This window comes from Nicotiana tabacum, chromosome 10 (assembly GCF_000715075.1).
Source record: "Nicotiana tabacum cultivar K326 chromosome 10, ASM71507v2, whole genome shotgun sequence".
Taxonomy (NCBI): domain Eukaryota; kingdom Viridiplantae; phylum Streptophyta; class Magnoliopsida; order Solanales; family Solanaceae; genus Nicotiana; species Nicotiana tabacum.
The window spans coordinates 66,830,614-66,902,702 of NC_134089.1; the positions used below are offsets into that span (position 1 = coordinate 66,830,614).

Genomic DNA, 72,089 nt, shown 5'->3' on the forward strand with positions numbered 1-72,089 from the left:
TCTTTCCCTACTCCAACCAACTTATCACAGTACGTTCTCAAATGGACCCTTGGATCCCCTGTACCATCAAACATCTCGAACTTAGGAGGTTTGTACCCCTCGGGCAGCTCGACATCGGGATGTATGCAAAGATCTTCGTAGTTCAGCCCCTCAATTCCCTTGCTTCCTTCAACGCCCTGAATCTGGCTAGTTAATTTCTTAAGTTCTTTAGCCAGGTTCTTGATGAGCAAATCCTTATTATCAAACTCGGGTGTGCTTGAGATGGGTTGGGTGGAGTGTGGCACAGTCTCCACGTAGATGGGGGTATTATGGTGGGTGTGAAAGTGGTCATTTGTGGAGTTTGGGAGTTTCGGGATGAGCAACGGGGTGTTGTTTGAGGTATGACAGGTGTTGCAGTGATGGTGAGGAGCGGGATGGTTCTGTTTGTTTTGGGATATATCTGTGGAGGTGTGGGGTTCTGAGCATTTGGAAAATTAATATCTGGAGTGGTGAGGGAAAATGACAGATTTGCCAAGTTCCTAACCTGATTAAGCTCTTCTTGGAATTTCATCAGCTTTTGTTCAAGTTGGGATGCATTTTCCTTAGGAACCTAAGTACCGTGACCATGAGTGACCTCTACCCATTTAGTTGAGTTCTCTTTTCTGACATTATTCAAATCTTCCATCTTCCCTTTGTTCTTGTTTTTGACAGGACTAAGAGGAGGAGCGGGTGGAGGGCCCCTGGATCTCGTGGAATAGGATGATGTTGCCAGAGTGCAGAACTAACCTTTGGGGAAGGGGAATAATAAAACAAAAAGTAAAAACAAAAAGGTAACAAGTTAGTGAGGTTTATAAAAAGCATTACAATATTTAAACACATAGTGCGAGAATGTAAATCGTGTCCTAATTTGGGGACCTCTTTGTGCCCGAGGTATGCCTAGCGACAAATTAATTTGGAGAACTCAGAATGCTAAATGCCTCATTTTATTGATAGAAAATAAGACGAATCCCAAATCGACACTTAACAAATAGGAAATAAAAATCACTAATGGCCATTGGCCTTATTACATTTTATAAGGCGAAAAGATAAACTCCTATCTACTTGGTCCCTGAAGGACCTTCCCCAGATTCGGCATCCTTGGCTTCGTCGAACAACTTTCCCAACTCGCGAAGTCCCAGCAATAGGTAGGCTCTGGCTAGATGTCCGCCTTCATTTCCTTCAGCATTTTGGCAGTCTTCGACCCTCTTGAGAAACTTTCTTTCCAATTTCATTATGCCTCGTTCCAAGTATCCCAGTCGTTTGTTGGCACTGACAGCCATGTTCTTTTATTCCTCAATCAGTTTCTGGTTGGCTTCTTGTATCTCACGGTGCTTACTTTTGCATTCCTGGATCCTCTTGCGTAGTTGGTTATATTTGACCTGTGCCTCATCTATGATCCCGTGGCCCCTAGCAAACCCTGGCTGGACCAGACCATCGTGATTATCTTCCAACCAGCCCGAATAGTAGGGAGCGCAACCAGCGTGGTATCTGTCTGGCTCAATGCTATTTCTCCCCATGACGAGCTTGCAGTGCCACATATGCTAAGCTTGGCACTTATAAGGACTATCATCAGCTTGGAAGTCAGCCCGAAAATGGCTCACCTTGTCGACCCTGGGTATAACCTATTTCCTAACAGCTTGCCTCATAACCCGGAGAGGGACGTAAGGGTATGTTCCTCGCAGAACGATCAATATCAGGAAAGGTGCATCTCTGGATCGAGCGATGAATTCCTCGGTCGGAAACCACTCGAACATCCACTATACCTGGTCCTTAGTTAGATTATCGAATAATTCTACCCATCCTTTGGCATCTTCTGGCTGGGCGAACATGTTGGGCATGTAATTCATTCTATTGGGATGATGGAAAGCGATATGATCATCCCAGTCTCTTCGCTGAATCTCTTGTTGGTATTCACCCATTTAGAGATGCTCTACGAGCCAGAGCTGAAGTAGCAAATTGCAGCCTTGTGTTTGGCTCCTCGTTGACACTTCTCCAAGGCTCAGTATATTTCCGCAATGATCGTGGGCACAATGCTGAAGGGTTGCCCTCCAATTCCTTCCATTAAGGTCTTAGTTACCATAGCTAGCCTGGTGTGGATTCTTGCTTTCTTTATTGGGAACACGATCAACCGCAGGAAACAAAACATGAATACAAAGACAATTCGGTGGCTATGCCCTAATTATGTGATGTCAAACTCGTTAGGATAGGTACGGTAGGATTTGATGTGATCGTACCTTTCATACAAATAGTCAAAAGGAATGCATGATTCGTTCAAACATGTCAGTTCTGGATTCTTCTTCAAACCCATCATTTTGATGAAGCCCCTGCCCTTGCGGTTCTCATGCATTAACAAACACGGAGTTTCCCATGCTATACCGGCCAATCTTCCTATTTCTTCTAGCAAGGGTGTCATTTCAATGTCCCCGAAACGGAATACGGCCCTCTCACAGTCCCAGAATAAAGTAGCAGCTTTTATGATCTTGTTGTTGGGTTGAATCTCCAGAAGAGAAGGTAGATTGCCCAAATATTTCCGGACAAGAGTTTGATCACTAGAGTGAAGATCCTCCCACCAGCTTAGCAATTTTTGGTGAATGTTGGTGACCATGCCGAATCTGGGGACTTCGTGCCTCATATTTCTGTAAGACAAATAAGGTTAGGCCCTTACCTCCACCAGACTCGACTATTTAATATCAACAATTGGCATAAAGCATTTAGTTCTCCAACAAATGCACAGAACGTGGTGATGTCCGTTTGGGTTTAGGGAAACCCAGTGGACTTTGGACAAGGTTCATCTTAATGAGTCATTATGCGGACAACATAACTGACTCAGCTAGGTTTGACCATGATGCATGCACAGTTTAAACAGAGTAAGGTTTCTATAGGGTTTTAGACTGGTACCCTTGAGCGGACAACTCAAGGGGGAAAGGCACGGAACCGCCGACTACACCGTTGATCGACTGGTTTTACCGCAAATATGCCTTTTCCGAATTTAGGGGGTAATAATATAGGAAGAGCGCAACTACTCATAATAAGCGTTGCTATGGTATTTGTTTGGCACGAGTGGAGTATGATGTTGAGCATGATTATGCAATAATTAAAAGCATGTTGGCACGTATTTGCACATTAAGAAAGCAGTAAATACAGTAGTTTCGTAATTTAAAGCAGTAATAAAGGAAAGAAACAAAAAGACAAGTCAGTTTTGCAATTGAAAAGGGAATTGAATGCTTAAAGGAATTAAACAAGTAATTGCACATAAAGAGGTATGAATTCACAATAATGGTCTGAAATGGTAAAAGCCTAAATATCCCCAGCAGAGTCGTCATGCTCTCGCGCCCCTTTTTTCTCGCGAAATCAGGTTTATGACATTTGGTATAGGACAACTCGTTCCTTTTGGGAACTAGGTTTTGCATTTGAAGAGTCGCCACCTAATAATTTAAGGTGCATTAGGACACCAATAGGGTTCAATTCTAAGTTTCGTTGGAATAATCAGAGATAGGGTAAGGGCTTGAAATTATCCCAAGGGGAAGGTATTAGGCACCCCTCAAGATCCACTAGTGTGGTTCCCGACCAGACAGTTTATTGTGAGTTTAGCAAATAGACAAGTATGAGCTCAAATATTAGGGGATTTAAATTTAAACATATAAAAGAAAGAACAAATAAAAGAAGAGTTTTTAAAAAAAGGAGTTTGCAAATAAAAGAAAAGGGGTCCTAGGTTTATATTTAATATGGATCACATCAATGCGATACCCGGTATGACACTCCTCAAAAGAGGGGATACACGTGGTATTAGCGCACTGGTCATCATATCCATATCTACCCTTCCCACCCCGTTATATTAGGCTGATTTTTTGTTTCAAAGGGTAAAAATCTAAAGCGACATACAAAACACATATATTGCATGTTGGGGAAGCATATAAATAAGTGAAGGCCCATGTACACCTCCTCAAACAAAACACATAAATAACATGACTTGCACATACTTTTTAGGTATGATTAAAATATTAAAAACGAGAGGAGTTTGATTATTGAGGCAGATCTGTTTATTACATAACTCAGATAAGAAATCTGAATCAGGCCAACCTGCTAGTTGTAGCAATTAACAAAGCGGATTCAATTTTATGGTTATTACTCTAAGGCTTTCCTAAGTGTTTTAGGTGAGGTCCTATAGACATGATATCTAATTGATTCAAAATGTGGTGAAACAGTAACAACTTAAAGCGAATTGTTTGAGATCCTATAGGCATGCTTGCTAAACCTCGTTAAATAGAGATGGAAAGTTGTTTAAAACTGGTTCATAGTCGAACTGATTTTAAATTGAACTAGTTTCAGACTCTGTAGGCGATGGTATCTAGTATTGCTAATTTTAATCCCTATAGGCATGATATCTAAAATGTGAATAGAAAACGAACCAGAATTTTACTTGGGAATCCCTATAGGCATGATTTCTATATGTTATACTGATTTTAACCTTATGAGCATGATACTTGCTTATATCCGTTTAGAACTTAAAGCATGATATCTAAATGGCATGCAGAATTTAAATAAGTCCTATAGGCAGGCTATCTAAGTGTGAAGTTGATCATGAAGAAATTAAGATAAACCCTATAGACATGGTGTCTAAAAATGCAGAATTGGACATGCAGAAATTTAAGAAAAACATTCCTACAGGCATGCTTTCTACCATTGAGCATACATGATCACCCAACCCTTTTCACTAGCCAACCCCAAGTGTTTATTACAAATTATTACAGACCAGAAGTAATGAATTACACCAGAAAAGTACAAAAAAAGTTACAACCAGAGGAAGCCTGATTCTTGACTTTCTCTCTAAGTTATGGAATATACCACCTCAAATGCCATTGATCCAAAGCCTTTCTTAGACTTGAGTGTGTCAAAGTTTCTTAAGGGTCTCAAGAGGACCCCGGGCAGTGCTCACACCCAAGTTACATAACCAAAATATAGATGAGTGCAGTGTGGAAATGACAGCCCTTATGTGTCCAAGTTCAGAGAGAGCTCATGGGTCCCAAGGCAAGGCTCACACAGGGGGGGCAGAACTTAAGTTCTAATAAGATAGTGAAAGTGCAGGAACAGAGTTTCAAAACTGAAGTGATAGGGAGACAGTAATCAATAACACATAGAGTTAATAACTTCATACAAAGGAGGATCGGTCAAGGGTTGGGAATCCATTGCAAGGAGCCTATATACTTAGGCATGGGTTAGCTTTGGGCATGCACAGCAATGGGAAGTGCTGACATGCCTGTAAACTAATCAGAACATACAACATATAAGAGAAGCATGGAGGTTATGATCCCATGGGAATCAGGTTTGGGTCATGCATAGCAATGTCCAATGTTGTCATGCCCCAAACCAACCACAACACATTGGGGTAGGGGTTTAAGATTCACAAGTCATGATACATTAATTCTGAACATGAAAAGGGGAAATTACAACATGCTTAATAATGGTACTGAGTTAAATACAAACAGTAGACAAACAAGGATGCAAGAAACAGTAAATAAGCATGTTGTTGTTGTTGGTGCAGAAGCATAATTAGAACATACCAGTAAGAAATGCAAATGCAGAGAAAAATAAGCAAGTTTCCCACAGCCTAGTCTTCGCTTTCAGCCGGCTAGGTAAGGCAGCAATACAAGTAGTAACAGAGAAAAGAGAGAGATTTGGTGGGGTGTGTGTCTGAACTCAAGTGTTTTATGTCTTGTGTTCGTGTCTTTGAAAGAAAAGAAGTGGAGGGTATTTATAGCTTTCTGAAAACGAGTAAGAGAGAAGTAATAAGCTGCAAACATGGAAACAATCACAAATCATAATCAATTATAAAAGTGATTGCCTTTAATTAAGGGATCACTTGCTTAAAATTGGGTCACTGGTAATTGGGTCGGGGTAATTGGGCTTCAAATTGGGTTCAAAATCAGGCTATAATTGAAATAAAATGGGGCTAACATTTAAATTGCCAAATTTCCTATTTGATTTATAAAAAATAATAAAATATTTTTTGTAAATAAATTAAAGGTACTAAAATGATTTATGGTACATAATTATCAAACTAAAATACTGGACTTAATTTTTATAGATATAAACAAAATTTAATCTAAAAGAGGCTAAAATTGCAATTATATGCAATTTAGCCTTTAAAATACTAAATCAATTATAAAAAATATGCAAAAAATATCTTAGCTACATTTTAGTATAAATATGATAATCCAATAAATGAATCACCAAAAATAATAATTTTGGAAATATTATTGGGTTTTTATGAGCAAAATAGAGGAATAAATTGGTTTTAAAATGTTTAAAAATTACAAAAAAATAATAACACAATTGGACATACTTATATATGCCTACACATGCTGTTTTAAAAGTATTTTGCATATAAAATATATACATGAAAAATTGGGTATCAACACCGACCCCCGAGCCAACATCTCGGGATCCGATAAAAATCAAATCAATAGAATCCTCATCCTCCCACAAGTCTATACATACCAAGAACATCAAAATCGAACCTCAAATGGCCCCTCAAATCCCCAATTCAACTCTCCAATTTTCATCCCAAATTCCCAAATTAAATGATAAAAATTAAGACAAAATCATGGTATTTAACCAAATTTGGGTGAAGAACACTTACCCCAATAAATCCTCTGACTATTCCCTCCAAAATTGCCTTCTCCCGAGCTCCATAGCTCCAAAAATGCAAAATGGCCAGAATCGTCGAAATAGAGTACTTTATAAAGTTGCCCAAGCTTCCTCTTTCGTGAACGTAGGACAACCATTGCATCCGCGATGAAGAAAATGTCAGCTCCCAAAAATGCTCTATGCGTTCGCGGCACAAGCCTTGCAAACGCGATACCTCTGGAGACATAACTATGCGAACGCGACCACCACAGCGCGAATGCGAAGAACACAACATCAACACATCGCGAACCCGACACCCAAAGCGCAAACGCGAAGAATAGAATTCACCGCCTCAGAGAACACCATTCGCCAACGCGAGTCCCTGGCCACGAACGCAAAGAAAAAACCGTCTGCTACAAAATACCAGCAAAATCTGCCAGCCTTTCAAGTCCAAAGTTGACCCATTGAGCATTCGAAACATGTCCGAGGCCCTCGGGACCTCAACCAAACATGCCAACACATCCTATAACATCATTGAAACTTGTTCCAACCTTCGGAACGCTCAAAACAACATCAAAACATCAAATCACCCTCGGATTCAAGCCTAAGAATTCCAAAACTTCCAAATTCCACTTTCGATCAAAAAGTCTATCAAACCTCATTCGAATGAACTGAAATTTTGTACACACGCCCCAAATGACACAACGAACCTACTCCAATTTCCGGAATTCCATTCCGACCTCTATATCAAAATCTCCACTACCAACCGGAAAACGTCAAAATTCCAATTTCGCCAATACAAGCCTAAATCTTCCACGAACCTCCAAAATACATTCTGGAAGCACTCCCAAGTCCAAAATCACTTAACGGAGCTAACCAAATCATAAAAATCCAAATCTGGGATCGAATACTAAAAAGTCAAAACTTTCAAATTTAAAGCTTCAAGTTGAGAATTGTTCTTCCAAATCTATTTCGATTATCCTAAAAACTAAAACCGATGATTTACATAAGTCATAATACATCATACGGGTCTAGTCATGCCCGAGAACTGGCAAGCAAAGTGCAAATGCTCAAAACGACCGGTCGGGTCATTACATCCTCCCCCACTTAAACATATGTTCGTCCTCAAACATGCCCAGAATTGTTCCGAAAGCCATCAAATTGCTGTGTAGCCTTACCATGAGCATACCCCGGGGTGATCCCACGTCACTCTATCCCATATAGGTCCGATAACACAACATAACTGAAATTTCACACTCCAACCAAGCCCATGAACCTTGGAACCAAATTTCCACTTCTGAAATCATCTATAATGTTAGAACCTCATATCTATACTCTGAATAAGTCCTAGCAAGTTATATCAATCATATTCGTACCCAAGATGCAATTACATGATATACCGCATAACTCAGACACTCGTAGCGATAACTTCTAATCACGACAATTGCCCAAAACAACCTAATACCGATAATAAACTTCTTATCAAATAAAGCCCCATTCCCACACTTTCGTATGTTGCCAATGGTGAATAAAACACGCAGAAAGTCATAACCATTCCTCAGATAAACCACTCATGAAGCACCCTCTCCTTTGGCACGAACCGTAGTAAATTCCTAAGCCGAACATCGATATTATCCTCCCAACATGCAGAAATTGAATCCGATAGTATTCATTCTAGATCCCAACGACCTCATCTCATTCAATACGGCTACTCTAGTGACATGACACATCGATACAATCTCAAGCCACAACTCGTTCAACCTGTGCGCCAATAAGCAACAGTTTAAATATACTCAAATCATGGAAAGTGACTCAAATGAGAGAGCTGTACCACAAGCTGACCAGTACTACCGCAATACGATACTAGGAATTCACCACACACCGTAGAACCAGAATGCACGATTCAACCCGAAGGATCATACCTCCACATAACTTCGCTACAATGCGCGACCCTATCCAAACACTGGTCCATGTGAAGCACCTCAAGTCACTATGCTCAAAATTAACAATCTCGTGCCATTTGATGTCTAGTACCAAAAGCAAATCATCATAAGCACGGAGAAGCAACTGACATGATACCACACAAACCCAAAAGGACATAGCCAATACACCGTCCACCGAGCAATACCCAATACTCTTTCCACTCAAATTCCACTATGAGACCCCCAATAAAACCGCACCACATGTGCCTATAATCTACAAATCATAATGCCTCGTAACACGGAAAGGTAACTCATAGATCACTCCAGAACACTAATAAGCTTAATAACAATCGAATCAACATATCCCTTAACAATAGCAATTCGGAGTCAACAAAACCGACTCGATGCAGAACACACATCCATATAGACCTACCAATGAACCCCTTATCAAGGAGTTCCTGAAGTTTCTCCTTCAACTCTTTTAACTCCGTCGGTGCCATACGATACGATTCCCGGTACCAAATCAATACCAAAATCAACAATCCTGTCCGGTGACATGCCCCGCAGCAGGAAACACATCCAGAAAGTCCCTGACCACCGGAACTGAATCAATGGTAGGAGCCTCTACACAGACATCCCTCACGAAGGCCAAATAAGAAAGACAACCCTTCCTAACCATCCGTTGAGTCTTCAAAAATGACATCACGCTACTAGGAACATAATCTGTCGAACCTCGCCACTCAAATCCGTGGCATCCCTGGCATAGCCAACGTTGCCGTCTTAGTGCGACAGTCCAGAATAACACGACATGAAGACAACCAGTCCATACCCAACATCACGTCAAAATCTAACATACTAAGCGACAAAGGATCCACTCGGGTCTCCAAACCCCGATAGTCACCACACAAGGCCGATACACGCGACCCATAACCACAACATAACCTGTTTATGAGAACTTCCAGTCTCCAAGTCCATATTGCACAGGAATCACCATATCTGATCCCAACTCCACCATCTGAATATAAAACACACCTCTAATACCCAATCATCCCACGAGGGGTACTCCTATAATTCTTCTATGCCTCCAAGCAAACCCGAACATCAGCAGTGGATCAAACAAGAGAGTTCCACTATACTAATGAAATATTCATAACTCAAACACATCTCCCCCTTTCGAAATATATGCCCTCATCAAGTCACACCAATCAGTGATCTCATTTATCTAGTCATCTCAAACTATCCATGTTGCCTAAGAATTTGTGACCTTCCTTTCAAAACTGAATCGTGACCTTACACATGCAAATCTCAATCCTACACAACATACCACATATACCATACCATCATAAGATAAACATAAGAACTTCATATCCACTCTGAGCTACAAGCAACTACGTACTCAACTAGCCAAGAACTTTCCATTTGACCCCATCTAGAAGAAAATCACTATACATCTCATGCTCCTCATGCCAGTAGAAAATATACACCTCTAACCGTGGTAGAAACCATCAAGGGCTCTCCAAATTTAGTTTGCACCCGACCAAACCGTCAGGTCTGAATCTTTTTAACTCGACCAAGCTATGTAGATCATCAAAAACCCAAGAGCATTGCCACGAAATACCTATAGAAACTCATTACCTCGTAAGCACCCAAAGAACTAATCATATCCCTTACCACGCCGGTCTGACCTACTACCAAGCTGTCCTATTTATCCCAAGCTCCTTCTAAATTACCTTCAAATTGATACTTCTCCTTGCCAAAATACTACAATCCTCAACCCAGACTCACTACGTGAGACCCAAGCATAAAACCACACCGCCCTAAGGCTCATAAACCAGTGTATTCTTCTGAAGCACCCCCAAAAATACCACAACCGAGATACCCGCTCTAAAGAGACCTTCTGTGAATATAAGGTCGTTACCTTTGCCTTCCTGATACTGGTATGTAGAATCCATAATGATACAGAAATGCCACAAGTTTTGTCATCCTTTAATGTAAACCTCAATTTCTAGCCAAATACACACCTGAAATCCCAATTATTACATGTAAATTCTTGAACCATTAGAACCATTCTCGAGAGTCATCTACTCTGCTCAAACCTCAATTAGACTGACCAAACGGACCGAACGACCTGTGCTCTATTAGCACTCTAACACCCCCCAGAAATTTAACCCCCACTTTAAGGCAACCAAATAAATTCCCACTCCATGCAAATTACATCCTTCACCACTAACAGCTCAAGTCATTCCATAATTCTTGTACACCCATAAAGCATAACACAACCCCTATCCAAAATTTCCTTTATTCGAGCCATACTCGATCTCAACCCCTACAAGCCACAACTGATCTACTAGTATACTTCAAACTGTAACCAATACAACACATAACCATGCAATCAACTAATTAATAGCAGACTCCCCCACTTGGCTCAAAGCCATAGATCAGAACATACAATAACTCATAATGCTTATACCCTATTACTACCATAATTCTATAGTGAGATTAAACTCAATCCCTCATAAGCTCGTTCAACACAGACCATCTAGTACTTCAAATCTTTTGCAATTCTCGCATTCACCCTCGTAACAGTCGAGCCCACTCTCTTAAACGACCCAAATTTAATTTGCCACACGTATATTTCACTAGTTAAAGAGGTCTTCAAACAACACAAGGATCACACAAACTTCAGAACACTCTACAGGAGATAACCCACATGTTTCGCCTCAACTAACATCTTTTTATGCCCTTCCACTATCATAAACATCACGCAATCACTTAATTTTCCTGGGTCTGAACTCATATCACAACATGAAATCCAATTCGCTTCCCAACTAGACAACATGAAAAGATCCTTCAACATGCCCACAACTTGGGGCTACACATCAAATCACGATGGAAATCTAGCACCAGATAGTTCTTGTTACCCCAAGCAGGCCCTTCTCGTCTCATTCAAATCATATGAACACATCTCGCAGCCACTTCATACTCATCACGTAGCTATCCAGTCCTCACTTCCCCTAATAGGGACACTATCAAACATATAAATCTGAAAGCACGTGCCCACACAATCAACACCTCAGTGCTCAAGATACAAGTAGAGCTTGGCCTTAAGTCCTCCAGACTGGCCCAACATCAACACACAAAAATCACATCTCGCCCCTCGATTAGGGATTCACAAGCCGTCGATGCACAACTGATACCGAGCACTCATGCGCACATACGAACGCGTGGAAGGAATTTCAAGAGTTACATTTCAAGCTGAATCAAGATCTCACAATAAGAATTCAAGAATGTGGGATTTCCTAAAGGTTCTGCAGCCTCCCGAGGATAAGTACAGATGTCTTTGTACCGATCCACGAGACTCTACTAAACTTGTTCATAACTCGTAATACCTATGTAACCTAGGCTATGATACCAACTTGTCACGACCCTAAAACCGACTCGGTCGTGATGGCGCCTATCGCCGACACAATTCCCAAATCATCCAGTTTTCTATAAAAGTCATTTTAAGCCATTAATTTAACAAGAAATACCATAATAAAGGTCTAAATAACCAGTGCAGAAACATAACACAAGCCCGACATTAGGGTGTCACAAGTCACGAGCATCTACTAAGGTTTGAATACAACGAAGAGTCGAACAATATACTATAACAGGCTAAGGAAGATAAGAGGGAGAGAGAGAGAGAGAGAGCAGGGCTGCGAACGTCGAGTAACTACCTTGCTATCTCTGATGAATCTACCACTGAGTGATCAACACCCGCTACCGGGTTCAGAAATACCTGAATCTGCACACAAGGTACAGGGAGTAATGTGAGTATGCCAACTAAGTAAGTAATAAAAGTAAATGAAAGCTGAGCAGTAAGAAAAACACGTAAACCACGTTATAACGTTGTAGAAAATACAATACATTTCTAAAATAGTACAAAAATCATTTAGTTCATAAATCAAACTCAGTTTCAGTAAAAACTCTTTCCTCTTTAAAACATCTTCCAATAGTTCCAAATGAGTGATAAAATAGTGGGTAAAATGATAGAAACGTAAACATTACCTCGGGAAAAACATGTATCATAAACCGCCCCTCGGGCATAATATCAATAGAACCAGCCTCTCGGGTAAAACATGGATCAAAAACAGCCTCTTGGGCAACAACATGAAACAACAACAGCCCCTCGGGCTACATCACATCATTTACATTGGGTACCCGCATTCACTAGGGGTGTTCAGACTCCGGAGGGGCTCCTACAGCCCAAGCGCTATAACAAGCCATCTCGTGGAATAATTAAACAGGCCCTCGGTCTCATAACAAGCCACCTCGTGGCATAACAAATTAGGCCCTCGGCCTCATAATCATGAATCAATAGCAACATGCTACGGCGCGCAGCCCGATCCTATAATATCCTCACAACATAGGCCCCGGCCTCACTCAGTTAGAAATCTCTCGAGCCACTCGGGCAACAGTAAAATATGATGCTCAGCCCAAACTATCATTTAAAATTATCAAAAATGGAGTAAATACGGCTGAGTTATGAAAATAGTGGAATACAATATGACTGAGTATAATTATGAAGTCAAAATAGTGAGGAATAGCAGTAAAAAGCCCCTAAGGGTCCAACACAGTTGGCACGAGGCCCAAATATGGCATTCAGCCCAAAATATGGTAATAATTTCCAAAACACAATGATATCAAACAAGTTTTAATCAAATACGCGACTTAACAGTCGTATGGGACGGACCAAGTCACAATCCCCAACGGTGCACGACCCCACGCTCGTCATCTAGCGTGTACGTCACTTCAAAGTTGCACAACGATGTGAAGTCCGGGGTTTCATACCCTCAGGACAACATTTACAATCATTACTTACCTCAATCCGGTCCAAACTCTAGCCCGCGATGCCTTTGCCTCTCGAATCGATCTCTAAATGCTCCGAATCTAACCAAAATCAGTTCCACGTCATTAATACATACTAAAGGAACAGAGACCAAGCAAAAATAATCGAATTAACTCACAAATCCTGAAATTAGCCAAACCCGACCCCCGGGACGACATCTCAGAATCGGATAAAACTTACATCAATAGAATCTTCATCCTCCCACGAGTCTATACATACCAAGAATATCAAAATCGGACCTCAAATGGCCCCTCAAATCCCCAATTCAACTCTCCAATTTTCATCCCAAATTCCCAAATTAAATGATAAAAATTAAGACAAAATCATGGTATTTAACCAAATTTGGGTGAAGAACACTTACCCCAATCAATCCTCTGAAAATCCCCTCCGAACTTGCATTCTCCCGAGCTCCATAGCTCCAAAAATGCAAAAATGGCCAAAATCCTCGAAATATAGTACTTTATAAAGCTGCCCAGGCTTCCACTTTTGCGAATGCGAGACAACCATCGAATCTGTGATGAAGAAAATGTCGGCTCCCAAAAATTCCCTATGCGTTTGCGGCACAAGCCTCGCGAACGCGATACCTCTGGAGACATAACTACGCGAACGCGACCACCACAACGCGAATGTGAAGAACACAACATCAACACATCACAAACATGACACCCAAAGCGCGAACGCAAAGAACAGAATTCACCCCCTCAGAGAACACCCTTCTCACGAGTCCCTGGCCGCGAACGTGAAGAACAAACCGTCTGCTACAAAATACCAACAAAATCTGCCAGCCTTTCAAGTCCAAAGATGACCCGTTGAGCATCCGAAACACGCCCGAGGTCCTCGGGACCTCAACCAAACATGCCAACACATTCGAACTTGTTCCAACCTTCAGAACGCTCAAAACAACCTCAAAACATCAAATCACCCTCGGATTCAAGCCTAAGAATTCCAAAACTTCCCAATTCCGCTTTCGATCAAAAAGTCTATCAAACCTCGTCCGAATGACCTGAAATTTTGCACACACGCCCCAAATGACACAACAGACCTACTCAAATTTTCGGAATTCCATTCCGACCCCTATATCAAAATCACCACTACCAACCGGAAAATGCCGAAATTTCAATTTCGCCAATACAAGTCTAAATCTTCCATGGACCTCCAAAATACATTCCGGACGCGCTCCCAAGTTCAAAATCACCTAACGGAGCTAACCAAATCATAAAAATCCAAATCCGAGATCGAATACTAAAAAAATTAAAATGTGGTCAAACCTTTCAAATTTAAAGCTTCAAGTTGAGAATTGTTCTTCCAAATCTATTCCGATTATCCTGAAAACCAAAACCGATAATTTACATAAGTCATAATACATCATATGGGGCTGGTCATGCTCGAGAACTAGCGAGCAAAGTGCAAATGCTCAAAACGACCGGTCGGGTCGTTACGCAAAACCAGAGATAGAACGAGATAGCAAAGAGAACACAAAGCCAAATCTTTAGTTTCTTAGTGAGATTATAGTGATTCTCAGTCTGTCCTAAAAGGGAAAGGGGAGGGGTTTATATAGTGACAGAGATCAAGCAAATAAATAAGGAAAAGTATAAATCAAACACAAATAAGGAAGTATCATCATGCAGAATCAAATATAATCGGATTTAGGGAAAAGGAAATAAGCAAACCCTAATTTTAGGAAAACTAAATATTGACAGAATATTCACCCACAAAGATGAATAGAGATGCAAATAGCACCATAATCAGTGAGTCGAAATGATTAAGAAAACAAGATCTGAAAATTCTAACTCTTAAGGCAAGTGAAAAGAAATTAGCAGAATCTAAACAAGGAAAATCAAACTCACACATAATAGGACGAATATAGACAAGAAAACACCCAAAATCAAGAACTCGAACCAATTTTGGTTCGTTTTGAAGAAAATCTGTGAACCCTAGTTTTATGGTAAGTCAGAATCATCAAAATATAGACAGAATCAGACTCACACGGTGTAGAATAAACGTGTGTAGACAGAATATCGTCCAGATTTAAGGAATGGACAGAATCGGAGTAGTAATACTCGCCATGTTTAGGCAAGTACTAAGTAATACCACAGAGAATCAACCAGCAACGAAAATATACAAATATGGTAAGCAAATAGAAAGAAATCCCCATTAGAAGAGGGATTAGGAGAGGGGATTTGGGGTGTGACGGCTAGGGTTAGGATTCTTCAGAAGGGAGGGAGTTGAGAGAGTTTGGTGACGGCGGGCGAAAGGGAATGGGGGGAATTAGGGTTTGGGGGTTAATATTAAAAGGGGTAGGTTAATAGGGGTCGTTGATCTTAGGAGATCACGGCCGGGATTTAATAAGTGAATGGGGCGGGTTGGTTAAATAGGTCGCGACCGAGTTGGAGTAATTGGGTCATTGGTTTTGGGCTTGGGTTATTGGGTTAGGCATTTTGGGTGTTGGGTTGGGTAATTTGGGCTGGTATGGGTAGCCTAGATCTGAAAATATGAGGGCTTTAGGGCTATTAATTAAATACCCATTTTTAATTAATAAAATAATTTGTAAAAATAAAAAATAAAATAGTAAAAATATTATTTGTGCATGAAAATAGTTGAAAAAAATTATTTAACACTATAAAAAATATAAAAGTTATTTTTTGCATGAATAAACAATTATAAGTATATATGGGATATTATTGCAAAATGTGCAATTTTAGCCTTAAAATGCAAATGTAATTATAATAAATGCAACAAAAATATTTAAAACTTAATATGGATATAAATGATGAAGTTAGATGATAAAATCATCTTTTTTTGTGATGCAATTAATGATTATTTATTTAATAAAATATGAGAATAAATTGATTTAAAATATTTAAAATTATGGAAAAATTTAGAAAAATACTTGTATGTGTTTATGAATCAAATGATGATGCATATGCACTATTTGAAATTATATATGTACATTTGAAATATATGAGGGAAAAATTGGGAATCAACACTAACTCCCTTTTAGATTTGGATTTTTCAAACGTTATAAGATCTTGAGTATGTATTTTAAGGATTCACATAGTGGGGACAAGCGTTGTGAATTGCTATATGGTTTACAATTAAAAATAACATTTTGATTGGTGACTATATCTTGATGGTTGGCGTCCGCACTCGGTCGATGTGGTATAGCTTGTCCATTCGCATTTGTTAGTGCTAGTAGCACTCCTATAAAAATAAAATGGTATTATGATCATTAGTGGCCTAAGGTGCCAAATACTTGATTTCGTAAAATAGGGTTTCACATGATTTTAAGTGATTATAAGCCTTTGAATATTGTTTTCACTTGATTTACACTATGGTGTTTATTCACATATTTTATAAATTCATGTCATTTGGTGTAGGTACTTTATGACGCATATTGAGTATCCATTGAATTCTACTTAAGCTCTATGTCACGACCCAAATATCATCATAGGGGTCTCTGTCAGAACAGAGTGTATAACAAAAAACAATATCAACAAACTCTTTGGAACATATGATAACAAATCAATGCCAGTAAAGGTTTAGCTTGATAACAAGTCATCAAGTAGAAACACAACCATATGATACCTCGTATTACAATAACAATATTCAATTGAATCGCTTCACCCTGATACAATAACAATATCTATCTGTATCGCTCTGCCCTGATAGAATAACAATATCCATCTACATCTCTCCGCCTTGACACAATAATAATATCCATCTGTATTGCTCCTCCTTGACACAATAACAATATTCATACGTATCACCGCTGTGACACAATAATAATATCCATCTGTATCACTCCGCACCTGACAATAATAATAGTATCAATCACAATCGCATAGCAGAAACCTCGTGCTAACATCCAAACAATCCGTCCAACATGTCCACATGTTCCATAATTATCATAATATAAAAATGTCAAATTTCATAAAAAAATATAAGCTCACAATTTATCAAAAAGGTGAAAAAGGACATGGCAACAATAAAAATACAGATGGGTATTCGACATACAAGACATGACTATGCAAAATCAATTGAAAAGATCATGTTCATGTAGTCACAAAGTGATTAAGCATGTTTCATATAAAAGCACATTTTCAAATTAACGCATATTAATAGCCTAAGGTCTAATCCGATCATAAGCCACACATAGCATTGTGCACATGCTCGTTACCTCATGTACATGTCACTTTTCACGTAACACAAATAGGCAATTAAGGCCAAATCCTAAGGGGTATTCCCTCATATAAGATTAGGCAAGATACTTACCTCAAACAAGCCAAATCAAATACTCTAAAAAAACCTTGCCTCACGATTCAGCCTCTAAACCAGTCAAATCTAGACAAAACAACTCTATAACATCAAACACGACTATAAAAATTGATTCCAGATAATAAAGCTCGAATCTTTATCAAATATTTAAAAGTCAACCAAAAAAGCAACCCGAGACCGCCTCCCGAAACTGACAAAAGCCATAAATCTCGACTACTTATTCGTTTGCGAGTCCAAATACACAAGTTTCATCCAAACCCGACTCTGAATCAGAGTTCAAATCTCTATTTTTCATATTAGAATAGTTTTCCCAAAATTCAAAATTCCCACGTCGATTCACCAATCAAATTCCAAATTCAAGGATGGAGACACGAATAATAATAAAATTTGAGTCAAGAACACTTACCAAATTCAAGTGGGTGAAAACGCCTCAAAAATCGTCCAAATCCGAGCTCCCAATCTCAAAATATGATTAAAAAACCAAACCCTTGATTAATAATACATTGCCCAGTGATTCTCGCTTCTGCGCTCTCCAGCTCGCACCTGCGAACCTTTTTCTATGACCAAGGGCTCGCTTCACCTAAATGCCAATGATCTGCTTATGCGGACTACCTTCCGCTTCTACGGAGCCACTTCTGCGAATAATTCCCCCCCACTTGCGCCAGCGCTTCTAGGCATATGTCTCTGCATCTATAGAATCCCCAGTCTATCCCAAACTTTGCTTTTGTGCCATCTTGTCTGCTTCCGCGGACTCGCACCTGCGATTCAAACCACGTAGGTGCAAAAGCACCAGAACCTAACCGCCTTCATACTTTAAAATAATATGAGACTCATTAGAAACTCACCCAAGCCCCTCGCAACCCCATCCAAACATACCAACTAGTTCCAAAACATAATACAGACCTACTCGAGGCCTCAAATCACATACAATAACATCAAAACTAAAAATTCCACCTCAAATTCAAACCTAATGAATCAACTTTCAAACTTCTAAAACTCATGTCGAACCACGTCTAGCCAACTCGAAATAACTCCAAATTTTGCACACAAGTTCAAAATGGCACGATGAACCTATTCCAACTTTTGGAACAACAATCCGAACCCGATAACCTTAAAGTCAACTCCTGATTAAACCTATGAAACTTTTAAACCTTCAAATTTCCAACTAATACCAAAAAGAACTAAATCAATCTAGGAACCTCCAGATCCAAATACGAACATACACCTAAGTCCAAAATCAACATAAAAATCTATTAGAACCATCAAAATACCATTTTGGGTCGTTTACACAAAAATCAAACCTCGGTCAACTTTTATAACATAAGCTTCTAACCTTAGAACTAAGTGTTCCAATTTAATCCAAAACATCCCTGAGACCAAGCAAACCATCCCTGTAGGTCACAAAACAATAAATAAGCATATGGAAATCAACAAATAAGGGACAGGGCTCAAATACACAAAACGACCGATCAGGTCATTACATTCTCCCCTTCTTATACAAACGTTCGTCGTCGAACGAGTTTAGAATCATACATGGGATATCAAAAAGGTAAGGATATCTGCTCTGTATATCATGTTCGGTCTTCAAAGTCTCCTCCTTGGCTGATTGAACTCTCCACTGAATGCTCACAGATGCAATATCCTTCGACCTTAGCTTTTGAGCATGCCCATCTAAAATGGACACTGGCTCCTCATCATGAGTCAAATCTTTGTCCAATTGCACCAAGTTGAAATCCAACACATGTAACGGATCCTCATAGTACTTCCAAATCACGAAAACATGAAACACTGGATGGACTCCTGATAAGTTGGGTGGCAAAGCAAGTCTATAGGCCACCTCACCAACCCTGTCTAACACCTCGAAAGGACCAATTACCGAGGTCTCAACTTTCCCTCTTCCCCAACCTCATCACATCCTTCATGGGCGAAACTCTGAGCAGGACCTTCTCACCCACCATGAATTCCACATCACGAGCCTTCCTATCAGCTAACCTTTTTGCCTAGATTACGCTATACAAAGCCGCTCTTGAATCAATTCCACTTTCTCCAAATCATCACCAACTTTGGTGCCTAATATCTAGCCTCTGTAGGCTCAAACCAACCAACCAGAGAATGACATCGCTTCTATAAGATCTTATATGGAGCCATCTGGATACTCGACTGGCAGTTACTATTTTAGGCAAACTCTGCTAGAGATAAGAATTGATCCCACTAGCCCCCGAAATCAATGGCACAGTCTCTCAACATGTCTTCCAAGATCTGAATAGTATGCTCGGACTGCCCGTCTGTCTAGGATGAAATGTCGTACTCAACTCAACCTATGTGCCCAACTCATGCTACACTTCTCTCCAAAAATGTGATGTAAACGGAGTTTCTTGATTCGAGATAATAGATACAGGCACACCATGTACGCGAACAATCTCTCTAAGATAAATCCAACACAACTGCTCTGAAGTGTAGGAAGTTATGATTGGAATGAAGTGTGCAGACTTGGTCAGTCTTTCCATAATGACCTACATAGCATCAAATCTCCTCAATATTCGTGTCAATCGAACCATAAAATCCATAGTGATACGCTCACACTTCCACTCTAGTATACTAGCCTCTGAAGTAAACCACTAGGTCTTTGATACTCATACTTAACATGCTGACAATTTAAACACCATGCAACATGCTCAATAATATCCTTCTTCGTCCTCCGCCACAAATAATGTTGGCTAAAATCACGTATATCTTTGTTGCACCCAGGTGAATAGAATACTACAAACTATGAGCCTCTTCAAGGATCAACTCTCTCAACCCATCAAATTAGGAGCATGAATCCGGCCCTAGATCAGCAACACACCATAATCACTAAGTCATCTCCCTAGCACCACCTCTTTGCACCCTATACCTAGGAAAAGTAAGTGGCAGTCATCATACTGATGAGCCTTGATGCACTCAAACAAGGAAAATTGTGATACAACACGAGCAAGGACTTTGCTAGGCTCCGAAATATCCAATCTCACGAACATGTTGGCCAAAGCCTGAAAATCCATAGCCAAAGCCTCTCCCCAGCTAGAATAAAAGCAAGACTCCCTATACTCTCCACCTTCCTACTCAAGGCGTCGGCCACTACATTGGTCTTCCTCGGACATTAAAGAATGGTAATATCATAGTCCTTCAATAGCTCCAACCACCTCTGTTGCCTCAAGTTCAAATACTTTTGCTTGAATAGATGTTGAAAACTTCAGTGATCCATATATATACACCTCACAAGACACGCCATATAAGTAGTGCCTCCAAATCTTGAGTGCATATACAATGGCTGCTAACTCCAAATCATGCACTGTTAGTTCTTCTCATGGGGCTTCAACTGACGCGAAACATAAGCAATCACCCTACCATCCTACATCAACTCACACCCAATGCCAACCTGTAAAGCATCACAATAGACTGTATATGAATCTGATCTAAAGGCATAACCAGAACTAGAGATGTAGTCAAGGCAGTCTTGAGCTTCTGAAAGCTCTCTCACTTCCGTCAGACCACCTAAGCGGGGCACCCTTCTGAGTCAACTAAGTCAATGGGGTTATGATTGATGAAAACCCCTCCAGAAAGCAGCGATAATACCTAGCCAACCCTAAGAAACTTTGTAGTAGCAGAAGATCTGGGCGAACTCTGAACTGCCTCAATCTTCTTCGGATCCACCTTAATCCTCTCACTAGACACCACGTGACCCAAGAATTCCACTGAGTCTAACAAAAACTCACACTTAAAGAACTTAGCGTGCAACTTCTTCTCCCTCAGAGTATGAATCGCAATCCTTAGATATTGCTCATGCTCCTCCCTACAACGGGAATGCACCAATATATCATCTATAAATACAATGATGAAGGAATCCAGATAAGGCTAAAACACGTTGTTCATCAAGTGCATGATATTTGCTGGGGCATTGGTCAGCCCTAAGCACATCACCAAGAACTCATAATACCATAATGGGTCCTAAAGACTGTCTTAGGAATGTCTGAAGCCCTAATCTTCAACTGATGGTACCCCGAGGTTAAGTAAATGTTCGAGAATACTATAGCACCCTAAAGCTGATCAAATACATCATCAATACGTGGTGGTGGATGCTTGTTCCTAAAAGTAACCTTGTTCAATTACCTGTAGTCAATGCACATTCCCATGGAGCCATCTTTCTTCTTCACAAATAAAATTGGAGCACCCCCAAGGTGACACACTAGGCCTGATGAAACCGTTATCTAGCAATTCCTGCAACTGTTTCTTCAATTTCTTAACTCTGATGGAGCTATTCGACATGGTGGAATATATATATGTCGAGTGCCTGGTGCCAAATCAATACTAAAATCAATGTCCCTATCAGTTGATGTGCCTGGTAGGTCTATAGGGAATACATCTGGAAACTCCCTCATCACGATTAAATCAACCGTGGGAGTATCAACACTCGCATCTCTAACAAATGCTAAGCATGCCAAGTATCCCTTCTCAATCATCCGTTGAGCCTTCAGAAAAGACACCACTCTACTAGGAATATAGCCCAAGGAACCTCTCTATTCCAACCTCGGCAAACCTAATATAGCCAATGTCACATTCTTAGCGTGACAATCAAGAATAGCATAGTATAAAGATAACCAAACCATACGTAAAATCATATCAAAATTCATTATATTAAGAAACAAAAGATCAACCCTAGTCTCGTACCCCCCAATAATGACCAAACAAGAACGAAAGATATGGTCAACGATAATAAAATCCCCAACAGGTATAGACACATAAATAGGAGTACAGAGAGAATCACGAGACATATACAAATATGAAGCAAAGTAGGATAACACATACGAATAGGTAAAACCCGGATCAAATAAAATTGATGCATCTCTATGACAGGCTGGAACGATACATGTAATGACTGCATCTGATGCAACTACCTCAATCCTACCAGGGAAATCATAACAACGAGTATGGCTTCCCTATCTAGGATAACCTCTACCCATATTTCCTCCATCTCTAGTTGGTTGTGCATGTGGAGTAGCAACTGGAGCGGGAACCATAGCCTGAGTACCCTGCTGAGATCCACCCATCCGAACTATGGAATAATCTCTCATCATGTGCCTAGTATCACCAATCTCAAAACAACCTCTCTGCAGCGTGGTAGCTGGTACTGAGTCTCCCCAGACGACTGGAATAATTATTGTAGGAACCTCGTGCAGTGCAGAAGGTGCACCAAAAGATAGATGTACAGTATGAGTGCTCTAAGATCCATGGCTAGTTGGAGCACTACGGGAAACCTAAAGTTCAGACTGAACTGGTCGACCAACAAAGTCTCTGTCATGACAGGTCTGAGCCATAGAGTGGAAATAACTAAATTCTCCAAAACCACGAGGCTTCTTAGCCTCCTTATCCTCCCACTCTTGACCGCGGATACGCTCTAGCCTCCTAGAAATCTTCCCAACCTGATAAAATATAGTCTCTGTCTCCAACTCCCATGCTATTTCAAATCTGAGGCTATAAATGAGTCCCTCACTAAATCTACAGACTCTCTCTTTATTTATGGAAACCAAGGAAGGTGCATGAAAAAATAACTTTGTAAACCTCATAGCATAGTCGTACACAGTCATACTCCCATGGTGCAACTGCTCAAACTCGTTGCGCTACTCGTCCCTGTGGGTCTGTAGAACAAACTCCCTAAAAAAACATATCGGAGAATTGGGACCATGTAAGTGGTTCTGCATCGGCTGGACTACTCGCCTCATAAGTCTGCCACCATCTATATGCCGACCACGTCAACTGAAAAGTAGTAAGGTCGTCCCGTTTGACTCTACCAAACCTATAGTACGCAGAATGTGATAACACTGATCCAAGAAACCTTGTGCATACTTAGAAGCCCCTCCACTAAACTAGGGAGGATAAAACTTCTAAAACCTCTTCAAACACCTATGTCCCTTAGCCGACACAACTTGCCCTACCTCGGGCTGAACTAAAACTACTGGCTGCGCCAGCATAACACCCGATGTCTAGTAAACATGAGCCGGCTACTCTGGTGTACGGGCGGCGAGAGTCTGAGCTCCTCCCCCGACCTATGAAGTAGCTGATGCAACTGGAATCAAACTTACCTAGGCCAAACTCCCAAACATACTCATGAAGTGTGCTAAGGTCTCTTGGAGCCCCAGTGTAGCAATAGGCTCCTTAGGTGCATGCTGGGGCTCTAGATCTTTAACTGGAGCCATTGGAGGCTGCACAGGTGCTGCCTTAGAAGGTGCTCTAACTGTAGTACGTGCTCTTCCTCGGCCTCTACCTCGTCCCCAACCTCTTGCGACTCCAGTAGGGAACATTGGTGCCTTCTCAGCTGATCGGGCAGAACATGTATGAGAGAATAGAAGAGTAAAGATTTAAACTTCGGAATAAAAAATCCGCACGATAAAGAATGAAAGAATGTGATGTTTCCTAATAGTTCGGTAGCCTCAAAGATAAGTACAGACGTCTCCGTATCAATCTGCAAGACTCTACTAAACTTGCTCATCACTCGTAGAACCTATGAACCTAGAGCTCTGATACCAACTTGTCACAATCCAAATCCCACCATAGGGGTCGTGATGGCACCTAGTCTTTAATACTAGGTAAGCTGATTACTTAACAAGATTAAATTCACAAGACATGAAATAAGACAGAGTTTAATATAAAAGCAAATGTAGAGTTAACACCAACAAAAATGGCAATACACAATACATCTTCCCAGAAATAGTTATTACAGAATCATGATCTCTAACTGAATACATAAGGATGTCTCAAAAATACAATGTTGTTCGGTATGAAAATAACAATATAAATGTAGGGATATGACTCCAAGGTACTGTGACAGTCATGCAGCTCTACCTTGAATCCTCGCGGTCAATGTAAGCCCTCACTGCCTAGGTTTGTTGCCTCCAACACCTGGATCTTCAATAAAATATGCAAAAGTGTAGTATGAGTATACCACAATCGGTATCCAGTAAGTATCAAGACTAACCTCGGTGAAATACTTACGAGGTTCGAGTCATGGGATATTCACTAGTTAAATAACATGTACAATATATCAAAGACTGGCAACATAATGTATAACATAAAACAATATCAACAATCTCTTTGGAACATATGATAAAAACTCAATGCAAGTAAAGGTTCAACTTGACAACAAGTCATCAAATAAAAATACAACTATATGATACCTCGTATCACAATAACAATAGTCATTTGTATCACTCCGTTGTGACATAATAACAATATCTATCCATATTGCTTCGCCCTGACACAAAAACAATATTCATCTATATCGCTCCACCGTGACACAATAACAATATCCACATGTATTGCTCCACCCCGATACAATAACAATATCCATCCGTATCACTTCGTACCTTGCAATAACAACAATATCAATCAAAATCGCACGACAAAAACCTCGTGCCAACACCCAAACAATCCGCCCAGCATTTTCACACGTACCGCAATTATCACAAAACAATAATTTCAAATTTCATCAAAAATATAAGCTCACAATTTATCAACAAGGTGCACAAGGACATGGCAATAATACAAATATAGATGGGTGTTCAACATATAAGGGATGATTACGGCTAAATTAATTGAAAAGATCATGTTCATGTAGTCACAAAGTGATTAAGCATGTTTCATATAAAGCACATTTTTAAATTAAGGCATATTAATAGCCTAAGGTTTAATCCGTGCATAAGCCACACATAGCACCCATGCACACATTCGTCACCTTTTGTACATGTTACTTTTCACGTAACACAAATAGGAAATTAATCCTAAAGGGTATTTCCTGACACTAAATTAGACAAGATACTTACCTTAAATAAACTAAATTAATACTCTAAAAAGCCCTTGCCTCTCGAATCGGCATCCGAACGAGTTAAATCTAACCAAAAATAACTCAATAACATCAAACACGGCTATACAAATCGATTCCAGGTAATAAAGCTTCGATCTTTATCAAATACCCAAAAGTCAATCCGGGCTTGTCCATCAAAACATGACAAAAGTCAAAAATTCCAACTATCCATTAGAATAAGAGTCCAAATATATAATTTAATCCAAATCTGAATCAGGGTTCAAATCTCTATTTTTTATATTAGAAAGTTTTTGTCGCAATTTTTAATTTCTCACTTAGATTCACCAATAAAATGCCAAATTCAAGGTTGGAACCATAAACAAAATCCGATCAATAGCACTTACCCAATTCAAGTGGGTAAAAAAATACCTCAAAAATCGTCACAATCCGAGCTCCAAATCTCAAAATATGATAAAACAAGTCAAACCCTCGATTATTAATACACTGCCCAACGATTCTCAGTTCTGCGGGCTCCAGCTCGCACCTGGGAGCTTACTTTTACGACCAAGGGCTCGCTTTTCCGCATGAGTTTCTGCACTTGCGGAATCCACTATCCATCCCAAAATTCACTTTTGCACCATCCTATCCGTTTTCGCAAACTCGCACATGCGGTCCAAACCACGCAAGTAGGAAAACACCAGAACTTGACTACCTTCAAACTTCAAAATGATCCGAGACTCATCCGAGCCCCTCGGGACCCCTTCTAAACATACCAACCAGTCCCAAAACATAACCCTGGCCTACTCGAAGCCTCAAATCACAAACAATAACATCAAACTACAAATCACACCTCAATTCAAGCCTAATGAACAATTAACTTTTAAACTTCTAAAACTCATGTCGAACCACGTCTAGCCAACTCGGAATAACTCCAAATTTTGCACACAAGTTTCAAATAACACAATGAATCTATTCCAACTTCCGGAACAACAATCCATACCCAGTAACATCGAAGTCAACTAACGATCAAACCTATGAACTGTCTAAACCTTAAAAATTTTAACTTTTGCCAAAAAGAACCAAATCAACCTAGGAACCTCCAAATCCAAATTCGGACATACATCTAAAGACAAAATCACCACACAAACATATTGGAATCATCAAAATACCATTCCGAGGTCGTTTACATAAAAGTCTAATCTCGGTCAATTTTTATAATATAAACTTCCAACCTTGGATCTGAGTGTTCCAATTAAATCCAAAACCTCCCCGAGACCAACCTTACCATTCCCACAAGTCACAAAATAACAAAAAAGCATAGAAAAAGTATCAAATAAGGGAACGAGATCAAATACATAAAATGATCGGCTGGGTTGTTGCACTCTCTTTTCCCATGATTTTTTCTATCATAGATATAGGTGCGTTGCTTGTGATGGCCGACGTGCGAGCTAGAATTGTCATCACCTCTCTTCCATTTTGGGTATGTCGTACTGTACCTTATGTCCAGTGAAGGTTGTGTACATTATTCACTTTTTTCATTTGTTTCATTTTGTTCATAGAGACTCTATAAACGTAGTGGGTGGTTTTAATCTTGGCATAGGCATTCGCATGATGTATTTGTATAAATTAATATTTTGACATATTTTATGTAGAGGCCAAAAGGCAAATTTTTCGTTCCTGTTTATTTGAAATTGTATCGAAAACATGATACATATATAATATTCATTTTGTCGCAATAATTTAATTGTTAAAGGTATAAAGGTGGTTTGCTCGATGCGAGTTAACGTCACCGTTTAACAAGCACTTTTTCAATATTATAAGGTGTTTAATAAAGTTGATTATTTTAGTAATTGGATTTACGTTATAAACACTAATAGTGTACCTGAGATTTTTGTACCATCAATGTAATATAACATGTTATAATACGTTTTTTACCATTTATTAAAGATTACCTATTAATGCTATTAAATAAAGTTACCTGTAATTACCTATAAAATAACTTAATTATGTGAATATATACATCATTAGTGCACAAAACTTAAGTCAAAATAATTACTCAAAAGTTTGTAACGAAAGGGGTACCGTAAAATAGAGTCGAACCTACTTGTTACGAACCAGATTCAACTAACCTTCCATCATCCCTGATTGTATATTTACTAGATGAGTGCTACCCGTGCTTAGCACGGGCCCAACATATTCGATTCTTGATATTTTGATACGTTCTTGATAAAGCTAGTATGTAGCCATGTAAATTCAGATATGATAAAACAGTACAATACATAAAAGTGTCATTGGATTGTTAGAACGATTCTCCATCATGCAAAAGATTAAGGTGAACAAAAGACCATGTCACAGAATTCTTGAAACGATTGATCATCAAACACGAACAAACAAATATATATCTTTACTTATGGGAGACTTACAAGAGATACAATTTATTTTCAAGAGTTGAACTTTAACAAATGTGAGGTTTCCTTGTGTAAATGTGCGCTGATAAAGAGACAGCACTCACAGAGCTAATAAGAGACAAAGCTCACATCCTACTCCATCCAACCTGCACACCAATATTAAATGCATCAATGGCCACCTATTTAAGCCATTACAATAGTTGATAAGGATATTATTTGGTCATCTGGTAGAAATAATATTTTTCTTTTAGTGCATTAATCCTATTCCAAAAGGGCTTCTCAGCACAGTTAAAATTGTATGAATGCTCTCATACAGCATAAATTAATGCACGATCATACAATGTGTTGGAAAACTTATCCCTAGTCATAACTTTGCCAGAGAATTGGATATGTGAAACATGAAACAAGTGTAATGCAAATTGAAATAGTCATGAATCGAAGTTTATCAATAATTCTATAGATACAATTTAAAGAACCAGAAAGGCTAAAGAAAGATCAACGCTCCAAGAATAAAGCAGCATTTAGAAACAACGGTGCTCCCTCACTTCCCAAAACACTTGATATTCCACAGACAAGAAAAAAATTAGCAACTCCTTATGTATCTTCTTCGACAACTATTGAAAGTAATTTATTTTGAACTCACACTTTCTGAAAGGAGATAAAATGTAGTTGACATAGAGCAATAACATTATATAAGTAGAAGGTGATCGATCTACCTGCTATTGGAACAATATGCACAATTCACAAAAATTTAATAAAGCTTTTACCCCTCTTGTGGTGAACTATTTTGAGCGGCTTATGAGAAATCTAACATAATTTGCAAAACATGATCGGCTAATAGAATCTCCAAACTGAAGGAACACCTGAAATAAATTGCCACGATGACTCCTAGCTCAGGATATATCAATGTAGCATTAGATTTTACGCGAAAAAGAATGTAGAACTACTTCTAATTTCCAACTGAGGCTACGACAAAATATAAGGAATTAGAAAATTCTCGCAACTTAGGAAGAAATAGAGATTCTTATATAGTAGAATAAGCCATGTCCCAGTTATTTTTTTGTTAAAAGAGGGAAATAGTCATGTCTTCTTATTTGAGACGAAGATACAAATTCTCGGCATCTAAAGTTAAAGGTTAACATTAGAATAATCTCAGAACTTTAGCAGCATATAGAGGTCCTTTTACCAGAAGCAGTCATTTCCTCCTCAATTGAGGCTAACATATATCTTTTTGCAAAAAAAAAAAAAAAAGAGGCTAACATATATCTTTCATATATCTGTTGGCAAAAAAAAGAGACCAATAGCACTTCCCCGTTGACGACGTATCCATGTTTTATCTGTTGTTGACCATACAAAGTATTCTGGAAATTCTCGATATAATAAATTTAAGTCCATAGCACCTTTGTTTTCTCGATTCATTAAAAAAACTCAGTTAACATTGTTTTTTTAACCATAGGATTGTTCACAATTTTACTAATATTGTCCGTATTCTTGAAGGAAACAAGTTGTTGTCCATCAAGATGTAGTTGAAGATGATATAATTCGGAAATATTTCACTAATAGGGAAAGCAAATATACGCCATGCAGCCTCAAGTGGTGACACCCACCTAGCAGATTGGTATTCCTTTATTTCATCTATCTCTATGTTTGTATTATTAGCATGTATATGAAATGCAATTTTATCATGTCCTTTGCAAATATACTTATAAATATACTTAACAACTTTAATATCAGAGCAAATCTCTACATTCATATGAGAGTTGAACTTATAAAGTAAATATGGATTATAAGGAACAACCCATGAATTATCAAGAAGGTGTCCTCTTATTTGCACTTTCTATGATATATTTGCCCTTGAACACGGAATGTATAGATACCATTATTTCTTTTTGCTAGCTCTTTATCATAAGAAACACCAAGGGATGTGAACGCAAATATGTTATTGTATGTTCTAGTGTAAGTTCGAAAATGTTTTGATTCCTCACTATTTCCCAAATAAAGGTTTCTTAACTCTGTTGGCATTTCATGTGAAATTAGTTGAATAGAACCGTTACCACAACAGAATGCAGGTGGTTCATATTCAAATTTTTTTTGCTCCACAAAATTGGCATTTCGGTACTTCTTTTAATTTAACATAAGTATTTTCTGCTTGCATACTACTTGAACAACCAGGTTCTGTGAAAACATTCCTTGCATATGAAAACTCTAGTATTGAGTAGATTATTAACCCAAAAAAAAAAAGGTAATCACTACTGTTCTGAGTAGATGTAGTTTAAACAAACCTTAATTTTTAGTCATACCTGTTCTTTTCCTTAAAAAAGCCAATGGATCTTTTATAATAAGAGAACTTTGGTTGGTAGAAACATTGACAGCATTAGAGGTTGATGCGTTAGCTGCATCAATACTAATTGAAGATTCAGTAGACCGTCGTCTTTTTAATTCAGCTCTGTTTGCACGCCGTCGTGCCAAAAGGGCCTCTTTTTTATCAGGTGGCATCAGTCTATATAATTCGCGTCTCCTAGCCCTTTTGTCAGCATGTGATTTTCCAAAGATCTGGTCATTTTCATGGTTTCTATTTGCCATTAAGGCAGTTTATCTATTGCCAAGATATTTTTCTTATTACTAAGGCTTAAAAAGGAAAACACTAAAATTTTAGCTACATATAATGATATGCTTATGAGTAATGTAAGTTTAATCATACTGACATATATCACAAACAAAAGCAACTCCGATAATGATATAAATTTCATATCTGATTCTGAATAGAATAGATTACCTTTTAGTTGAAAAGAGTTAAAGTATGATGAGATGGCCTGAAATGAATAAAATGAGTAAATTCTTTACTCATCAAAAACAATAATAAAAAAAAATAAATGACAAACGCCTAAGATAGAGAGGGAATGCTATTTTCAAAATCAAAAACTTTAGATGTTCTGGTCAACACCTCCTCCTTAATACGAAGAAGGTAAGAGAAAAATATTAAAAATAAATAAATCTAGTAGAAGAGCAGTACTTATCACACAGTGATTTGCTACTAAAACGCGCGAACACGCAGCTATCACAACAGAGAGTGAGTCCTATAAGGAAAATAAAATAAATATAGAAAAGTATCAATAATAGGCAACCACAAACAGAAAAAGATAGATAATATTCAAAATTACAAGAGTAAATATATTGTTTATATCTTAATATCGTCATTGTTTGAATCAATTCCTATATAATAGAGATGAAATTTGTATCTGCATGCATAACTTAGGTAGATGAGTATCAATTCGGACAGCTTAAAATGCTAGTAGAAGAATCAATAGAAGATCTTCAAAGGGGACAAATTTAAAGATTACCAAGTCACTTATCAAGGCATGGAGAATGAAATCTGTGATAACATTTAGGCATAACTTTAACAATTTCTTGTCTTCATAGGATCCCAAACATATTGAGCATTCACTTTCCATGTAATTCAAGATTAGTTCATGTAATGCTACAAACATTAAATGTACTTAAAAATTATTAGCCGCTTTGCTGATTATTGGTCAAAGAAAAGCTAAAATGAGAAGTTTACATTAAATTATTTTTAAATTTAAAAAGGGATCATTTCTATTTTAACGTACCAAAAATGATATAGGATCACGTTAATTGGAAGAAAGGAAATATCTTTTCTTTTTCAATGAACGATAACCATTTGTATATGATTCAGTATGAAATTTTAAAAAAAATTACCGTATCAAAAGTACCATGGAAAATGGAAAATTTAAAGGTAAAACTTTTAACAAAAAAAATGCATCGTTTTTTAGAGATGGTCTAAATAAACAATATCACATTAAATAAAATGGATGGAGTAATACCTAGAAACTCCTTTTTTCCCCTCTTGTTCAGTCATTCCTATATACTATTTTTTTTCTTGTTTCTTTAACCCATGTTTCTATTCTCTACATACATTTAATGTACAGTATTTAGTATTGTTTATTTAGAGCTATACATTTAACCTTTCTCTTTATACTTTTAATGAAAGGAAGATTGTGTACCAGCACCTTTTCTGGTATCAAAATCTATCTGATATATTTTCTTATAGGCTAAAGAATCCAAAGGCTAAAAAGGGAAAAAAAATATAGGAAAATACAGAAAAAATAAAACATCTCTTTCTTCCGCAACTTTCCGACGTTAACCAAATCAAAAAGCATTTCATCCACCCATAATCACCTAACTTAATTTTTTTCTACTCCTTTTTTTTGTACTTCCTATTTTATGAAAATAGAAAGCACCAAGACTTGATGAATGACTTACTACTCAATTGCTTTTATTAGCCATAGTAATTATCATATCCTCTTTAGATTAAAATAGGTTCTACCCTAAAATTCCAAGTGAAAAGTAGGACAACAGAGAGCTTAAATTATGATACCCTTTAACAACTAGTAACTATCGATTTTTACACTGAGTAAATGAAAAATCGGATCTGAAATTGGAACTACCAAAGTAGATGAAAAAAATTGATAAATTAGTTCTTGGGGAAAAAAGTAGGAGATATTCAGATCTGAAATTAGAACATTCAAAGTAGATGAAAAAAAACTGATAAAGAAATTCTTGATAGAAGTTTGAATGAACAATAATGGAACCTACAAAAAATTTCAGCATGAAATCCGAAATTTTGAAAAGAGATGGAAAGGAGATGAGAAAAAAATTTACCAAGTTAGTTGAGAAGATGAATCAAATAAGTAAAAGGAGATGAAAGTGACTTACAGATGAGTAAAGGAGATGAAAGTGACTGAGCAGATGAAAATGACTGAAAAAGTATAGAGTGTTGGGTTTTTGATGGATGCGAGGTTTTTTTGACGGAAAAGTCTAGAATAGTATAGATAAAATAATATTAAAATAATAAGATAAGAGGGTATAATGACAAATATACCCTTGGTCGACCAACTTCTCATTTCTATAGAATAGAAATATAATTTTAAAAAAATAATATAAATAGATAGATTGTCGAAACCCTTGACACAAAGTGTAGACCCGCTCTGATATATATATATATATATATATGGCATGCCTCTTTCATCAAAAAACACATCTATATTTTTCCTTATTTTTTTAGCATTTTCTCTCTCATCTCTCTATTTATCTTATTTAAATTTAATATGTCCAGAACTTCTCCCTTCTAACGTTGAGTCTCTTCATATTTTCATCCTTTTAAATTTTGTAACAGTTGTAACAATTAAAGAGGAATTTTGTAAATCAGCATAACTTTATTTTTCCTTTTTTTTAAATAATATTCCTGCAAACAACAAAAAATTACGATGTGAATCCGTGTTACTCTATTTTTCCTTTTCCTAAAGGATAGCCCTGCAAACTTTATAGGCCCACGGTATCTACTGGGATAAATTTGGAGGAAGGCAACAACAAAATTTTTATAAAAGGAGTCAAGTCACTTATAAATATCCCTTACTCGGTGAAAAGAATAAAAAAAATGCTCTTACTCCATTTTCTTCTTCCAAAACCTTTAATTTATTTGTTCAATAGTGGTGTTGCAAAATACAATTGTGTTAGTTTTGGGGCATGGCCAGTTTAATTAATTTGTTGCCTGTTTATATTGTTGATTAATCGTAGTTGATGACTATTCTTCGTGATATAACTGAAAAACACTATCAGTTTCACGGTTAATCTGGAGGTAATGTTCATTCTTTTTTTCTTAAATTTCTCTATTTTGTACTTATGGGATTGTAAATTTTTAGAATCTTTATCTTTATGTTTTCCTTTTCCGCCAGGTTTGAGGCTAATAAACCTGTCTCTTCTTAGTTCTCTATTTTACGCATTTTGAAAATGACATTGCTTTAGTAGCACAAATGCTTTAAGCTAGATATAGGGATTAATATAATATCGATATCTTTATTTACGTATATGTAGACATTGAAATTTTGACGGATCAAGTCAAATCCAAAAATTAAAAATATTACAAGACTCTTGAAATCCTAGGAGTCTATTAGGGTTTCTTGGAGGTTACTCTACCCTAAACCCTAACTCACTCATATATAAAAGGATACATATTCCCTTGAAGATGTGTCTCAAAATCTCATAAACTTTTGGGATATTCACAAAGAGATCAAAATATGGCCGGATACTTCTTGACAATCAAATAATTCAAGAAGCTGGAGATCAAATACATTCTCGCATCTTCAGCCCTTGAATCACGGATATAATTCAGGAGAGAAGAATCAAGGAAGAAACAGAATTCTACCCGTATTGTTTATCAATAAAATTGTGTTTCTTCATATTTATATTGTGGTTGTAATTTATTTTTGTATCACAAATAATTTGTTGCAAATAAATTGGCACGCCCAGTGGGACCAGTTCCACCCTTCATCTCTTCCTCCTGTAAATCAAAAACTCCAAGTTTCAAAACAATTTGTTGCGATGGTAGAATATTTCAAGTCTCGTATTCAAGTTTCGGCAAGCCTACACCCTGACAAACCTTGAAGTAGGGGGCATTTGTAGACATCAAAATTTTGACGGATCAAGCCAAATCCAAAAATTAATGATACTACAGGACTCTTGAAATCCTAGGAGTCTATTAGGGTTTCTTGGAGGTTACTCTACCCTAAATCCTAGCTCACGCGGGATACATATTCCCTTTAAGAGGTGTCTCAAAATCCCATAAACTTTTGGGATATTCACAAAGAGATCAAAATATGGCCGGATACTTCTTGACAATCAAATAATTCAAGAAGCTGGAGATCAAATACAACCCCAGGAGGCCTGCATCGTACTACATTCGAGAAATACGCGGCTCAGCCCTCGAATCACGGAGATAATCAGGAGAGAAGAATCAAGGAGAAACAAAATTGTACTTGCATTGTTTATCAATAAAATTATGTTTCTTCATATTTATATTGTGGTTGTAATTTATTTTTGTATCACAAATAATTTATTGCAAACACAGACTCTACAGTATCAACTACAGGAATTTATGTATCTTTTCCTTATAAGTCCGAATGTAATAATTTAAATGAGTCATGTCGAAGGTGCGGCTCAGGTAAGCCTTCAATCTTGCTTTCATGTTTGACTTGAGATGTCCTTACATATTCTTTCTGTCAAGAAATTATATAGGATTTAAAAAGAATCAAAAATAATTAATCTAGGCATAGAAAGGGAGAGGACTTGTGTAAGATCAAAAGTTCTAACTACTGTAATAGAAATATAAATGAGGGGAAAAAAAGTAATAGAAATATAAATTTTTATGATTATTAATTATGAACATCAATTAATTAAAAAGATTTTTATATTTTTCTCTCTATAAAATGAGTGTTAACTTTCCTTCCTAAATTGAGATAATCGTTCTTTAGGAATTTTCTTATTATAAAATTGCAAACGGGCGTGAGATGCTATTATTTTGATTAATGTTTCTTTTTACTTTTCTCAATATGTATATATAAAGAACAATTCATTTACAAACGGATATATTTGACTGTGCAAAGGGCGGGTTAATTAACTAGTGAAATATATATGAAGTTTCCCTTAAATTTCCTAGAAAAGATAAGGGAACATTGTTATGCGAGAAAATTGGGAGATATATGGTTAGAGGGAACCCGTCCGCTACTCTCTCCGTTGAATGATTCAGTAACAATGTAAAACAGAATTTGAAAATTACGTGTTACACATATAGAGAAACACAAGAAAAGAAACAAAGTACAGGAAAAACTGACATATCAGTAACTCAACCCTCATTCTTCAATAACAACAACAACAACAACAAAAAGTTCACAAGACTCTTTTTGTTACTTCCTTCGTTACATTACACGCAGTAAGAACTAAATTTACATATCCTTACTTGTTCTTTGCTACTTATTGCATCACTGCATGCATAATGCAGCCCTTCTATTTTCATGCATATATGTTCTTTGAATTACTTCTTCTTTTTCAAATGATTTGATTTTCCATCTGAGTTTTCACTTTGTGGGAAGTGTAAAATAGCTTTTTTAATAGTCTTTTGGTTAAATTATAGGATAGACAAGTATATCCAAACGGGATTCATCATTTTGATACAACTTCTATCCTGGAATTAGCTAATACCTATAACCAAATATGGGATAAATACAAACCCAAATTCTATCCCGGGATAGTATCCTTAGGGTTTTTTATTGATATAATGGATATATGTAATTTTGGGGTTTTGTTAATAGAAAGGAGTTTCTAAAACAAAAGTTGTTATTATGCTTCCGATAATTAATTTGTAATCTATTTTCAGTCCTGGGGTCACCATGTCCGATTCAGTGGAGGAAATTGTTCCTGATTCTTCAGCGAAAGAGGTGCAAGGGACCGTTGATTACCGTGATTATTCTTCTTCATCATCCACCGACGGCGATGATTTTCGACGCCCCACCAACGATCAGAAGCCTCATCTCTTTGGCCGCCAGAAACCTGTCCATGCCGCCCTAGGCGGTGGCAAACGTATGTCTTATTCAGTAATTGTTATATCGCGGTATTTGACTGGGCACCATGATAATAATTTTCATAGCTATAAGAGCGTGTTATTAAGGGTAAACAAAAAGTTTAAAGTTAAAGAGTTTCTAAATATAAAAAGTCGTCATTCTTTCTGAAACAAACTAAAAAGGAAAGAGTAACGTATAAAATGGAACAGATGGAGTACTTATTTTTGCATTATCTATCATTCTTGATTTGCTTCTTGTAAAATGTAAACTTATGATTATTTCTGGTAATAAAAACTCTTGTATCAGCCGCTGATATTTTGCTGTGGAGGAACAAGCAGATTTCAGCAGGGATGCTTGCTGCTGCAACTGTAATATGGCTGCTCTTCGAATGGATTGGTTATCATTTGCTCACTTTTATTTGCCATTCTCTCATACTTACCTTGGCCATCTTGTTCTTTTGGTCAAATATCTCCCACTTCGTCAATAAGTGAGTTCCCTTGCCTCAAAAACTTCACTTTATTTTTCACATGCCTTATAAATTCTGTTCTCTGGATTTTTGTCATGTATCTTATAAGAGGTAGTTTATAGTCGCCATGCTTCTATACGGTCTCCTATCAGTCCGAGTGAATACATTAGGTGATAAGATCATATTGTACTCCCTGGCAGGACTCCTATGGAATTTCCAGAGATAGTACTGCCAGAGAAATTGTGGACTGAGGTTGCTCTCCTGTTGAGGGACAGATTCAACTGGGCATTTAGTGTCTTCTGGGAAGTGGCTTCTGGAAAGGATTTGAAGAAGTTCCTATATGTACAAATCTCTCACTACCCTCAGCTTTGTGTTATCTATACTTTCATTTCATGTATGTTTCTCAAGTGCAACATCCTATGTAGTGGCGAAGCCAGGAATTTCATCTTGGGTGTTCAAACTTGAATGAAGTAAAAAAAATCTCCGATAAAGGGTGTTCAATATATGTTATATACCACTAAAATTTAATATTTTACCTATATATACCGTGTAAATTTTTTATGAAGGGTGGTCGACCACCCTTGGAGCTACGTAGTCTATAATTTCACTTCATGTATGTTTCTCAAGCGCAACATCCTATGTCAAACTGCAGAGTATTTTAGGCTTGTGGATTGTGTCTATCGTTGGCAGCTGGTTCGATTTTCTGACCCTTGTTTACATCTGTAAGTTCTCTTACCTTTTCTTCTTTCTATCAGCTGCAGAAGACAAATTTATGAAATTTGTTCCCTATATTATGGAAATGCAATAGAGTGCTCAGTTTTTGGACCAGTTTTTCTTAATCCCTGCTCAAAGTTCTCTGGCTGTTGGAAAAATTTCGCTGACCACTGTATCTCATTCTTCATTAATGTACCAATGGCCTTCCTGGAATTCATAGAACTCCCAGTGACAGAATAACAGATTTTACTATCCAAACGGGAAAGAAGTTAGGAATGATAGTGGAACTCAAAATATTTCCTTGTCATCCATCGGTGATTCACCGAGATAACAAATTATTTGTTTTCTGGACAGTATTTGTCATGCTGTTGACAGTACCCTGGTTTTATGAGAAACATGAAGATCAAGTGGATATCTATGCACAGAAGGCCAAAAAAGAACTCAAGAGACAGTACAGTCATTTGGATGAGAAGGTTCTTCAGAAACTACCAAAAGTTCCTTTTGTTAAAGACAGTAAGCAGCAGTGATGACATTCTATTCCCAGGCAGATAAAGCATCACAGTAGGAGTGTCCTTTTTCTTTTTATAACCAGAACTATTCTAAGAGTTATTATGCTTATCCATTTTAACTATGAGCTACTGCTAAGTGTTTTCCCCCCTCAATCCCTATCTATTCTTTTCTTTCTTTTCTTGTTGGATAGTTATCCTTAGGAGTGACTCTCTACTTTCACCAAGTATCTCTCATTATTTCAATCAGATTAAAATTTTGAACACATGAAATCATGAGAATTGGTCTTCCATTTAATCAAATTGGAAAGGTCAATACTGGAGAACTGTGATGGTTTTTATGTTGCTCATTCTGCTTCAGGAGAGGGACTTAAACGGTCTAGAAAATATTAATACTTGCATCCAATCCATCCTGATGTACGAATTTCTAGGGGGGGTGATGGGAAATATAAAACAACAACAAATCTGAAGGAGCAGATTAATAAACCTCCGGTGTTTTGATGTCGTTCTCCTAAATGGATGACATCTAATACGTTTGGACAGGAAAAATACTTGACCGAAGAACAAAAGAAAGACTTTTGGCTTCAGATCAGACTTATCAAGAAAATCAAGCAAAAAAAAGATATGTTTGGTTCCATGATTTGAAATGCCTAGTAAAACCTCACACAACTACTACAGCATTACCTTTTCGCACAGAGCAAATGAAGCATTTTCGAAGATTAAGAGCATAAGATATTTGGCTTCACATCAGCCCGTACATATAGAGGTATGTTTAAACCTAGCACTGAACTATCGCATCATTAATTTTTTGCGCTAAGCCAAAGCATCATTTTCCACAATTGAAAGCATAACAAGTAGTCCCTTTCTTCTCCAATTACTTATGTAATCTCATAAACAGGTTTAGATCATCAACAACCAGGAACTAATCATACAGTATTTGGCCAATAAGCTAGACACGCCTTTACCTACAGCCTACATTTGTGCTTCACACTCATCTTTTCACATACTTTTGAAATAGATGTCAAATGCCTGACTAACAAACAGTGCGGCAGAGGCAGAGAATGACCTGCTTCGTTAAACACAGAGGATATCCCAAAATTGAGTAGAAGGATTGCTGCTCACACCTTTGATGTCTGAGATCCAGGGGGTAAGAAAGGCGTCCACCACTCTGATTCATACTTTGGGTATGGAGCTACCCACTTCTCTGGCTTTTCAAACTTAAGACTAACAGGAGTACATGCCAAAGCTTCTTCTAGACTGTCAGCTTCATAGCTCTCCTGTAAAACTCTGTCTAGTCTCAACTTCATGAACCTACAACACCCAAGAAACAAGTGAAGATACATACTAGGATAACAAAAGGTGGATTTAGGATTTAAATTCGACGAGTTCAATCTTTAAGTTTCTTAGCACATATGTTGCTCGGACTCTCCGAAAATGCTGTCAGGTGCGTGTTAGATCCTCCAAAAGTAGTGCATTTTTGAAGCATCCGACACGGGTGCAGCAACATTTTGGAGAGTCCGCAGAACATAGCTTAGCACTAAACTTATTTCACTTTTGAAATTATGGATTTTGAATTTTGCTTGTGAAAATTTTAATGGTTTTTCTCACATATATACCTTTTCCAGTATCAAAAATATTGGGTTCAACTGGAACCATAGAGGATATGTTATATCCCACTCAAATTAAGTTTATCAATGTGCAAGCACACATGCACATACATATGTTCCATGTCAAAAATACTGGGTTCAGTTAAAACCGTAAAGAATGGCCTGCATCCACCTTTGATTAACTTGCCTATGAACGCATATACCTTCTTGCATTTTCTTATGATGCATAAACTGGGAAAAGAGGGTAACTAGAGTTTAGGGTATTGAAAATGAGTGCACTTACGTGATCCAAGGGCCATTTGTTGAGACAAGAGCTACTGCAGGTCTCTTCAGTCTCTTGGTAATATTAGGGAATTTATCCAAGAATTTTGGCTCAATCACAAGCCAGAAATCCTGCTCCATGTTGCGCTCTCCAAAGAGACGAAGACGTTCAAACAATTGCTCCTGGAAATGCTCCTCTTCATCCAGCATGAATTTGGCATTTGCAACAAGAAAATAGTACTTCTTCTTTTCTGTGTCTTGCTGTATATATAACAAAATATCAAACAGTAATTGAAGATTGCGCTGGATATGAGAAAGAGACAACAACAACAACATACCTAGTATTATCTCACACCTTGGGGTTTGGGGAGGGTAGTGTGTACGCAGACCTTACCCCTACCTTGTGAGGATAGACCACACCGTGGGGTCTAGATAACTTACCTAAAAAGGAGTTACTTGAAGTTTTTGCCTTCATTTCACATAACAATGATCCATGCCTCGAGATAAGCATAGAACGCTCTTGTGATTTTTACCAGAAAAGAAATAAATGCACTTATCGTGTCGCGTTTATGAGATAGTTATTGTAAGTTTTGTTGGGAATAAACCCCTTACCAAAATAATATTCACGGTAATAAAGCGGAATAATAATGTAGCACCGAGATACGGTAATTAACAAGAATAAAAGAGTAACAATGACACCAAGATTTTTACGTGGAAAACCCTTCTGAATAAGGGAAAAAAACCACGACCCCGAGAGGAGCAACTGATATCACTATAGTAAGGAATTTTACACTTTGTAGGTCGGAGGTAAATACTCCAAAGACCACTACAACACTCAAAAGAAATAACCCTCTTTTGATATTCCCACCTCACTACAATATCGCTCACTCTCTATTTTCCTCACAGACTATTTTCTTATACCTTGTCTGTGAAACCTTACTCTTTCTTTCTCTCTTTGTTGGTGTGAAGAAATGAGAGTTGAAGCTCTCCTTTTATAGCCAAAGCTTCACCCTCTAAAGCCTACAATATTTGACAATTTACACACACTTTTCACAATTCAACAAAGTTGGCTACCAAACCAAAGAAATTCAACAAGGTTGGCTACCAAACCAAACTAATTCAACAAGGTTGGCTACCAACCAAACCAAGTCAACAAGGTTGGCTACCAAACCAAAGAAAACTCTTATTAGGCACATGCCTAATACTTCTTCAATGAGATGGACATCATCAATCTCCCCCTCCAGTCTCATTCATCCAGAGGAGGTAGCACTGTCTTCTAGTTTGAATGCATGCCGACAAGTTCTTTGCATAGCTCGAACTTGTTCCTTGGTACCACCTTGGTCAGCATATCTGCGGGATTCTCATTTGTAGAAATCTTCAAGACTTTTAGAGATTCATCATCTACCATTTCTCGAATCCAATGATATCTCACATCAATGTGTTTGGTCCTTGCATGGTACATAGAGTTCTTGCTAAGGTCTATTGCACTTTGACTGTCACAATAGACGACATACTCCTTCTGATGCAATCCAAGCTCTTGAAGGAATCGCTTGAGCCATATCATCTCCTTGCCAGTTTCTGTAGCAGCAATGTACTCTGCTTCAGTTGTTGAAAGTGCAACGCACTGCAACTTAGACTGCCATGATATAGCTCCCCCTGAAAATGTAAACAAATATCCAGTACTGGATTTTCTGTTGTCAATGTCACCTGCCATATCAGCATCTGTATAGCCCTTCAAGATTGGATCAGATCCTCCAAAGCACAAACAATCTCCCGTGGTACCTCTCAGGTACCTGAGTATCCACTTGACTGCTTCCCAATGTTCCTTTCCAGGATTTTCAAGAAACCTGCTGACAACACCAACTGCGTGAGCAATATCAGGTCTAGTACATACCATTGCATACATCAAGCTTCCGACTGCTGAAGAATAAGGAACTTTAGCCATGTTCCCTTTCTCTTCCACTGTTGTAGGACACATCTTTTTACTCAACTTTAGATGACCAGCAAGAGGTGTGCTGACTGGCTTAGCATTCTTCATGTTGAAGCGTTCTAGTACACGTTCAATGTACTTCTCCTGAGATAGCCACAACTTTCTACTTGTTCTCTCTCGAACTATCTTCATCCCTAGAATTTGTTGTGCTGGGCCCAAGTCCTTCATATCAAATGACTTGGACAGATCTCCTTTCAACTTTGCTATCAACCCCTTGTCTTTTCCTACAATTAGCATGTCATCCACATACAACAACAATATAATAAAGTTATTCTCAGAAAATCTTTTGAAGTATACACATGGATCAGAATAGGTCTTTAGGTATGTTTGACTTTTCATGAATGAATCAAACTTCATGTACCACTGCCTTGGTGCCTGCTTCAATCCATAAAGACTCTTATTCAATTTGCACACCATGTGTTTCTTTCCAGCTACTTCGAATCCTTCTGGTTGCTCCATATAAATCTCCTCTTCCAAATCTCCATGAAGAAATGCAGTTTTCACATCCAACTGCTCCACTTCAAGATCTAGGCTAGCTGCTAAGCTCAAAATTGTTCGAATAGAAGTCATTTTAACAACGGGGGAGAAAATTTCGTCAAAATCAATACCTTTCTTCTGTTCGAAGCCTTTAACCACCAATCGAGCTTTGTATCTGACCAGCTTGCCATCTCCATCTTTCTTGAGTTTAAAGACCCATTTGCATTTGAGTGGTCTTTTACCCTTTGGAAGTTCAACCAGCTTGTATGTGCCATTTTTCTGGAGAGATTCCATCTCTTCTTGCATAGCTTTCATCCACTGGTTCTTTTCTGGATGGGACAACACCTCCTTAAGACTTTCTGGCTCCCCCTCATCACTGATGAGGACATACTCTGTGGAAGGGTACCTGCGTGACTCTACCCTTGGCCTCTCTGATCTCCTCAGAGGTTGATGTTGTTCTTCTCCCTGAGTGGGGTGCTCCACTTCCTCGACACCTTCATCAAGTTGCTCCCCCTGCTCAATAACCTCACCAGGTTGCTCCCCCTGCTCGGCAACCTCGTCGGTCGTACTTTCTGCACTTGTGGGATTGTTAGAAGTAGAAGGAATAGTAACAAAGTTAGGAATTATACCATTCTTCGCCTTTTCTGACATATCAGCAGCAGTTCTAACTTCACTTTCTCGGAAGACTACATCTCTACTTCTGATGACCTTCTTCTTTACAGGATCCCACAGTCTGTACCCGAACTCTTCATCTCCATATCCGATAAATATGCAGGGAATAGATTTATCATCCAGCTTTGTTCTCTGCTCTTTTGGTACATGTGAAAAAGCTCTGCAACCGAACACCTTCAGATGCGAGTAGGACACCTCCTTGTTGGTCCAGACTCTCTCTGGGATTTCAAACGCCAACGGAACTGATGGACTCCTATTGATCAGGTAACAGGCTGTCTGAACTGCTTCACCCCAGAATGACTTAGGCAGTTTAGCCATTCTGAGCATGCTTCTCACCTTCTCCACAATGGTGCGGTTCATCCTCTCGGCTACGCCATTGTGCTGTGGGGTTCCAGGAACTGTCTTTTCATGTCTGATCCCATGACTTGAACAATACTCTTCAAATTCCCTTGAAGTGTACTCACCTCCATTGTCACTTCGGAGACGCTTTAGCTTTCGACCCGTCTCCCTTTCTACTAGAGCATGAAACTTCTGGAAAACTTGAAACACCTGATCTTTGGTTTTCAAAATATAAACCCATAATTTTCGTGAATCATCATCAATAAAAGTAACAAAATATTTGTTACCGCCCATTGATTCAATTTCCATTGGGCCGCAAACATCAGAATATACTAAATCAAGTATATTCAATTTTCTTTCAGACGATGTCTGAAATGAGACTCTATACTGCTTACCAAATAAACAGTAGTCACAAGGTTTTACCGTTGTACCTTTGGCATAAGAAATGAGTGATTTCTTGGCAAGAATCTGCAATCCCTTCTCGCTCATATGACCCATTCTTTTGTGCCACAAATCTACAGAAATCTCATCTTGTGCCGCGTTCAATTCACCTTGGCATATTTCTGCATTTGTCCTGTACAACGTGCCACGAGCAACTCCTTTTGCAATCACCAATGATCCCTTAGTGAGTCTCCACTTTTGATTTGCAAAATAACTCTCGTATCCATCTCGGTCTAAAGCAATTCCCGAGATCAAGTTCATCCGTAAATCAGGTACATGCCGCACATCCTTTAGAACCAATGTGCATCCGACATTTGTCTTGATACAAATGTCACCAATCCCCGCAATCTTTGAGTAACTTGTGTTACCCATTTTCACTGTGCCGAAATCACCTGCTACATATCTGCAAAAAAGATCTCTTACCGGTGTGGCATGGTGAGATGCCGCTGTGTCAACCACCCATTCCGACTCTGGACCTGACAGGTGCATGCATTCCTCTTCCTCATTTATAAAGAGGACAACATTATCATTATTTTGCACCATGGCGGCTGTGTTGTCGTCATTCTTCTGGCCACTGGTTTCACCTTTGCCCTTCCTTGGATTTGGGCAATCTCTTTTGAAGTGACCTGGTTGATTACAGTTGTAGCAATTTCTGACTCTTGATTTGGATCGGTTCTTTGACTTCCCACGAGCTCCGGATCTACCATAGTTGTTCGAACTCCTTTGATAACTCCTGCCTCTACCTTCTGTGATGAGAGCCTGTCCTTGATTTTCAGGCTTCTTTCTCATCTTCTCATTGAGTAAAAGAGCCGATGTGACATCTTTCAACTCAATAGTAGTCTTACCGTGCAGGATGGTTGTTGCCAAATTATCGTACGAAGATGGCAATGAGTTCAATAGCAAGATGGCTTTATCTTCTTCCTCGATTTTCACTCCGAGGTTGGCAAGCTGTGTGATTAGTCCGTTAAACACATTTAAATGTGACAAAAAATTCGTACCTTCACTCATGTGTAGGGCGTATAATTGCTTCTTCAGGTACAATTTATTTGTCAGCGTTTTGGACATGTATAGGCTTTCCAACCTTGTCCAAATTCCACGTGCAGTGTCTTCATCAATGATGTTATTTACCACATCATCTGATAAGTGCAACCTGATTGCACTAGCAGCTCTTTCATCCAAGTCAGCCCAATCCTCAGCTTTCATGGTATCAGGCTTTTTGGAATCAACATCTAGAACCTTGTGTAATCCTTGTTGGATGAGCAGATCTCTCATCCTTCTTTGCCATGTTGAGAAACCGTTATCTCCATTGAATTTTGCTACCTCGTACTTTACTCCGGACATTTTTATTTTTTCACCAAGTATAGTACTACCGACAGTGAATAGTATTTCAGTGAACGAGCAGAACCCGTGCTCTGATACCAGTTGTTGGGAATAAACCCCTTACCAAAATAATATTCACGGTAATAAAGCGGAATAATAATGTAGCACCGAGATACGGTAATTAACAAGAATAAAAGAGTAACAATGACACCAAGATTTTTACGTGGAAAACCCTTCTGAATAAGGGAAAAAAACCACGACCCCGAGAGGAGCAACTGATATCACTATAGTAAGGAATTTTACACTTTGTAGGTCGGAGGTAAATACTCCAAAGACCACTACAACACTCAAAAGAAATAACCCTCTTTTGATATTCCCACCTCACTACAATATCGCTCACTATCTATTTTCCTCACAGACTATTTTCTTATACCTTGTCTGTGAAACCTTACTCTTTCTTTCTCTCTTTGTTGGTGTGAAGAAATGAGAGTTGAAGCTCTCCTTTTATAGCCAAAGCTTCACCCTCTAAAGCCTACAATATTTGACAATTTACACACACTTTTCACAATTCAACAAAGTTGGCTACCAAACCAAAGAAATTCAACAAGGTTGGCTACCAAACCAAACTAATTCAACAAGGTTGGCTACCAACCAAACCAAGTCAACAAGGTTGGCTACCAAACCAAAGAAAACTCTTATTAGGCACATGCCTAATACTTCTTCAATGAGATGGACATCATCATTTGTAGCTTGAGATTATTCCGTGTACATGGAAACCCATACCATGGCACATGGGGCATTAGTTTCCACATCATGGGATCAAATCGCCTCAGTTTTGAATTTTGAGTAAAGAAAGAGAGCATGGACATTTTCAATTGGTGGCTTACTGAAACTAGTTAAGTTACATTGATAGTGATGTTAGTGTATATAAATTCACTCATTTCTGTTGAAAAACATGAATGAAGAACACAAAAGATTTAGGCTTGAAACACGTAAAAGGACTAAACACACTTTCCTAAAAAGCAATATCTGATCTCTCTCCTTTGCGAGATTGTAATGGAATTGAAATTGGGTCCATGAATCTACGAAAGGGTGAGATTTCTTGATCGCTCTCGGAATAGAAGAATGTATCTGCCAGAAGTTCAGTTAAATGTAGTACCAAAAGATAAGAACAGAATGGTTATCAAGACACATGAGTGGTTAAAGGTGCACTAAATCAAGAAACATAACTTCTCATTTAAAACGCAGGTAATATATTTAAACAATTTCTAACACATTCAAATATTAGATAGTTTAATAGGCGAACCAATTTCGTAAAAAGTAAAATCTGCAAACCTGTTGGGCAGGTTGAGAGGAATCAACAGCAGCAACGGCAGTCTTGAATGGTGTAGTTAATTTCCAGCTACTGTTACAGCTTCCATTAAAAGGCTTTGGTAATGCCACGAATGGTAGAAGCAGGGAAGGTTTATGGCAACTGTGGGCTGACACAGTCACTATACAACTGCCTAATGAACCCAGATTCAGAGCTGTTGAAGCTAACATAATGATAACCACCGCGTTAAGGCTTTCCCTTTTGTGTCTGGTTTTTATATATCTTGGGCTATGAAGAATGATAGAGTAGATAGGAAAATACAACAAACTCTGATCCTACCTTATCTACTGCTTTCTCTGACTTCTTATCCCCTGCTGATTTCCCAACTTAACCCCTTCAATCCTATATGTAAAACATCTATAATTCACCCATTCTCTTACAATTGCCAGAATGTGTTGGTTACTAAAGCTAGCTTATGTAACCTGTTCACAGCCAAAACCAAAAAAAAAAAAAAAAACTACTCCTTCCGTTTCCGTTTTAATTTAGATGAGTTAGTTTGACTCGGCACGGAGTTTAACAAAAAAGTAGAAGACTTTTGAAACTTGTAATCAGAGCCGGATCCAGTATTTAAACTCTGTGGGTTCAACTTTTAAGATTTTTAACATTGAACCCATTATATTTTTAAAGTTATGGGTTCAAATATATTATTTTTACAATTTTAATGAATTTTTATACATAAATTTCTACTCCACGTCGAATGTTATGGGTTCAATTGAAACCATAACTACCACACTGTATCCACCTCTGCTTTGGTGTTAAAAATTTAAGGGGTAAAAGCTTTGTAGGACCATGACATTTGTATAGTTATAAAAGCTTCTCATTATGGGTAAAATAGGTAAAATAAAGAGTTTAAAATTGAATTATTTCCAAATTTAGAAATGTGTCATTTATTTTGGAACAAACTTAAAAGGAAAGTACATCATCTAATTTGAAACAGAGGGAGTACTACAAAAAATTATCTTGCATATATACCTTTACGTATCACTTAATAATATTTAAATATTATTTATTTTCAGATTTATTTGTAACTTTTATGATTAAGTTATTTAATTTAGTGTAAATATTACAGCGGTAAGTATTTTTCTTACTAGGTAATATTTATCTTCATATACTCCTTCCAAATTTCCTTTTTTGTGCTAGTAAAAGTTTTGACAAGAGGGGCTCTGATGGTAAGCAACTTCTACTTCCAACCAAGAGGTTGTGAGTTCGAGTCTCCCCAAAAGCAAGGTGGGAAGTTCTTTGAGGGAATGATGTCGGGTTTCTATTTGGAAACAGCCTCTCTGCCCCACTAAGTGGGATTATACTGGGTTGTTGTTGTTGTGCGAGTAAAAGCTTTCTGCCTTTGATCCGGGAAACATTTTGTCCCTTTGTTCAATTTATCATTTTCAATCGAAAAATCCCCAGCTGGCACTGATAATATATTCACTCCTCTATCCTTCTTTAAGTATCACACTTTCGTCTACAGCAGGGTTCAAACTCATGGTATGCATCTAATTCACCCCCTTTGTTCAATTTATCTTTTTAATCGAAAAATCCCCAAGAGCCAGCTGACAAGGACAATGTGTTCACTTCTCTATCCTTTTCTAATTAAATACTACACTTTTGTCAACAACAGGGTTCAAACACATGATATGCATCTAATTCACTCCCTTTGTGCAATTTGTCGTTGCAGTATTTTTATTTTTGGGTATCATACTCTTAGCAATCTTTGTTCAGCCCAAAGATATAATGTGTTGCCTTTCAACCTCAAGTACACGTGAATCAAAAAAAAAGAAAGAAAATACACCACCATACAAATATTACTGGTAATTCCTTTTGGAGTTGAAATCCATAAAGAATTGAGATGGAATCATATTTAGAACTCAAAAAAGTCTCTTAATTGAATCAGACTTCTGCACAAAAATAAATAAGAACATCTTTAAAATGACTATTCAGTTGCTAGACAAGCTCAATATAAGCCATTGGTGCATTGTCTCCTCGCCTGGGCAGAGTTCTTATTATCCTGGTGTATCCTCCATTCCTCTCTCCATATCTCTCCGGGACCTCCGCGAATAATGCATGCACTATCTGCTTCTCATAGATGAATCCAAGGGCTTGCCTTCTCTTATGGAGAGTGCCATCCTTTGCCATTGTGATCATCTTATCGACATACTTTCTCACTGCCCTGGCCCTTGCTTTAGTGGTCTTTATACGTCCGTGCTTGAGGAGCTGAGTCGTGAGGCCTCGTAAGAGTGCCCGACGCTGATCTGGGGGTCTATTCAGTTTGGGCACCTTCCTGCCATGTCTCATGGCGGAAAACCGGCCACCATTATCAATCACAGTAAATGAGTGGTCAAAACTTGTTGAATCTGCAATTTATAATTTTAGGTTAGAAACTTTATCAACTTAAAGAAAAACATAGGTGTAGAAATAATAGCTTGAAATGCAGAAGTTGCACTGCGGAATTACTTAACAAGCAACATTCCATGTTCATCTGCAAACCAGATTTTTCTCTACGCTTTCACATTCACCAAATTCCACAAATGACTCATGAAACCTTTCCGTTACACAGTACAAGACAAATAGAAAAGGAAGTTCACTTCCCTTTCCGTTAACTTTCAGACTGAAGCTTGAAAATAAAACTCAATTAAGAAGAAATTTGGTTACGCGACTTTCTCTTACAGGGTGACTAGACTCGGCTTGACCTACTTGACTAACTCGGGGAGCTAGAATGACTACAGACACTGGAGCTAGACTTTTAGTTTGATCAAATATCCTAAAGCAAGAGCATCGACAAACTAACATACGCAACCCTAAAAGAAAAGACACTAATCAAAAGTTCAATGTAGTTGCACTAAATGCTGTACAGAGGTAAAAATTGTTCAGGGGCTCTTGGGCATTATTGGAAATGACTTAAACAAAACAGGTAAGACTAAATTCACCTTACACCAACTGAGGAAAGCATATACATAGTAATAATTCGACTGGAAAGGTACATGAGGAAATAGTAAAGCTAGTAGACGAGAGAACTGGCGCCAAAAAAAACACAATGGTCTGTTCCAATTTCATGTAACCTGTTTTTCTATGTCCTGTCCTAATCCCAAATCATAAAGTACTTGAGCTTATGGGATAACAGACCACCCCATAAACAGAAACGGATCCAGGATATTAAGTTGGTGAATGGAAAGTACAAGTATATCTACTACTCCTTTACGATAATATCGTAGTATGTGTTTGTGTACAGACACATACCTACGTACATACATGTATATATAGTTTTGGCCAAAATCACCCATTGCGTAAATTGTGCGTCTGTCCTTGCCCATAGATGTCATATATGACAGAATCAAGAGGTGACCAACAATATTCTAATCTAGGCAATCCAACCTTAAAATCCCTAAAACAATCCCTCTTACTAGAAGTATCTTAATTACATGGGCGGCCCTTCCATAAAGCAACTAAAGCAACCGCTTTAGGCCCCATATTTGTGGGGGCTCCATTTTTTGTTACACCTAATAGACTATGTATAGGTTTAAAAAACAGTTCTGTAAAGTGAAAAAGTTTGATTTCTTTCTTTAACAAACATAGAGAAGAAGGATCTGCAACTGCTATGATTCTACCAAGGAAATTGCATTTGAAATGAATATCGAACCAGAATTTCGTAAGAAACGTGTGATATATAAGAAGTAACAATTTGATGCGAATGTTGATAATGAAATCTCAAATCTTTCGAAGAGTCTTTTAAAGTTGATTACTTTTATACATAATAGACAAAGCTATTTTTCACTTCAAAATAGATTTGAACAATTCGAAGCATATGAAAATATTTTTGGTTTTCCATTTGACAGTAAAAACTAAGATCACTAGATGTGAGAACATCAACTACCCAGTAAAATCCCACATAGTGGGGTCTGGGGAGGGTAATGTGTACGCAGACCTTACCTCTGCCCCGATAGGGGCAGAGAGGCTGTTTCCGATAGACCATCGGCTCAGAAAGACGAAATAAAATAAAAAACAAGAAAAGAGAATTCATTAGTAACTCCAGTAGAAATTGTAATAGTAACAGAAGCATAAAAACCAAAAGATGAATGACATGCAATAACAGTAACCAGAATCTAAGGCCCGTGGCTAAGATAAACAACAAGAATAGTGTGGGTTCAACATAAACTGCAAGCCTAATCAAATCTTGAATGTTCCTTAAAGCATAATAATCAATTCGATATTGATGGTTCAAATTTATTTTCTGAATTAAAAGTATTAAGAAAAATAGTACAATTAGAAGATAACAGTTTAATTAATACACCTAATCAAATAAAAAGATATAATTCTTTTTCAAATGCCTAAATTGCTTATGGAATAATGTTCATAACTCATGTTACTGTTGCTTCATCGGAAAGGAGTTTTCAAAATTAAAATTGATAAAATCTTACCTAAGAACAACAATGTCACAAGAAAGGTTAAATTGGTTAGCTATATTGTCAATTGAGAAATACTTATTAGGAGTTATCGATTATAAGAAAATTATTAATAACTTTGTATATAAGAAAAGCTAAAAAAAAATAGACTTCAAAATAAATAATTAAAAAAATTAAAAAGTTCCCTCATTAAGATGGGCTTTAGGCCACAAAATTCGCCGGGCTGCTGCCCCTGCTTAATTATCACACTGTAAAAACATGTATTCAAACACTCACCGAATAACATATTATGAACTCAAGCAGTAGAAATGCAACATTAGCTGCATCCCCGATAATACCAGTAATAACAACTATTATCAATATGACATGCCTATTGCATTAAACGGGTGGCTTCAATATCCATGGAAACGCCATATCAACATCCAAATGCAATAAATTAGGATTTTATTGCACTAAAAATGCAAACTTTTCGTATACCAGACGTAACAAAGTAATCAATTAATTAATGCAGAATTCCAAAAGTACCTTGGGAACTAAGAGAAAGGAGCGGATGCAATGGAGCGAGACCAACGAAGGAGTGAAGAAGTCTGGAAGTGGATTTGGGCTTGGACCCAACGGAGAAGCGGAGCGAAGACTTCGAAAATGTTTGTGCGGAAGGGAGTGCGGATTTCAGAGAGGACATGTTCCAAGTCGTGGAAGCAGATGTGCTTGCGCACGCCATATCCTTAGCTTCTTCTTTCTTTAGAGTTTGGACTCTACTCTCTGCTTGTGTCCTGATGTTCAGATAGCATAGCAAAATGACGAGGGGGCTTACTTGAATGGATAATTGAATTTTGGCCCTCAAATTCTTTTATTATATTTTTCTAGCACCTTTGGGGTTTTCCTTCATTTTGGTTTAATAGCAAACTAACACTTTAACTTGTACATGTTGGCAAAATCGGTCCTCTAAATTGGATTTTCCCCAATTATAGCGCCTCTGTTTATTAAAATTTCATATATTAAACCTCTTTGATCGTTGATTATGCTTATGTAATATTTAATTGGCTAATTTAGCTTAGTGACATCTGAATGACACAAGTAAATAGAGTGAAATAAGGAAAAAATTCACTTCCCTTCTTTCTTTCTTTTTTATTGGACAACTTTCTATTTTTCCATCTCATATTTCTTCTCTTCCTCTCTCTCAGTAAATCTCTTACTTCATAATGTTGTCTATACCAATCACAATATCTACAAACTTGACTTTTTATATATTCCAGTTTCTTATTTCGCATCTCTCTATATTCATCACATCACGATACTCTCCTCAATTAATTGCAATCGAATGAAAACTCTTTTTTTTCTTCTTCGCTATGTCCTTTTTATAAATATTTGTCTTTCATAGAGTGATCAAGATATTCATTTATCTAACTTTAAAAGTCACCACCAAATTCAGTATACTTGGCATGTTTTCTATTTGGTCAAATCTAACTATCTCCACCACACCAACTCCTTCTTTCGCCCCTATACTCGCAAAAGATTGTACACAACTTTATGCAGAAGCCGAACATGTATTATCAGCAGCGAAATCCATTCTCTAAAAAAAATCATACCCTTATCTCTCTTAATCTCGCCCCAAAGTCTTTCTTATTTTTTTCCTCTATTAGCCCCCTCTAGTTTTGTTCTCATCTAGCTAGATACCCTAACTAACTTTTACGGTGTAATTTCGAACTCCGATCTTTGGTTACCTACTTTTAGTATTGGTGCATACCGTATGTGGTGTCCCTTCATTTTTATGTTTCTCCTTTATTGGGTTTCTTACACTATTACACTCTTCAAATTTTCGCTAAATTTCTAATTGACTTTGGTTTGTAAGATTGTATGAATGTGTTTACCCTTAAAATTGGATAATAATTAAACTTATAATGTGGTTTTAAGGACACGTAATTTCACCTAATACCAATTAATAAATATAAAGATTAGTAATAAAATTTAACAATAAGATAAAGCAAACTGGTGTTGAAACGTAATTCAGCCCTCGAGCTAGAGTGCCCTTGAACTGGCCGGAATCAAAATGGTTAAGCAATAAGCAAGCTAATGAACAACAATATGAGCTAAAGATAAAGTGTTATATTGCTTTGATATGTGTGAATCCCAGTGCCTTACAAATGATTGGAACTCCTCTTTATATAGTAGAGGAATTCTAATTATGGTATAGCTCTAATTACATAAGAAAATCCCATAATTAGCTAATTAAACGTCCTTGATTTTATTTGTTCCGAGATTTTTGTCATGATCTTCGACTAATCACAGATATCTCGCCTTTCTGTTATTATGCTACTTCGATCTTACTCGATGTCTGTCTCATTCGGTCTCAATCACTACCGGTCACGATCTTGACATTCGAATCTTCGAACTCGGTACCTTGTCTTCGTGCCTTGGTCTGATCTATTATGGGATAGATCTTCGATCATTCACACCAGTCTTGATAAATCAGTAAAATCGGGTGGGCTCGATTTTAACCGTATACGGATAGTCCCCTCGTTTTTTGGAGTGTAATAAAAAAACAAATTAAGCCTCCGATCCTTGACCTATCATGATGTCATTCCCATAACGTAAGCAGCAGATGTGACCGAAATGTCCCGTCGGTGCAGTTCCCGACGTTTAATGCATGCTAGTTGAAGGTCAGCCACCAGCGGTTTCAAACTATCGCAGTGAAACCCATAAATAAGCCATTTTCTTATTGATTCAAACTTTAGTTTCAATTTCTTCTAATCTCCAAAGCTTTTTACATCTTTTAAGTTTTTCCGTTCTGCAAAATCTTCAGGTTTTGTTGTCAACCCTCTCTCAAAACACTAAGTCTTATTTTCTTCTTCTTCTTCACACTCAAACCCAAAATGGCAAAACATAAAAAATTGTGCCGCAAAGTGCCATTGCTGTTGATTTCAATATAGAGAACACACCCCCGACACCGTGCCGATGTGAACCTATGTCGAAGTATATGTGTACGATTATCGAAGGCCTCCTCGAGAAGGTGAAGAAGAGTGCAACTGGGTAGGCAAGGGCGTCGTGGTACCTAGCCCCAAAGAATTTATCACTACATACAAGGAAGGGTATCTGATTGTCTACACCTACCCCTTAACAATAAGTCCCTTGGACCCTATCATCGTTGCTTTTTGCAAAAGGTATGATGTCACTCTAGGCCAAATCCATCCATTATTTTGAAGTCATGCTCCTCCTCCGATTCTTTGTCAGTAAGATTGAGGGGCATCCTTTTACCCTCGATCACCTCATGCGCCTCTACGGCCCTTGACTTTATCGGGGAGGCATGTTCAAAATTTACCGACGAGATACCAAACCCTCATTCTCAAGCATAGACGAGGCTCGAGATCGCGGTTGGATGGGCGAGTTTGTCAGAATAAAGACTTTGGATTTAATCCCCGCCGAAGATATGTCATTCCCTGAAAGGTGGAACATGAAACGTAAGCATTACTTGGCCTTTCGTGTATCTAGTATTGCCGTTCAACTTTCTTGTTTTCCCCTCATCTAAGTTCTTGTGTTGCAGCCAAGGCCGTTATACCGGAAGTGATCCCCGACCTGAGGCAATGGGTTGATGGATTGGTGTCACAAAAAACTTTTTCCGAGTGCGCTTGGATGGAGTTGTCAAAGGGACAATGAGATGCTCGAAACCATGGTAATCTTTTTTCTTTGGCAAGGTTTCCATTCAGACTTTGTTATTTGTTCTTATTCATTTTTTCCATATTGCAAGCCTCGGGAAGGACGTGCCAATGAGGCCTCCCTTTGCCGAAGAAAAGGCGCTCCTTTCCTAGTCTACCCCAAAGCAGGGAAAAGAGAAGAAGAGGAAAGAGGATCCGAGTTCCTCGAGCCCAGAGAAGAAAAGGCCGGTCGGGAGGCCCCGCAAGCCAAAGGGGGACGTTATCCACGTAACTCTAGAGTTTGTCCACCAGCTGTCGGATGAGACCATAGATGAGGATGAAGAAGAAAATTCTGGATTGGTGCCTCGTGTGCGGTTTGGCATCGAGGTTCAAAAAACCATTGGACATGCGGGAGCTGAAACTGCTTTGCCCCGATTTGATGAGCTCGAGACAACAAGAGTTGAAGATGCTTCACCTCAAAATGGGGAGGCCATCGAAGAGGCGGTCGAGGTTGGGGTAAAAACCGAGCTCGCGACTCCCCGAAACGAAGATGATGCCTCTACAGACCCACTTCGGGCAATAGTGATTGGTGACTCCTCCTTATTCCCTCCAGTTCTGGATTTGATGATACGTGACGCTCACGCTGCAGAGACTTGTCACGGAGAGGGGGACCTCGGAGGAAAGGATTTTTTCCGTGGCTATTTTGCTGATATGGAAGATACCATCGATTTGGGTGATTTGGACATACCAAGGAAGAGCTCGAATGAGGCTTCCTCGAGCTATCACTGACTAACCAATTCCTGGCTCCCAACATTGACCCTGATCAAAAGTGGCCTCTTATTATCTTGATCTTAGAGGATACACAAGTTTTATCTGCCCCGGTAGGGGTAGCAAGTTACCTTCGATGATTGGTCACTGAGGAGGATCAAGCCAAAATGAATGCAGTGGATGTTTCCTGCTTGTTCAACGAGGCCCAGCATGCTCTAAATCGGGTAAGTTCAAGGATCATTGTCTTTTCTTGAATTTTGACTTGTGGATATATATAATATTTCTTCTTTCCTTGCAGGCTTCGGTGTTGCATCACGAGGCCTTTCTTTGAGCCCGAGAGGAACGCAAGGTCGAGGTCCAGGGTCTCACTAAGAAGTGCAACACTTATAAGATTCTCAGTGAGAAGCTTCAGGTGGATAGAGGAAGCTCGAAACGTGCATAAAGAGATGGCCAAGCAGGTATTCCGAATTCTTTATGATAATGAGGACAAGTCGGAGATAACAACTAACAATCCCATTCTACAGGCTCGATAGAGGCTCGAACAAATCAAGGGCTTTCAAGGGCAAATAGACTAAGTGCGAGCCAAAGTCGATCAGTTCAAGGGATGTATGGACATCCTTGTTGCGCAAAAGGAGACCGTTCAAGCAGAGCTGGATTCTGTCAAGTCACAACTTTGATATGCAAGGGACAACACCTCGGTCCAGGAGAAGAAGGTCGAGGAGCTCGAATCCAATTTAACCAATCTGGCCAAGGATCTCGAGGTTGCTAGATCCGAAGTGGCTAATGCCAATATTAAGGCTCAAGCTACTGCGGATCAATACAAAGTTAACGTCGAAGCCACCCTCAAGCAAGCCAGGGGCATGGTTGATCATTTGAAATGGAAGGCTCGAAGGGATGTTCTCGAGGGAATCCTTGCTCAAAATGCTGACATATCTACTGAACTCGAAATTGCCAAGGCTGAGGAAGCAAAGGCTCGAAAGTTTATATTTCTTGATGAGGATTCCGAGGATGAGGGCGGATCCGATGGAGATGACTCATTGGGCGAAGAAGCTGCTCCCGAAGAAGACTAGGCCTTTAGGATTAGTAGTGTTTCTTTTTAAGGCTGTTTTGGCCTTTGTAACGAGTTTTGGATCGGGCCATGTGGCCCTTGTAAGAAAAACTTTGGTATAAAAATTTTCCTTTCCTTTGAGGATCTGTCGTTTTTCCTTTTTTTCCCTTGCTTTGTCTTTGTTTTATTGATGCCTTACGAGGTTGCATTCATAGGTTCGAGGTCTAGGCAATTTTGGACCGAGACTAAACTAGTGTCGAGTGAGTACTTGCTCGAACTAGAAGAAAGGGTTTTTATTGAGTGAGGATGATACCTCGAGCTCAAAGCAAAAGATTGCCCTTAGGCCTTTGTATTAGGCCGATGTCTCCTTTGTAGAACGATCATTTAATATACATAAGGCTTTCTACCCCCTTTGGCTTAAAAAGTTAATCACATAAAAAAATTGTGCCTTAGCATGAGATAAATCTATATTCATATTCCATTATTTTCGAGGGTTGATGATATCGAAACCCATTGTTTCGTAATGCCTTTAGTATGCAACAGAGGAAATGGTTCGAGAGTTCGAACAATTCGGCACCTCTTAGGTTTTCAAGGGTTGATGTGATCAAAAACCTTTGTAATTTTTCCATGGGTAGCCTTTTTTAAAACTGATTTTATGAAAATATTTGGATGCCTATTTTATTACAAAATTCGGACGTCTCCAAACCGTATCAATTTGGTCGTAGCCTTTAGCTTGGGATTTGCCTCTTGGGCACGTTTCCCTGTTACACTCCGAACTTGTTCAAAGTGCCAATCCCCGAGTGGGGTGGCCGTGGCCTATAAAAATGAGGGTTGCCCTTTTAAGGTCTTTATGATCTCGAAACTTTAATAATTCGATTACGTCGATTTTTCGGACGGCAATCCCCGATATAGGGTAAGTTGTTTGAACTTCAGTTGTGATCGGCCCTTAAGCCTGTTTTCACAATAGACCAAAAGTATGAAATTGTAAAGTAAAAATTTCTCTAAGGCATGAAATATTTGTTAAGGAAAAATACTTCTCTCAATAGATTATACATGCGGACATGTTTGCCTTTAGGGCTCGAGTAATCTACATGTGCACAGTTTATTTGACCGTTTGGCCCTTAAAAAATTTAACCTATCGAGACCCAATTGACACGAAGCATCTTCCTTTTTAACAAAGTTGACATCCGAGGGTGATGGCCCCAGTATTCAAGGTTGATTGTAAAGAAGCCTCGGATACTGTTGAATTGCTCTAAGTTAGCACGAACAATGGTTTCCTCATTAACAACCTCGCTGTAAAAACCCATTTAGGACAAAAACCGATCTAAGGGAAAAAAGTGCAACGCGTGCTTTCAAACCTGTGAGAAGGCACGGGAGAAAATATGATATATTGATATTGTGTGTGATGCAATACAAGAGGTGCTATTTATAGCTACTCTATATAAAGGGAATACTACTCCTATTCCAATGTGGGACAATTACATAGCTATCTCTAACATTTACATAGCTATCTCTAACACTCCCACTCAAGCCGGAGCATATAAATCATATGTACCGAGCTTGTTACATATATAATCAATGCGAGGACTAGTGAGAGACTTGGTGAAAATATCTGCAAGTTGATCATTCGATCTCACAAACTTCGTAGTAATATCTCCTGAGAGTATCTTTTCTCTGACGAAGTGACAATCAATCTCAATGTGTTTAGTTCTCTAATGAAAAACCGGATTTGATGCAATATGAAGTGCAGCTTGATCATCGCACACAAGTTCCATCCGACTGATTTCACCAAATTTCAACTCCTTGAGCAATTGTTTGGTCCAGACTAGTTCACATGTTGCCATAGTCAACTACATTCTGTTTCTTACTTTTCCAGGACACCAAATTTCCTCCTACTAAAACACAATATCAAGATGTAGAACGTCTATCATAAGGTGATCCTACCCAATCAGCATCTGAGTACCCAATGATTTGCTCATGACCTCGATCCTCAAACAGTAATCCTTTACCTAGAGCCGATTTTATATACCGGATAATGCGGACAACTGCATCCCAATGACTATCACAGGGAGAATCCATAAACTGACTTACAACACTCACAGGATAAGAAATGTCGGGCCTAGTCACTGTGAGATAATTTAATTTACCAACCAGCCGCCTATAGCTTGCAGGATCGCTAAGCGGCTCAACCTGTCCAGGCAAAAGTTTAGAATTCGGATCCATCGGCGTGTCAACATGTCTGCAACCTGTCATCCCTGTTTCCTCAAGAATGTCTAACACATATTTCCTTTGAGAAATAACAATACCTGAGCTAGATTGAGCAACCTCAATACCTAGAAAGTACTTCAATCTGCCTAGATCCTTAGTTTGAAAGTGCTGGAAGAGATGTTGCTTCAGATTAGTAATACCATCCTGATCATTGCCCGTAATAACAATATCATCAACATAGACTACCAGATAAATACATAGACTTGAAGCAGAGTGGCAATAAAACACAGAGTGATCAGCTTCACTACGAGTCATGCCAAACTCCTGGATAACCGTGCTGAACTTTCCAAACCAGGCTCGAGGAGACTGCTTTAGACCATAAAGTGACCCACACAAGCGACATACAAGGCCACGAGACTCCCCCTGAGCAATAAAACCAGGTGGTTGCTCCATATAAACCTCATCCTCAAGATCACCATGAAGAAAGACATTCTTAATATCCAACTGATAGAGGGGCCAATGACGAACTGCAGCCATGGATAGAAAAAGGCGAACTGATGCCACTTTAGCCACTGGAGAGAAGGTATCACTGTAATCTAGCCCAAATATTTGAGTGTATCCTTTGGCAACAAGACGTGCCTTAAGTCGATCAATCTGGCCATCAGGACCAACTTTGACTGCATAAACCCAACGACAACCAACGGTAGATTTACCTGAAGGAAGAGGAACAAGCTCTCATGTACCACTTGTATGTAAAGCAGACATCTCGTCACTCATATCATGTCGCCATCCAAGATGAGACAATGCTTCACCTGTAGACTTAGGGATGGAAAGCGAGGACAATGAAGATATAAAAGCATAATGGGGAGATGACAGACTATGATAACTCAAACCAACATAATGAGGATTAGGGTTTAGTGTGGTTCGTATACCTTTTCGAAGTGCAATCGGTGTACTAGGAGCAAGATCCGCAGTAGGAGCCGTGTCAGGTGCAGGACGAGAACCAGATGGGCCTGATGTAGGGCGCGAACGACGATGATAAGTCAAGAGTGGTGTTCCTGTGGCCGGGGAACTAGGAGGGATAACACTGGACTCCTCAAAAGTTGGTATGGGTGAAACCTCTGTGGTTGAAGGTGGAGGAGGATTACTAAACTCCTCAAAAGTCGGTATAGGTAAGACCTCAGATATGTCATGGTGGTCAGCAGAAGTGACATCAGTTGTGAAGAAAGGTTTAGACTCGAAAAATGTGACGTCAGCTGACATAAGGTACCTATGAAGATCAGGTGAATAACAACGATATCCCTTCTGAACATGAGAATAACCAAGGAAGACACACTTGAGAGCACGAGGAGCTAACGTATCTTTCCCCGGGGCTAAGTTATGAACAAAACATGTGCTCCCAAAAACCCGAGGCGGAAGAGGGTATAAGGCTGACTGTGGAAACAATATTGAATGTGGAATCTGACCCTTGATGGGAGATGAAGGCATCCTATTAATCAAATAACAAGCTGTGAGAACTGCATCGCCTCAAAAATGCAGCGGAACACGAGACTCAATTAGAAGTGTGCGAGCAGTCTCAATAAGGTGCATATTCTTTCTTTCTGCAACCCCATTTTGCTGAGGGGTATAAGGACAAGATGTCTGATGAATAATTCCATGAGAAGACATAAACTGCTGAAACTGAGAAGATACATATTCTAAGGCATTATCACTGCGAAAAATGCGGATAGAGACACCAAATTGGTTTTTGATTTCAGCACAAAAACTCCGGAATATAGAGAATAACTTAGAACGATCTTTCATTAAGAAAATCCAAGTACATCTTGAGTAATCATCAATAAAGCTAACAAAATAATGAAATCCCAAGGTTGAACTGACTCTACTAGGACCCCATATATCAGAATGAACCAAGGAGAAAACAGACTCTGCATGACTCTCAACACTACGCGTAAAGGAAGCTCGGGTATGTTTCCCAAGCTGACACGACTCACAATCTAATCTAGACAAACTGGATAAACTAGGCACCATCTTTTGAAGTTTGGATAAACTCGGATGTCCTAAACGTCTGTGGATTAGATTTGGAGGATCTGTAACTAGACATGTTGTGGAAGGACTGAGCGAGTTAAGGTAGTAAAGACCTTCTGATTCACGACCTGTACCAATTGTCCGTCCCGTACTGCGGTCCTGCATAATAAAAGAATCATCAATAAAATATATACCACAATTAAGGGCACGAGTCAAACGACTAACAGATGCAAGACTAAAAGGACAACCAGGAACATAAAGAACGGAATCTAGGGTGATAGAAGACAATGGGTTGGCTTGTCCAACTCCTTGTGCCTTAGTTTGACATCCATTGGCTAAAGTAATAGTAGGAAGAGACTGTGAATATACAATATTCGACAAAAGTGATTTATTACCAGAGATATGATCAGAAGCGCCTGAGTCCATGACCCATGGTCCAAGAGTACTAGACTGGGAAACACAAGCAAAAGAATTACCAGCAATAGGAGTGTCAGTCTGGGCAACTGAGGCTACTTGTGGAGATGTTTGCTTACTTGCTCGATACTGAAAGAGCTCATTATATTCTTCTTTAGATACAGAAAAGCCCTGGTTACCTGTAGTCTCGCTCTGAGCAACGTAGGCATTTTTGGGTGGACGGCCATTTAAGGAATAACACATTTTGCGAGTGTGTCCAAGTTTGTGACAATAAGAACACTTGGGTCTAGATCTCCCAAAACGACCGTCTCCTCGTCTATTCTCCATAACTTGAGATGCCCGAACATCCACTGTATGGGATGCAAGAACAGAGGAATCAAGTATCTGGGATGAAATCACTGGGTGACTTGGTGCTGCAGCAAGGCGAAGTAATCGAGAAAATAATTCATCAACTGTAGGGACAGTCGGACTCGCCAAAATCTGGTCTCGTACTGAATCAAGATCATGAGGAAGTCCAGCGAGTGTAAGAACTAGAAACATTTTCTGTCGCTGCTCTTGTTGTTTTGACACACTAGCAGAAACTGACATCAATGTCTCAAATTCCTCCATGACTGCCTGTACCTGACCCAAGTAAGTAGACATATCTAATTCTTGCTTCTTTAAGTTTGTCATCCGTGATATCACATCATAGAAGCGAGATATATCATTAGTGTATAACGTACGAGCCTTTGCCCAAACCAAATAACATGTCTGGAATGGTCGAAACAAAGGCATCAACTTAGAATCAATAGAACGCCACAAAATGCTACATAATTGAGCATCAATTTTTGCCCAAAGCGCTATCGCCTTTTCATCTCCTTCGCTAGACTGTTTAATCAGATGATCTTGCACACCTTGACCTTTACGCCACAACTCGATAGATGAAGTCCAAGCTAAGTAGTTTGAACCTCCAATTAAAGGTTCCGAGGTAATCATAACATTAGAGTTTCCAGAACTCATGCTTTTAGACCCAAAAACATCAATTCCCAAAGACATCTTGTAAATTATTACCAAATAAGAGAAATAATCAACTGTAATCCATTGAAAATAGAGTAAGGAACACTGAACCAGAATAGTAAACTACTGTAGCAGTTGGAAAGTTACTGTTGCAGCCGGAAAATATTCAAAGTGGTCGGAATGAAATAAAAACAGTAGGGGTAGGATCGGAATTACCAGAAGACCCAACTGTTCTGAAGGAACTTTTTCAAAAAATGGTCGGAAGTCAACCTTTTGAAATTACTATTCACGTTGGAAAAATAAAAAAGTGGTCGGAATTTGGTGTAACCTGGATGGGTAGGCTCGGAATTGCAAGAGAAACAATCTGTCCTGAAGAGTCATCGCCAAAAAATGGCCGGAAGGTGGCCCACGCAACGTTGGAACTTCGTCGGAAAATTTTCTTTGGACACCTACAGTACCGCCGGAGATTTTCACTGGGATTTGGTCGTCGGACAGTGACTACTCTTGTGGTAGTATTGGATTTTGTGCACAACACTGACCGAGACAAAGCAGACACAAAATAACTTTGAAAGTCGCCGAAAAAAAAAGGGTTCCGGTGACTGATTTTACTTCCCGGAATCGCTGGAATTTATGCACAACGATAAATCTCTCACGATAGCTCTGATACCATGTGAGAAGGCACGGGAGAAAATATGATATATTGATATTGTGTGTGATGCAATACAAGAGGTGCTATTTATAGCTACTCTATACAAAGGGGATACTACTCCTATTCCAATGTGGGACAATTACATAGCTATCTCTAACATTTACATAGCTATCTCTAACAACAACCTAAGGACTTTGTGATGAATAATACTTCGATGTCTTCGATTGAACACCTGCAATTGGTTAGTGTAAAATATAAATGAAAATTTAGAAGGTCATACCTTAGCAGTAATATTGTTTGAGGAGTGATACGTTCCAATTGTTTGGTAATTGCTCGCCGTCCATTGTGCCAAGTTTGTAGGATCCTTTTCCAATGATATCGAGGACCTGATATGGTCCCTCCCAGTTCAGGCCAAGTTTTCCTTCATTTGGGTCTCGAGTATTGAGAGTGACCTTTCTTAGAACTAAGTCCCCAATTTTAAAATGTCGAGGATTGGCTCTTCAGTTGTAATACCTTTCGATCCGCTGTTTCTATGCAGCCATTCGAAAGATGGCAGTTTCTCGTCTTTCATCTAGAAATTTGAGGCTCGTATTCATAGCCTCGTGATTTGACTCTTCCATTGCATACCGAAACATAAAGCTAGGTTCCTCAACTTCGACCGGGATCAGAGATTCGGCACCACAGACTAAAGAGAACGGTATTGCCCCCTTACTGGATTTTGAAGTTGTTCGATACGCCTAAAGGACCTCGGGTAATATTTCTCTCCATTTTCCTTTAGCATCATTCAATATTTTCTTTAGATTTTGTATGATAGTCTTGTTTGTCGATTCAGCCTATCCGTTCCCACTAGAATGATATGGCATTGACAGGATCTTTTTTCTTTTGTGGTCTTTAAGAAACTTTGTCACTTTGCTGCCGACGAATTGCTTTCCATTGTCCATTATGATCTCAACAGGCATCCTGAATAGACATATAATGTGGTCCCAAATAAAGTCTATGACTTCTTTTTCTCTGACTTTCTCAAAGGCCTATGCTTCAACCTACTTAGAAAAATAGTCAGTCATAAATAAAATAAATTTAACTTTACCTAGGGCCGATGGTAGAGGGACGATGATATCCATTCCCTATTTCATGAACGACCATGGGGATAGGACTGAGTGGAGTTGCTCTTTGGGTTCGTGAATCATCGATGCATATCTTTGGCATTTATCGCGTCTTCGAACAAACTCTTTTGTATCTTTTTCCATTTCATCCCAATAGTATCCTACTCTGATAACTTTGCGAACCAATGACTCGACACCAGAATGATTTTTGCAAGTGCCCTCCTGAATTTCCCATAGAACGTAGTCGGTGTCTCCCAGTCCTAAGCATATCTCCAACAGTCCATAAAACATTCTCCTGTACAGTGTTCTATCCTCGGTCAATGTGAACCATACGACCTTCGTGCGTAGAGTCCTCGATTCCTTAGGATCCGATGGAAGCTCCCCCTTCTTTAGGTATTCGATATACTTATTCCTCCAATCCCAGGTTAAACTTGTGGAGTTTATTTCGGCATGTCCTTCTTCAATTACTGACCTCGAAAGTTGTACGACAGTCCCCGAGCTAAGTTCATTGTCTTCGATTGACGACCCCAATTTTGCAAGGGCATCGGCCTCGCTATTTTGTTCTCGAGGTACGTGCTGTAGGGTCCACTCTTTAAATCGATGTATAGACACCTGTAGTTTATCCAGGTACCTCTGCATTCGATCTTCTCAAACCTCGAACGTTTTGTTGACATGATTTACCACAAGTTGGGAGTCACACTTGGGCTCGATGACCTCGGCTCCAAGCTCTTAGCTAGCTCGAGACCTAAAATCATGGCCTCAAACTCGGCCTCATTGTTAGTTAATTTTGAAGTTTTGATAGACTATCTAATTGTAATACTTGTGGGTGGCTTCAAAAAGATGCCTAGCCCGGACCCCTTCACGTTTGAAGCGTCGTCTGTGAATAGGGTCCACACCCCTGATGATGTACCCAATTTTAATAATAGTTCCTTTTTGACCTCGGGTAAGAGGTTGGCATAAAGTCGTCCATGAAGTCTGCCAAGATTTGAGACTTGATGGTCGTTCGGGGTTGATACTCGATATCGTACCCGCTAATCTCGACGACCCATTTGGCCAATCGACCTGATAGTTCGGGCTGATGCAAAAAATTGCGAAGGGGATAGGTAGTCACCATGCAAATTGGGTGACATTGAAAATATGGTTTTAATTTCCTAAAAGCACTTATTAAAGCGAGCGCCAATTTTTCTAAGTATGGGTACTGGGTCTCGGCCTCACCTAGGGTCCGACTAACATAGTAAATACAAAATTGTGTACCTTACTCTTCTCGAACTAAGACCCCACTTACCGCTATCTCCGAGACCGCTAAGTATACATAGAGTTGCTCGTCCGCTTTCAGGGTGTGAAGCAATGGCGGGCTCGACAGGTATCGTTTGAGTTCCTCTAAGGCTTGTTGACATTTCGGGGTCCATGCGAAACTGCTATTTTTCTTAAGCAGTGAGAAGAACCGATGGCTCCTATCTGAGGACCTCGAAATAAATCAACCTAGGGCGGCTATGCGTCGTGTTAACCTTTATACAACCTTGACATTATCAACAACTGTGATGTCTTTGATTGCCTTGATTTTATCGGGTTTGATTTTGATCCCCCGATTTGATATCATAAAGCCGAGGAACTTGCCCGAACCGACCCTGAATGCACATTTCTCTGGGTTGAGCTTCATGTTGTATTTTCTTAGTATGTCGAATGTCTCCTGTAAATGTTTTTAAATGGTCCCCTGCTCGCAGGGACTTAACTAACATATCATCAATATAAACCTCCATTGATTTACCTATTTATTCTTCGAACATTCGATTACTAGGCGTTGATTGTTAGCATCGACATTTTTTAGTCCAAACAACATTACGTTATAACAATAAGTACCCTGCTTAGTAATGAACAAAGTCTTTTACTGATCCTCTGGGTTCATTTATATTTGATTGTACCCGGAGTAGGTGTCGAGAAAACTAAGAATCTCGTGGGCAGACGTGGAATTGATCATGTGATCGATATTCGGGAAAGGAAAGGAATCGTTAGGGCATGCTTTGTTTAAATTTTTGTAGTTTATGCACATTCTAAGTTTATTCCCTTTTTTAAGGATTACTTTTACATTTTTTTAAATAAATTTCCCCATTATCTGGGAGTATTGTATTAATCAAAAGAAGGCTTTCATTAGTACAACACAAGAGTAAATGTTACCCTACAAAAGATATGGCTAGGTGATGATATAATATAGATTCACCTGCCACTACCAACAAAAATCCTAGCTTACAAGAAAATTAGCCTTGTCATGCTTGATTCTAATACTTAGAATTTGGCTTTTTTGTCCAGGTGAAAGGGGCCCTTAGCTCCTTTAGAAAGTTGCTGACTGGAGAAGTAGTAAGATCCATTCTGAGCTTTGGTCGCCAATTTTGCTAAATAGTTAGCTAGTTGGTTGGCTTCTCTGTAACAATGGTTGATATTTATATTAGTTGTGTGCCTCATTTGTATTATCTTCTCAGTGATCTGAGCCATCCTGTAATTCATCTCCTTCTCATCCCTTTAAATATCAACGAGCAAGAGTGAATCCATCTCTAAAGTGAAAGTTGTATACCTTTTTTGTATAAACCAGGTAATTCCGAGAATTGTTGCATAAGCTTCTACGAGATTGTGATTGTTGCAGATATAAGAGAATGAGAATGCCATGATAATGTCACCATTGTCATTCCTCAGTGCACCTCCCAATCCAGCCCTCTCATCGCTCCTATGTTTAGCTTGAGAGATCCAATTTATGGTTTTTGCCATTGAACTACCATGGAGTTTTGTTTGGGATGCATTCTTACTAGATTGTCGTAGAAACTATCCTAGGGCAACTTGAGTTTACAATTAGGGTAGGCCTTGTTGATTGCAGCTTGCACTTTCCAACTGATTTGCTGCTTTAGTTTATAGAGATTGAATTTCTTCTGATCTCCATACCTGCAAGCACAAGTTTCTTTCCACAGTACCCAACATATTATAATAGGAGTAATACTTAACACTAGCTTATGTACATCATTAGCAGACTTAGTATTCCACCAAGTATATCACATATTTCTAATAGGGTGGGGGTGATAGCTAATCCCAAGTTGAGAGCCAAAAAGTTTCCAAACGTAATTGGTTGCATGTCCTTCTACAAAAATATGATACATATTTACATAGGCAGGGTTCTCACAGCAGTTACACCTAGAAACAATCTGTCTCCCGAACCTAGAAATAACTTTTCAAATGGGAGTTTTCCTTTTCAAAGCCTCTAAACCATAAATGACATATTAAAAGGAATCTAGGAATTCCAAATCTTACCAATATGATGCTGCTTATTTTTAGAGTTTCTTACCTTATGCCAAGCTGTCTTGTTGGAGTATTTGCCATTCTCCGAAAGATCCCAATAAACCTTATCCTCTTTGTCTTGGTTTTCAATGTCAATGCTAAGTATATGATGAATCAGTTGCTTTGGAAGGACATTCTTCAACTTACCAACATCCCACCTACCCTCAGTGATGAATTCACGCACCAAGGTTTTATGGCTCTTCCTAGTGTTAGTAACTAAACCTGCAAGATGACCTTTTGATGTCCGATTATTCCACCAAAAACTACTTGATCCTGAATTGATTTGCCAGACCACGTGTTTCTCTGCAATGCCTCTAATTTTAAGAACATGATTCCAGACATGTGAGTTCCCAACAACCCATTGTTTCGAAATCAAATGAGATCTAATACATTATTTTGACTAACATATGTTGCCCATAGAGATGATGTGGACCTAATCCTCCACCACCTCTTCATAGCCAACATATCAATGGTTTTTTCCATTTTTCTAACACCAATACCACCCCCATCTATAGGCACAATGCGTTATTCCAGGAGCTCTGGTGATACCTTTTGTGCTTAATAGAATTACCCCAAAAAAAATTAGTAAAATATTTTTCAATTAATTTAAAAGTAGTTATGGGAGGGGGGCATAACTGATAATGTTTAAATGGGCAATGATTGAAGGACACTTTTAATCAACACAACCTTACCACCATATAACAAGAGCTTACTTTGCCAACCATTGAGTCTTTTTACTATCTTACTAACGAAGATGTAAAAAAATCAGTCTTTTTTCTACCCGTATATAGAGAACAACCAAGGTAATTAAAAGAAAAATTCTTATCCATAAACCATAGCACTTCCTAATTCTATTAATCTTGTTTGCTGAATTCTTAAGAGCAGTGAGGAAAAAACTCTTGTCATTGTTAACTAATTGACCAGAGCTTTTCTCATAGTTACCAATTTGATTCATAAAAAGATTAATAAATTTAGAACTACCACTACAAAAAATAACAATATCATATGCACATGCTAAATGATTAATTTTGGGGTCCTTATCATGCATAGAAAAAGGAATGAAATCAGGATGATTATACAAGTTATTAAGAGACCTTGAGAGAACCTCAGCAGCTATAATGAACAAAGAAGAGGAAAGGGGATCACCTTGTTTAAGACCTTGAGAGGAAGAGAAAAAACCTTGTCTAGATCCATTAATAATGATCGAATACCACACATTCGAAATCAAATTTTGAACTATGTCTATCCAATGTTAAAGAAACCAAATTTACTTAAACAGAATAAACAAAAGGCTATGCCATTTTATCATAGGCCTTAGCCATATCAAGCTTAATAACAATATTACCACCCTTGTTCTTATCAGAAATCTTGTGAATAATCTCTTGAGCCAGTAAACTACGACTACATTTGCTAGCCATTCGGGAATTTTTACCTCTATCTTGAGAAATTTGGTTATCTTGTCCTTGATGAATGCATGCTTAACCTCGGACTGGGCCTTCTCTTTTGCTTTACCAGTTAGAACTTTGGGTCCAAGCTCAATCGATGTGTAGTAATCTCCGGTGGGATCCCTGTCATATCAATGTAGGACCAAGCAAAAAATCCATATTATTGATAAGGAATCTAATGAGCTTTTCCCTGAGCTCGGAGGTTAACCCCATTCCTAAGTATACCTTTCGATCGGGCACATGTTTGATCAGTATGATTTGTTCCAACTTTTCGACCATTGACTTTGTCGCATCTGAATCATCAGGGATTATGAAGGTTCGAGGTATCATATAATCATTATCCTTAAAAATTTCCCGCTCCTCCGATCGGGCAGAGGCCGGTAACTGTGATTGCTTTTTGACTTCTTGCTTTTCCTTCGACTCCGACCCCTTTGTTAACGAAAGCGTCGATATCGATACTACTTCGTCGATTGCAAATATTTCTTTGGCGGGGTTTGTTCACCGTATACCATTTTGATTCCTTATGATATTGGAAACTTCAGGACTTGATGAAGCGTAGAGGGCACTGCCCTCATGTTACTTCCTAGCAACGCGTTGTACCTCATGTTACCTTAGATCACATGGAACTTTGTTTCTTGGATAGTTCCGGAAACATTTACTGGCAAAATGATTTCCTCTTTGGTGGTTTCACTTGCCATGTTGAAGTCGTTAAGTACTCGAGTTGCGGGCATGATTTGATCTTGGAGGTTGAGTTGCTCTACGACCCTTGATCAAATAATGTTTGCCAAGCTACCTGGATCAATCAACACACATTTAACTTGAATTTTATTCATAAGGATAGATATTACCAATGCGTCATTGCGAGGTTGTTCGATCCCTTCTGCATCCTCATCGTTGAAAGATAAAGTTTCTTCTGGTAAGTAATCCCGAGTTCACTTTTCTCTTGTGGTTGTCACCTTGATGCGTTTAAATACAGGTCCTTAAGGAATATCAACTCCTCTAATGATCATGTGAATCACATGTTGTGGCTCTTCCTGCTAGTTCTGTCTATTTGAATCTCTGTTTTTGAAGTGGTTCTTGGCTCGATCACTTAAGAATTCCCGAAGGTGACCTTCTTTGAATAGATGGGCTACCTCCTCCCTCAATTGTCTGTAGTCTTCAGTTCTATGGCCATGCGTACCATTGTATTTGCACACTTGATTAGGGTTCCTTTGAGCTGGATCGTTTTGTAAGGATCTGGGCCATCTAGTATCCTTGATCCGTCTCATGGCTGATACAATACCTGACGCATCGATGCTAAAGTTGTATTTTGATAGTCATGGTGATTCTATAGGCTCGACATGTGTATTGAAGTCACCTTTACTCATGAGACCTCGAGAGTTCTGTCCTCGACTATTTCTTCAATAATTTCGAACGAGATTACGTCCTGGGTCTCTATTTCTATGATTTGCGTTGTACGGTTGGTACCAATCTTTATTCGATCTGGATTCTCTGTCGATGTCCCTTTGAATTCTGCCAATGGGCATATTTGGGTAGACAGAACTGGAAGGGTTCCCAATTGATCATCCTCGACCCTAATCTTTGACTTGTACCGATTATGTACATCGACTCAAGTCACAACTAGATATTCAATTAAATTATGCTTTAGTTTTCGTGATTCTATCGAACTTCATTCGTTCAAACCTTAAGTAAAGCCTGAACAACCCATTCATCTGTGACCATGGGTAGATCTATGTGTTCCATCTGGAACCGAGATATGAATTCCCTCAACATTTTATTGTCCTTTTGTTTCACTTTGAAGAGGTCCAATTTCCTAGTTGCAACATTTATTGCTTCGCGTGTGCCTTCATGAAGGATATGCAAGCATGGCGAAGGATATCGATAGAATTGAGCGGCAAATTGTGGTACCATATCATTGCTCCTTTCGATAAAGTTTCTCCAAACTTTTTCAATAGAACGGATTCAATCTCATCTTCTTCTAAGTCATTCCCCTTTATTTCGCATGTATAAAAAGTTACATGTTCATTAGGGTCGGTGGTTCCATTGTATTTGGGAATTTCTGGCATGTGGAATTTTTTCGGGATGGGCTTCGGAACCGCACTTGGAGGGAAAGGCTTCTGCACGAACTTCTTCGAATCCAAACACTTTAGAATCGGGGTGCCATCGGTATTTGGTCAACCTAGGAGTTGTACGTTTCCATCCTTTTGTCATTAGCCTTAATTTTCTTTTCACCTAATTCGATTCGTTTAGTGAGCTCCTCGAGCATCTTCATAATAGCGGGGTCAGTCCCCGATTCATTGGCGTTCAATTTCTCCGGTATAAGTTCGGCTCTATGAACAACTTCTTGTGATGTTTCGAGGTCAATTCTGCATGGTGCTCGATTCTGATTTTAGAGTTGTGCTATCCAGCTTTTTGATTCTATACCATCTCGAATATCATTCGAAGGCTAATTTCGCTTTCTTCACCACTCTATGCATTTTGATCGGCCGCTCGAGCATCTCTGTGGATGCTATTTTCAGGGTTGACACCTAAATTCGCATTAATGGCAATATGTGAGATGACATCGACTGGGTCTACGGCCCGCGGTCCACCGAGGTTGACTGGAGGTACTCCATTTCTTAGGGCGGCTATATTTTCGTTCTCGCCATGAAGACCAAGGCCGTTGTCCGTGTGAGTGGGTGCTACTTGAGAGTTTGACATGTTGATTTCTGAAATAAAAGACACTTATGAGAACAAGCATAAAACTGTGTGTGTTATGAGAATTAATACCAAGCAATTACTATTATCCTTAGCCCCACGATGGGTGCCAAACTGTTTACCTTTAAAATTGGATAATAATTAAACTTATAATAATAGTTTTAAGGATGCGTGATTTCACCTAATACTAATTTATAAATATAAAGATTAGTAATAAAATTTAACAATAAGATAAAACAAACCAATATTGAAACGTAATTCATCCCTCGAGGTTGAGTGCCTTCGAACTGGTCAGAACCAAAACAGTTAAGAAATAAGCAAGCTGATGAACAAGAATATGAGCTAAAAAGAAAGTGTTATATTGCTTTGATATATGTGAATCCCAGTGCCTTACAAAATGATTGGAACTCCTCTTTATATAGTATGGGAATTTTAATTATGGTATAACTCTAATTACAGAAGGAAATTCAATGATTAGCTAATTAACCGTCCTTGATTTGATCCGTTCTGAGATTTCCGCCATGATCTTCAATCGATCTTCGATCAGTCACGGATATCTTGCCTTTCTGTTATTATGCTACCTTCGATCTTACTCGATGTCTATCTCATTCGGTCTCAATCACTATCGGTCTCGATCTTGACAGGTACCTCAAATCTTCGAACTTAGTACCTTATCTTCGTGCCTCGGTCTGATCTATTATGGAATCAATTTTTGATCCTTTACACCGATTTCGATAAATCAGTTCATATATAGAATGCATGTTTTATATGGTGAAAAGATGTTGAATACTTAAATCTTATACTTAAAAGATGACATATATGTTTAGGGATAGAAATG

At 38.6% G+C, this 72,089-nt stretch overlaps 3 protein-coding genes and 1 long non-coding RNA gene across 7 annotated transcripts; 1 reads left to right on the top strand and 3 right to left on the bottom strand.

Annotated features, from left to right (window-relative positions):
• Nucleotides 1-27,913: 27,913 nt before the first annotated feature.
• Nucleotides 27,914-32,886, bottom strand: LOC107799176 (uncharacterized). 4 transcript variants are annotated; one of them, XR_001651077.2, is made up of 4 exons: nucleotides 32,707-32,886; nucleotides 30,986-31,049; nucleotides 30,749-30,785; nucleotides 27,914-28,835 (listed from the first exon to the last, which is right to left on the bottom strand). It is a non-coding gene; the product is annotated as an uncharacterized LOC107799176 (long non-coding RNA). The 4 variants fall into 4 exon arrangements; XR_012695540.1 differs by lacking the exon at nucleotides 32,707-32,886 and adding an exon at nucleotides 32,653-32,682; XR_001651078.2 differs by lacking the exon at nucleotides 32,707-32,886 and adding an exon at nucleotides 32,587-32,648.
• A 2,747-nt stretch (nucleotides 32,887-35,633) lies between these two features.
• On the top strand, nucleotides 35,634-38,200 carry LOC107799175 (reticulon-like protein B5). Its single transcript, XM_075222952.1, has 6 exons — nucleotides 35,634-35,758; nucleotides 36,203-36,405; nucleotides 36,693-36,873; nucleotides 37,053-37,194; nucleotides 37,505-37,574; nucleotides 37,921-38,200. Exons 2-6 carry the CDS (start codon nucleotides 36,216-36,218, stop codon nucleotides 38,091-38,093), a joined length of 756 nt encoding a protein of 251 aa, XP_075079053.1. The 5' UTR covers nucleotides 35,634-35,758; nucleotides 36,203-36,215; the 3' UTR covers nucleotides 38,094-38,200.
• A 557-nt stretch (nucleotides 38,201-38,757) lies between these two features.
• Nucleotides 38,758-46,939, bottom strand: LOC107799177 (protein YCF54, chloroplastic). The gene is made up of 3 exons (XM_075222953.1): nucleotides 46,515-46,939; nucleotides 39,963-40,201; nucleotides 38,758-39,383 (listed from the first exon to the last, which is right to left on the bottom strand). The coding sequence occupies exons 1-3, from the start codon at nucleotides 46,719-46,721 to the stop codon at nucleotides 39,191-39,193; spliced, it is 639 nt and encodes a 212-aa protein (XP_075079054.1). The 5' UTR covers nucleotides 46,722-46,939; the 3' UTR covers nucleotides 38,758-39,190.
• A 1,411-nt stretch (nucleotides 46,940-48,350) lies between these two features.
• Nucleotides 48,351-51,767, bottom strand: LOC107779789 (large ribosomal subunit protein bL17c-like). Its single transcript, XM_016600274.2, has 2 exons — nucleotides 51,471-51,767; nucleotides 48,351-48,899 (listed from the first exon to the last, which is right to left on the bottom strand). Exons 1-2 carry the CDS (start codon nucleotides 51,664-51,666, stop codon nucleotides 48,490-48,492), a joined length of 606 nt encoding a protein of 201 aa, XP_016455760.1. The 5' UTR covers nucleotides 51,667-51,767; the 3' UTR covers nucleotides 48,351-48,489.
• Between the last annotated feature and the right edge of the window lie 20,322 nt (nucleotides 51,768-72,089).

Excerpts from the sequence above, each read along its gene's own strand:
- LOC107799177 (XM_075222953.1), bottom strand. The coding sequence starts at position 46,721 with ATGTTAGCTTCAACAGCTCTGAATCTGGGTTCATTAGGCAGTTGTATA. Across the intron at positions 40,202-46,514 it reads CCTCTCAACCTGCCCAACAG|CAAGACACAGAAAAGAAGAA; the intron begins GTTTGCAGATTT and ends TTATATATACAG. Across the intron at positions 39,384-39,962 it reads ACAAATGGCCCTTGGATCAC|GTTCATGAAGTTGAGACTAG; the intron begins GTAAGTGCACTC and ends TGGGTGTTGTAG.
- LOC107779789 (XM_016600274.2), bottom strand. The coding sequence starts at position 51,666 with ATGGCGTGCGCAAGCACATCTGCTTCCACGACTTGGAACATGTCCTCT. Across the intron at positions 48,900-51,470 it reads CCTTTCTCTTAGTTCCCAAG|ATTCAACAAGTTTTGACCAC; the intron begins GTACTTTTGGAA and ends TATAAATTGCAG.
- LOC107799175 (XM_075222952.1), top strand. The coding sequence starts at position 36,216 with ATGTCCGATTCAGTGGAGGAAATTGTTCCTGATTCTTCAGCGAAAGAG. Across the intron at positions 36,406-36,692 it reads CGCCCTAGGCGGTGGCAAAC|CCGCTGATATTTTGCTGTGG; the intron begins GTATGTCTTATT and ends CTCTTGTATCAG. Across the intron at positions 37,575-37,920 it reads TCTGACCCTTGTTTACATCT|TATTTGTCATGCTGTTGACA; the intron begins GTAAGTTCTCTT and ends TTTTCTGGACAG.